Source organism: Salarias fasciatus, chromosome 10, assembly GCF_902148845.1.
Source record: "Salarias fasciatus chromosome 10, fSalaFa1.1, whole genome shotgun sequence".
NCBI classification, from domain to species: domain Eukaryota; kingdom Metazoa; phylum Chordata; class Actinopteri; order Blenniiformes; family Blenniidae; genus Salarias; species Salarias fasciatus.
The window spans coordinates 8,680,028-8,752,116 of record NC_043754.1 but is presented as its reverse complement, the minus strand read 5'-3'; the positions used below and the strand labels follow the sequence as shown (position 1 = coordinate 8,752,116).

General features: G+C 42.3%; 2 protein-coding genes across 18 annotated transcripts; one reads left to right on the top strand and one right to left on the bottom strand.

Moving 5' to 3' along the window:
* The first annotated feature begins 16,425 nt into the window (after positions 1-16,425).
* LOC115395400 (LIM/homeobox protein Lhx1-like) lies at positions 16,426-19,995 on the top strand. Its single transcript, XM_030100924.1, has 5 exons — positions 16,426-16,876; positions 17,454-17,674; positions 17,769-18,043; positions 18,561-18,717; positions 19,357-19,995. The coding sequence occupies exons 1-5, from the start codon at positions 16,707-16,709 to the stop codon at positions 19,734-19,736; spliced, it is 1,203 nt and encodes a 400-aa protein (XP_029956784.1). The 5' UTR covers positions 16,426-16,706; the 3' UTR covers positions 19,737-19,995.
* Positions 19,996-33,597: 13,602 nt separating this feature from the next.
* Positions 33,598-68,353, bottom strand: acaca (acetyl-CoA carboxylase alpha). Of its 17 annotated transcripts, none has more exons than XM_030100285.1 (55): positions 68,167-68,353; positions 66,709-66,967; positions 65,123-65,258; positions 64,627-64,765; positions 63,711-63,820; positions 63,540-63,621; positions 63,324-63,440; positions 63,033-63,139; positions 62,838-62,948; positions 62,536-62,745; positions 61,874-62,044; positions 61,125-61,286; positions 59,468-59,631; positions 59,219-59,369; positions 58,960-59,063; positions 58,615-58,842; positions 58,377-58,527; positions 58,141-58,275; positions 54,872-55,018; positions 54,596-54,784; positions 54,041-54,141; positions 53,869-53,957; positions 53,645-53,769; positions 53,066-53,179; positions 52,615-52,728; positions 52,433-52,522; positions 52,203-52,321; positions 50,853-50,876; positions 50,310-50,459; positions 49,708-49,851; positions 49,516-49,618; positions 49,315-49,422; positions 49,147-49,203; positions 48,866-48,910; positions 47,429-47,470; positions 46,596-46,811; positions 46,338-46,493; positions 46,053-46,256; positions 45,258-45,413; positions 45,028-45,174; positions 44,113-44,382; positions 43,710-43,807; positions 43,424-43,544; positions 43,147-43,257; positions 40,775-40,918; positions 40,570-40,690; positions 39,473-39,569; positions 39,092-39,188; positions 38,858-38,993; positions 38,571-38,748; positions 38,374-38,486; positions 37,653-37,807; positions 36,808-36,978; positions 35,201-35,337; positions 33,598-34,786 (listed from the first exon to the last, which is right to left on the bottom strand). In XM_030100285.1, exons 2-55 carry the CDS (start codon positions 66,936-66,938, stop codon positions 34,660-34,662), a joined length of 7,224 nt encoding a protein of 2,407 aa, XP_029956145.1. In that variant the 5' UTR covers positions 66,939-66,967; positions 68,167-68,353; the 3' UTR covers positions 33,598-34,659. The 17 variants fall into 17 exon arrangements, with proteins under 17 accessions (XP_029956145.1, XP_029956143.1, XP_029956144.1 ...); XM_030100283.1 differs by having other exon boundaries at positions 46,032-46,256; positions 68,167-68,352; XM_030100284.1 differs by having other exon boundaries at positions 46,032-46,256; positions 63,342-63,440; positions 65,123-65,255; positions 68,167-68,352.
* Positions 68,354-72,089: the final 3,736 nt, after the last annotated feature.

Here is a 72,089-nt window from a genome sequence, read left to right as displayed (position 1 = left end):
ATCCATGAAAAATCTGTCTGGTCTGTCAAATCAGAGTTTCAAAGTTTGGGAGTGTGTGTGTGGGTTGTTTTTGTTTTTTTTAATTAGTAAAATATTTTTTTTATCAACTACTCTGCTATAAGTATTACTGCTTCCCTCATCACCTGTAGTTAATTTTCAGTTTCTGTGTGAACCCCGATGTGACATACTACATGCACACACGCTGGGTGAAAGTGACTGAGCTCTGCATGTCATGCTTAATGCCGTCGAGGATCAGGGCTCAGCCAGACTGAGTAACACCCATAACATGGCGGGGTCCTTTATATACTTTTTTGATCCCTTATTCTCCTTCCATTTGCTTTTCCCCTCCTCCTGCCATGACAGCACAATTAACCATCAGACACACAATAGGGGCACATGTCCCCAAAGCCACGGCCAGCTCCCCCAGACCTGTACATCCTAATAAGGATTAGGCAAGAAGTTAACAATGAATGAAGGAGTCCTTCAGGAGCCTCTAATTCTATTCTGCTGTGTGTCACTTTTCATCTAAGACCATTCACAACTCTGTGTTTGAACATAAGGTATAATCGGCTTAAATATCAAAGGTGGACAAATCATATTAATTTAGGCATTGCTTCCACAGGCCCGGGGGCACATTATGCACTCGACACAGAGCCCCAACGTCACCATCTGCTCTACTTTCCTCACCTGCCGCAGACTGAAAACCCCATGCTCCTCTACTTAAACCTTTTCTGCTTATTTCCTCCGTAGGGTTCTGGTCCTCTAAGTGTAGCATCGTCAAAAAACAAACAAAAAAAGAGACTTTTTAGATATGACGATGAATATATGTCCATTTCAGAGCTGGTGGGAATAAATATTTTTGTGGTTGCTGAAAAAAACTGCATACACAATTTCAGATGTTTTATCTTTCAAAGACTTAATCATTTATTTTAGTGATGAATAATCCCAGAATGACCAGATTAAATCAAATACATGGATATTTCACTAAAGGGATGGGAATTTTGTATGAGACTAATTCTTTCTTGTAAAAATACTTGTTGTCCAAAGAATGTCACAATGTTTATTTTTCATTTAAATGGTTCCAAATAATTGTAATGAGCATGGATTTGTGAGATGAGCAACACTGCTGAGCATTTGTTGTCATTACTTTAAATATGCACAAGATGCATAAAAAAAAAAGACCAAGAAATCCCTCTGTTCCACAGCAATATGTAGAAAAAAACAAAAAACCCACACGCACAAACACATGCATCCAAGACATATTAAAAGGATGTCCAAAACCTGTTCCAACACCAGTGAAAGTCGGTGTAATACATGTTATCTTCATCGGTGTAAATCTGTCCACTCATGCAACCAACTTCACCTCCACTTGAATTTTATCAACCTTCTGCTTGCCCTCTCAAGGAGATAGCATACACACTCTGACACGAATTAGCCGCAGATTGACTGATGCAGCTCCACCCAGGGGAATTGTCCAGAGGAGTCCCTGGCTTTTCTCATCCTTCACTCTCCTCTGCTGCCTCCGGTTGGTTTTTACCGTCCCTGTCACTCAGCTGTCAGTGAGACATCACGCTCTCCCCAAGTCACACGGACAGGTGCTGGCAGCGTCTGATGGAGTAATTTGCAACGAATGTAGAAAACATGACTGATGAGAAAAATGTCATCCGAGGTGGTGGAAAATGGTACAGAACTGGGGATGGAGAAGAGGAGTCCATTTCCATTCATCACATGGACTGACAGATGGCCCAGGCTCTCATTTTCCATCTATCCATCCATACTGCGTCTCTCTGCTCATTAAAGCTCTACAGCCTCGGCACAGGTTGATTTATTCTGCACTTGAAGTTGATGCTTGCTTCCACTTGAAACAACTGGCTGTGCGTTTGAAAGTGTTGAACAAATCTTGAAAAGCAAATACAGATGTGAACACGGAGTCCTGGTAGAAAGCACGTATGCTAAGAGGTTTGAAGAAAGAAAAACTGGAAAAGCTTTAATCAGCAGTGTATATGCAACTGTTTCATGGTATCATTATTGCTGGAAATCTGGTGATCATGACATGTATTTCATCATAATGCCAGTGGAAAAATGTTGAAAACTCTTCAGCTCACGGAAATAGAATCACACACAGGCTGAGAGAAACAAGACAGCGCGGGAACAATCAGGGCGGGGTAATCAATAACAGGAGAGGGGTACGGGTCCACGTACACACAATAGATGAAGAGACGCTAACAAGACATCGGTATGATGAGATTCAAAGTGGATCTATACTCCACAAGAACAAAGAAAAGTGTTGATTTTTTCTTTAGGTCTGGCTGGGATGTTTCGTACTTCTTAAATTGTTGTTGAACAACCAGCTGCCAGAACTCCCAAACCTGGACTGTGAGAAAAGAATGGCAGAATTTACTTTTCTCCAGGAACGGAAACACAGGTTTCTCTGAGTGAAGTGTACTTAGACAAATGGAAGTCAAATTGACAGAATTGTGACAGGATAATTGTAAGTAAAATAGTGAACATGGATAAACTGACAAAATATGGCACATAGAAAACACAGAAAAGCAAGGCCAGAATAGAGAACGAAAAACTACAGATGTAGCATAACATGTCTGTTAGAGTTGGGTAGAATTGGACTCTGGAGGCCGCCATTGTTATTGTTGATCTATTATTCATTCATTGTCATGTAAACAAACATCGCAATAAGTAATGAAAGTTTTCTGTTTTCACTTGAAAATGTTTTCAAGTAAATGGGACCTTAAAGCTCGTGTCTGGAGTTTTGAAAGAATGAGTCTTTTTTTTAATCCAACATCTCGAGGTTCCGCCCTCCCTCTGCTTTCGTGAGCGACCAAGTCACACCCCTTTAATTGTGCACGCGCATTACCCGTGGGCTGAAAATGAGAGCCTCCGAGTCCTACAGCATCCTACATGTTTAGCTGTTTACGGTGGATGTTCAGCAGACCATGGATGTATCCGAGGTAAGCGCGGCGGCTGCTGCATAGCTAACTCACCTCTGCCTGGGCGAGTGCGCGTGCTCTCAGGCTGCATACACACGTTGATTGACAGCATGACAAAGCGGAAGCTCGAAATCTATTGGCCGAAGCTGACCGGCGCTTTTTCGGATAACATGGGGGTCTATGAGACGAAGGCGGAGCTCATAAATGAATTTTTATATTGATTTATGCTAATATTATAGTAAAGTATCGAACCAGACTAACACATTTAAGCTCTGTTAAAAAATGACATATACATTGGAAACGAACGGAAACTCCGGACACGAGCTTTGATGGTAACTGTTAATTGACTCTAGGTTTGAATGTGGCAGGTTTTGGGTTTGTGGTTTGTAATCTCGCCTAACAGAGCTAGGACCTCAGTAACAGGTTTAAAGCCTTTCTGTGTGGAGTTTGCATCTTCATCTTGTGTTCAGGTTTACACTCTTTTGATTACCTTTAGTTGGGGAAAAAAATAAAACACCTGCTAACAGAGGGAAAGTTGGAACATAATTCTGAAGGCTGATTTTCTTTCCTGACAATTAAATTAGAGTGCAGGTTTGGAGAATCCAGTATGTGCTATTTCTGAGAGAAGGCCAAAATTCAAGCCTCAACAGAGATTATTTCCAGTTTTTACAAAGGGTCTAAGAAAGAAAAATCAATACACCGCACAACACCAAGGAATCGAATGAAAACACCTCAAAGGTTCCCTTTTCAAATCGGCTGTAACCCTCCACTGACCATATTATGTTATTCTTTCTTCATCTTCATTGAGTGGACAGAAGATACACAGGATTGATTGTGCCTCCACATACCCAAGATAGTCATTGATCTTTCCTCTTCAAAAAAACCGGTAGAGCTTTGTACAGCCGAAAGATACAACTTCCAAATTCCTCATGGTGAGGACGCCTCAAGGCATTTTGGGTAGACAGGAAAGCAGTGATGCTTCATCACTCACACAATGACATAAATCCAAAAACTCCTGATCTCTGACAAAATGCAAAACCTTCTTTGGTTTCTCCCTTTATTACTGGCAGGGTGGTTTCAGTGCTGATCTGACAAGTGCTGATAGGGGGTAGGGTACAGTGTCATGCTTCTTTTATCTCTCGCTCTCTCCTGAGAGCAGAGCCAATAGGCATGCTGCAGCGAGGCACTTGGAGGAGCTGATCACAGGTCTCCCGTTATTATCTGAGGTCAGATGTGAAGAATCAGCGAGTGTCACTCTCCTTCCTGTCTTTTGGACCTAATTCTCACCGAGCCCTCATGGGAACCGGGAGGCTGCAGCTGATCAATCGCCTGCAAATAGCTTTATTGACATGACAAACGTTACATCTGCATTCAGGAAGGCTGTTTGGACAAATAGTTTATTTCGAAATATTTTTTTTTAAGTGTAGTATGATAAAATTAAAGAATTAAAAGCCAGAGTGAACAAATATGCTTTACCACAAGACAGAGCTTGTAAGTTTTGCCCATTTATATCTTATCATGTTACTTCAACTGTGGAGTATACTTGTTTTCTCAATTAGTTGTGATTACAATTCTAACTTTTATAGATTCTGAAAATTGGAATAATCCTTAATGAACGCTCTTGTTGAAATATGTGGAAACTGGAGGATTCAGGTTTTGTAGGATATTTAAATTTTTTTAAAGTCAGGAAACCGAAAAACATCACAATATGTATCATTGGTGTTTCAAAATCTACCTTAATCCACATGTCTTTGAAATGTCTGTAAATGGGAAAAAAGTAACTAAAATGTGCAAAACATTAATACATTCTGAACTATATGGTGTCAAAGAGACACCATGTTTGTTTATGTCATTATAAGAAGTGTGAATCAGAAATCGTTTCTATAATTCAGACTATTTCTAAAAACCCTGCACAAGGTCTAGCTACCTTGTCAAATTGTCAGGTTTCAAGCAACAGAAATAAATGTGGTTGCCTGATAAATTGTACTTGTGTGTAACACAGTACAGTTTAAATGAGAGCAATATGTCCGTTGAAAGTGCGTTTCTCGCATGTCTGAAGTACAAAATTGTTATTTGTTTGGTGAGCAGGCACAGCAATGATTTTGACGGCCAAAGTACAGATCAAAATGTTTGGGTGTTTATTCATCTTATGAATTACTCAATTTTAAAGATGGTCTCACTTAATTAAATTGAAAAAAAAACAACAACAGTGTTTTGTTTATTTTTGTCAGGGATCGAATACTGGGAACACAGGGATCGAGTGCTGTCAGGACGAGGTGTGCAATAGGTGTGTGGGATTGAGTCTGGAGGCTGTGGGTGATTTGAATAAAGAGCCGAGAGGGCGCCATGAGCCTGAGGGCGCAGTCTATCAGATGTGTTTTGCGATGAGCATATGTCAAAGTCAGGAGGCATGAAGCAGTGGACTGGGCGAAGGCACAGAGCTGTGATCAGATGTTCTGCCGTGTCAGTCCATTAGCACTTTGCTCTGTGCGCTCCCCTGACTCGCACCACCCACCGTCCCTCAAGCTCTGGCAGGTCAGACAGTGACGATGTGCAATAGGAATTATAAAACATATATAGTTTAGATGTTTCAGTTTCTCTGATTAGCATTCCAGCTCATCATGTGACCACTAATTTAAAGAAAAAAAAAAATCTAGCTTCCTCCCGAGGGCATGCTGGGAGAAAACAGATAATCACATCACCATCGGAAAGTCTGAATCAAGAATTTGGGTTTTGCCTCTAGGTGATTAAAGCAGACATATCTCCAGTTCTTCTAACCTTTGGCTCATTTGCATGTTAATCTTAATGCAAATGATCCCCCAAAACTCTTGAAGGGTTTCTGGGTTGCATTTGGTAAAAAAGTACCAACAACATCCAAGAAGAAAGCCTTCCACCTTGCTTGAACAGATAGATGAACACATAATCTCACTGCTGTCTCATTCCAGTGTAGCAGGGATAACCAGAGAGAGCTATGCAATGTGCTCTCTGGGCCTTTTTCTGGCCACAAATGAGAATTCACAAATGCACTATATCTTTAAAGTGGTTTCTCTCTCCCCCCCTCTCTCTCTCTCTCTTTCTCTCTCTCTCTCTCTCTCTCTCTCTCTCTCTCTCTCTCTCTCGCTCTCTCTCTCGGGATATTGACCTTGCCAGTTACGTTCTGGTTGGCTGCGCCCTGCAGAGATGTTGGGACTGTCAGAGGAAATATACAGTCCTTGTCTGGAACCCAGGTGTGCCGAAGCAAACTGTTAAATTTGGTCATTACTCTTGTAATAGTGCTTTTATGGTTTGTTCACAAGGGTCATGTATGCAGGCACCACAGCAGAGCTTTGTTGAAAGGTCTGCAGACAGAGACGTAGGCATCAGTTGTCAGGAGGATCATATTAAAACAGCTTCCTGTGTCGCTGGATAAAGCTAATGGTGACTGTCAGGCAGACGTCTCCCGAGCCTGTTGCAGAAAGCAAAAGACAGCTGATTCATAGGCAGAAGAGGTGAAAAAAAAAAACCCTGCCAGAGTATAAAATAAACTTTGCAGAGGAGATATTTGTCAGTGCATTGTCACTTTGTGGTAGCGCCGCAAACATTGCATGTATTTGCATGCGTGTGCGTCCGCATTCAGCGACATATGCAGGCCTGTGTTGATTTGTATGTGTCGACCGAGCTGGAGGCAGAGCCAGAGGGAGGAGAAGGCAATCCTAACGGCTTTTTGATGTAGATAAATGGCTTACAGATGGCCCACTCAATATATTCAAATGGGATATAAAAATAGGGGAGGAGCCATCAGTATAGGGACAGAAATGCATTGATCAGTTTGCAAAGCAGACACCAACCAGGTTCTTATTTCATGAATAGATGTTGCATTTCATTAAAAAAACAAACAACAAACAACAAACAATCCCATGTTATAATGTTATGTAAGGACCAGACATGCATAGTCAAAGTCCGAATATCAAAGGTGTGTATTTACTGAGTAGCAACTTACGATAAATGTGGCAAAAATTGCATACCTGTTTAAAAAAAAAAAAAAAAAAAAGTAATTAAACACAATGAGACAAACATAATACTTGAATACAGCAATGTATTTGTGTTTGTTTCATCCCAATGTGAGAATGAGGAAGAGCTCAAAACTTTAACTCGAAGATATCTCTTGGTCTGTTCATATTTTTGGGCACATATTATTAAACTTTTCTTTTTTTAATAAAAATAAGTTCATGATCAGCTGACTCTTATCGCTTGTAAAAATAGAGTTCAAGTAAATAAAATTGCTTTCTTTTGTGTGCACTGCTGAATCAGACATGAACAAATACAGCTGAATTCATGCAATGCATAGTTTTTTGTTTGTTTTTTTCAGTACAGCTGCATAGCAAAAGATCAATATAAAAGTATGGCTATAGACATTCACACAAAACCATCAGAACAACAACATGGATAATGCAAGGATATTCACCACTGCAAACAGCCCGCGGTGGTGGTATTACAACTCTCTAAGATCCAGCAGCCTGGACAGTTTATGACTATGGAGATAATCTCCTTCATTCAGCCATCTCAGTCTGCAGACAATATCCTGGAGGTATGAGAATCGCTAACACATTCCAAACAATAACGTTCGACCGGTGTAAATTGTATTTACCCACGTTTCACCTTTAACACTGGGCTGGAAAAGAAGCCCAAATGCGATTATGCACATGAAGAATTAATCCGGAGATGAGCACAGGGTAATGTATGGTAATTATCCAACAGGATATTCTTACATAGCGATTAGCATATCTGGGAGGCCAGACAGGGATGGGAGGGCAGTCTGAGAGGAAGGAAAGGACACGGCTGCTGATAAGGAGCCCCAGATTTTTTTAAAGGTCGATGAGAAATGAGGATAGTCTGGCTACAGGCATGTACTCACTCCCCCTTTCCTCTGTTTTGCTCTATCTTATGTGCACATACACAGCATCAGATGAATATGGACATGTGGATGTACAAAGAGACACGCACACACACACACTGACAGCACATACACCGCATGGAGATGCCTGTCACATCAGGATGAAAAACGCTAAAGACACTAAAGCCAGAAGAACAGCTCACTGATTGTTTGAAATCTGGGTTTAATGTAACTATACAGTGTGATGTAATCCATGATGGATACTGTTGCTTTACTTTAGATTTACAGGTAGGTTATAAAGGAGTGAGGAAGCTATAAGTTAATTCATGAAGCATGGATTCTTAGTCAATAGTGTGGTAGATAAAACATGACGAATGGCAGCTCTGCGACTGAGAGGTTACCGACAAAATGCATAGCCGCTGCTGTATTTTCACAAAAACACAACGTTGCTTACTTTCCACTTGGAATATATCTTATCTGTGAATGCAGTTTTCATTTGCACAGTCTCAAAGCGTTTTGCATTGCTAGTTATATTAACAAACACTTTTAGAATTGATAGTAATGGCTGCCATGCTCCCATATCATTGAAAGAAAGTTGAGGTTTAGCGTCTTGCAGACAGGAGGAGCCTGGAAGTGAACCGTGGATGTCGAAATTTGAGCAAAGTCCATTCTATTCATCCATGCTCTTTTTTTAATTTAACTTTCTAAACTCAAGCTAATGCTGTGGTGCACATGGTGTCAGGTGTACAACACAAGGTGGAATATGTGAATCTTCAACAATCTCAGCATATAAATCATAAAATTGGTGTCATTTCATAAAGTTGACATCAGTTTTTCTTTAATGATATTTATTTAAACTGTCAGTCTTTGTTTGCTGCATTCTTTTTCCATATTTAATGTATACCTCATGGCTCCTCGCTGCTTCCTGTTTATCTGAGCCAGCAGGAACAGAATTGGTCCCTTTAGAACAATATAGGCAGGTTTCAACCCACCTTATCTTTCTATTTTTTCCGTCTGCTCCGCAAACCCATTGCATAATGTGACCACGGGCCACTGTATCAATTCCGGGTTTTGTATTTAGGTGTAATCAGCCATGTAGGACACCAGCTTGCCAAGAAGCGCGGCCCTTTGTGAGCCGCCCATCTGTTTAGTGCATTGGGACGAGCCCGGTCCCTCAGAGCTGCTGGAATGAAAGGGGAGCGTATGAGAAGGCCCAGCTGAAAAGACAAGGGTGGGCGGCCGCATCAGGACACAGTCTGTCTCAGGCACTCCAGCAGTCCACTCTCATTCTAATTCAGCATCTATGACTCCCCTGCTTGCATACAACTGGGAGATCAGAGACTGACAGATGCACCGAGGACAGCAGACTGGGACGTCTGACACACGCATGGATCCGTGCTTTCATGCAAGCAGTTGTCTGCGTTCTCCCCCACTCTGTTAAGCCTTTTAGCTAATATTTTCTTATTGACTTGACAGTGTACATATTACGCAGCCTCGGTGACCTCTTGGCGGGACATATCTGCGTGAGTGCAAATCGATTCATACAGTGGGCTCCCCTCATCCCCGGTGTCTGTGTTTGGCAGTTGGGCGGCGGCGGCGGCGGCGTGGGAGCAGGTGATAAGCCATTCCTGCAAGAGTCGTGACCCCGCTGCAGTACAGCTGATTATATCTTTTCATGGGAGCTGCCATCGGTGTGGGAATCAAGCCACTGCACTTCAGCCTGAAAGTTATCACCCCCAATGGAGATCCCAGCGCAACACATTAGAGCTAATCCTAACCAGAGCGCAAACCTTAGGGATAAAATCACTGTTGTCAAGTTTGAATCACAGCTATAAAGATGTTTAATTCAATGACATTTTTAGCCATTATTGGATTTTTTTTTTTTGCCCCAAATTCTTCTCCTTGGTTAGTATGAATGTGATTATTCAGCTAACGTGGTGTCAAACATGCAGCCTGCAGACCAAAATTATATGAAATGTAAAACTCACCAAGACATTAACATCAGTTTTACCTTAAAAATAGCGTGAGTTAGTAATCTTTCCACAGCGGCTGATACTGCTTTAGAAAGATTAGCAACACTGTGGCCCAGCTTTTGCTGGTGGCATTATGTTATCGTAAAATCTGTACTGTGGAGGTATATTTGTGAAAACATGCTCCCTGAAGGCTGCGGAAATTGTGTGAACTGGAAGGTAAAATACTTTCCCAAACACTTTGTAACTCTGAAAAAGAAAAACATTTTGCCAAATAGGTTTATAGATTGCATGGCTTCCTTACAAAGTGGGCAATGAGAGCGTTTTACATTTGTTGCCAGCTACTGTATATATAAAAGCATTATACTGTCCAATAATGTTCAATTTTACCATAATTTTATAACATTTTAATGTTGAGAGCAGTGGTAGCTTAGATGCTGCTGGAGCGAGCTTGCAACCAAAACTTCATTGGTTCTGATTCAGGAAGACTCTGAACTCTAAACAGCTCAAATTGTGTCAGGAAGGGCATTCAGTGTAAAACCAAACAGTGCCAGTGGACCAGATGATGAGCTGTATAGCGACTCAAAAAAGTAGCAGCTGAAATGCAATTAAAAAAAAGAAAAAAAGAAATATACTACATCATTAATTTTTTTCTGAAAACTTCAACATTTTTCCCCATATATCAGAGAAAATCAAATATTGTTCTGAAAATCCTCAATGTCAAGCAGGTGATCTGCTTATGGGAAATTCGGCATGTGCTGCACTGAAAATAGTCATTTTTACCCTGAAGGTCCAGATGCCCCCGAGCTACACCATTCCCCCCGTCCTCCTCTCCTAAACTTATGCACACACACACATATGTACACCAGTACTCTCCTTCCTAACCCCCCCCCCCCCCCGCCCTTCCCCTGCCACACACTCCTGGTAACTGACAGCAGCTGCATTGATGAGCACAATGCGTGGGCCCGTGCAGCTCAGCTGGCCTCGCTCCCCACTTGACACCGGTTTGACCTCTGGCATGTGACTCTGCCGATGGCCCGACGCAGTCCGCCCCTCTATCGCCTCTCCACACGCGCGCTGCTCTCAAGCAGGACGCTCGCTCGGCAACGGGTGCATCCTGAGGTCGGTCGGGTCAATCAAATTCAAACCGCGGAAGTCATTGGCGCGTCATGTACAAATAAGCTGCAAACGCAAAAAAAAGCAGCACTTTCTTGTTTTTTGTATCATCAGAAAATGTTCATAGAATTCCACAGACATTGAGTCTTATCGTCATTGCTTGTTGACTTTTATTTACCCAATACTGTGCTGCTTTTCAACTCTGACATTTGACCTTTGCAGTACACAAAACAGCATTTCAGTTCAAATGAATTTTTCCAGAGTGATCAAATATTGAAAGAAATTTAAATCAACATACTTACAAATAATACAATCCTTAAATTAGAAATAAATACAATTGGAATTTTAAGGTTTGGCCATTTAGCCTCCTGCCATATCAGCGATGTATCCCATATGATTGACCATGAAAGGCCTGTAATAGCTCCGTTCCCTGAGGGACGATGACACCAAGGAAACCAAACAGAAGCTGATGATATGACAGAGAAGCTAGCGAGAGAGGGAGGGAGTGAGGGGGAGTAGGGGGCTCCCTCCTCGCAGCCCTCTGCCATTCTGCTCCTTTACAACTTTACAAAATAGCCTTTTAATTTGCTTCGGTGTCTGGGGTGTCTGAATTGTGCCTGCATCAATCACCATCATCACCACGGCTGTGGGCACCCCGTCCCCTGGGCCCTCTCACTGGACCGGCCCTCAGGCAGATTGCTCTCTCTCCCTCTCTGTCTCACTCACACACACACACACACACACACACACACACACACACACACACACACACACACACACACACACACGCACACTCATCGATGCAAACAATGTGAAATCACTTGAACTCAGCCACTTACCAATTTAATACAATCATTTTGATGATCAAGCCTTTCTTTGTCTTTTGGCATTTTCTTGTTAGTCGATGCCACAGTAGATCGTCTTCTTCCAATACCATCTGCACGCTCTTCCTCACCGATCCTCCTCTGCTCCTCTTCCTTGGCAGCTCCATCCTCAGCAGTTTATACCATACAAGACCAAACGTCACAGCTTCATCTCTCTCACTTTTAAGTATAGTTCATAAAATTACCATCATCCTTTATCAAGGATGAATGCATGCATCCATCTCTGAGGATCTTTTTTTTTTTTTCTTCAAATATTTGCTTGCAGGATGCTGGAGCCAATCCGAGATGACTTTGGGTTCAGGCTCAGCCTGGAGGGATCAGAGAGACACACAACACACACAAACCCACCACTGCAGTCCACATAATGACACCACGTTGGGAGAACAGCGAATCCAGAGATCTTTCAGTGCCTAAGTTATTTAGAAAGAAAGAAGGAAAGAAACACACCCACCCACAGGAGTTTTCACATTAAATTAATAACTAATTTTGACTTTTTTTCCATCCTTTCGTGTGTGGATTCTGTTCACTTGGGGCTTTGTAAGACTATTTCATATTGTGATGAGATTGATGACACTGTATGTTTAAATGAGGCGTAAATCCTGTGGCGCTTTCGTAAGTCTACATATCATTGGTGTGGATTAATCTTCATGTCTGACCCTTAGGTCTGGCACTGACTTATTGCCATATGTCAGTGACACGCTTTTACCTTTCCTGTACATCGGACTGTGCATTTACCTACTTCTGTTGACCATTTCAATCACCTTTTGTTGTTACAAGCAAATAACCACTACAGCAGCTGATTTTATTGATAAACAGGCTGTCCTTTCCTCTGTGCTTCTAAAGTTGGCTTATTCAAGCACAGGATGCTCAAAGACTGTGGTTGTGTGTTTGTGGGAGCTGCAAATGCCATTGCAAGCTGTTCCACTCCTCAGCTTTAAAAAGAAAAAAAATATATATCAAAAGCTTTGGGGTCACTTGGCTCAGAGCAGAGAAAGTACAGATGGCGTGTTCCTTTGCCAGAAATTGATAAAAAAAAAAAAAAAAAAAAAAACTAGTTTAAAACTAGTTTTAAGAAGTCTACCATATCTAAAGAGTTTATTAGAGAGGTTTAACTAAACAGCAGCCTCCTAACAGCTAAATACTATTAAATGTTGAAGCCAATCAAAATGCAATGCATTGGAATAATTTTGCAAAGATGCAAATTGTATTTTCCTCATGCATTTAAGAAAAAAAAGTAAACTTAGAACATGGCAAACAAGGTTTGAAATAACCGAACAGTTTTAGAGTCTTTTGTGATATTTTGCAAACTGTGCTTCCGACTTCTTAAATTACCAAATAACAGAATGCAATGAAGAGTCTCAGTGTGATTGTCTTGAGCACGTTTTTTGAAATTAGACCAAACCTAAAAATGCTGTTTCCCAAGTAAATGAAAGAACACACATGCCACACACTCAAATTACAATAATTTGCTGGGGAGGGGGAGGCACTTTTTTTTTTTTTTCTCAGGAAAGCTTCTTCCAGCAAATTGTCATTGCATAAAGACAACCAATTATGCTGTTGAGCTAAATAGAATTGAGTTAATAATCATATAAAAACATTTCACAGAGCAAATTGCACCAAACAAAACAATCAGGGGTATGTGAAAAGGAATAAAAATAGGGGCAAATAGCATTTTTATTCTGAACTGAACCGATAAAAATTGGCTTGCAAATAGTCTGAGTTCTCTTCACTGAACTTTTGCCAGAGTAAAATCTTCATCCTGGTGATTACAGCTATCGGGTTATCACTTCTCCAAGGTGTTATTGTGACAGAACAATGGCGGCTGCTAAGCTGCATTCAGCATACAGGGGCTGAGGAGTCATCCTGTTTCACAGTGGGAACCTCAATACACTGCCAGATATACTTGCCATGCCATAAATGTGTGTTGCTGCCTATTCTCCCAACTCTCTATAACTTTCCAATCCCTGCCACAGCCTAATCAGTTTAAATTGACTTTAATTAGCATCTAGTAATTAATTTTGTTTTCTGCAAATTATTTGTATGAATGGTCCCAGTGGGTGGTCTTGTTCATCTCGTTAGGGCCAATTAGCTGCAATTAACAAACACTAATGACATGCTTTTTTTCCTCCATTCCAAAACAAACAGTGTGCACCCTGCCAGATTCCAGTGCTGCACAGAGACCTCTTGTGTGTGAGTGCTGCTGGGGGCCAACTCAGTGGGCCAGGCGTCTAATCAACACCTCTCATGGAGAAACACAAACTCACCAAGGAGACGCTTATCCAGCTTACATGTAGTATAGCCTACTTTGGAGATAATTGCTTTCCCCCCTGGCCTTTTCATTGTCACCCACCCTTAATTCTTCTATACTCCGAGTCCTCTATTGGTGGGCAATAGTCAGAGGTCTGTGGCTGGATCTGATTCTTTGGAGTTTTGTGCAAACACATTCTGCTGGTAAACAATATGAAACAATAAGAATAAGACTGACCCTGTGGTCCAGAACCTGATTACTGCAACAGCTGAAGTCTTTCTCTGGGAATGAATCTAATGAGAATACAAAGAGTTAAAAAATAAGTATCTAATGTTATAAAATGAAGTAAAATGTAACTTGTTTTGAAGCAAATAAATGTTTCTCATTTTTCATAAAGTGTATTGAATTGTGATTTTCCACTGTCAGTATTGTTTTGTAGGTTACACACTTCAACAGAATAAGTGTCAATGGTCCCAAAACAAAAACACAATTTTAGCACTGTCACTTATCAACATCCATTTAATTGTTTTCTGAAATATTCAAAATCCAATACACTTTCCGTTCAAATTTTCTTGGCAAAGAATTTCTTGGCATATTTCTTCATCTCAATCCAGGCACCATGGATTCGTGTGTGACTAAAGCTTTAATGGATCTCTGTTCAATGTGGATAAATAGTAATATGTATTTCAAATAAATGCATACTCTTGATTTAAGGATGTTTATCCCCCAGTTCTATCAAAATGACTCAATACTGAATAATAATTGTTCATATATTTGCATACTGAGATGAAAAAGGCCCTGCATATGATGTCTTATCAAAGCTGTAAAAGAGCAGGTTGAACATATAAAATAATGAAAGAAAAGAGCAATCACTGAATGGCAAAACTCCAAAAGAGGGACAATTAAATTGGTTTGTTCAAATAAAAATATATGTGCTAAGTCATTAATTGTGCTTTTTTTTTTTCTTTTACACTTGCATGCATTAAGAGGGGATTTGGATTAGTTCGGCTCAGGTTTCAGTTGATTTTGCTGCTTTTTGTTTTCTTGGGCTAATTTCACCATTTACATCATTTCTATTAATTGTGCATCAGATGTGTTTAAATCTGTGACATGCATGTTTAGCTACAAACTAAACATGGCAGAAAATGTTTAGATAGGACTCAGGAGTTTCAGTGAATCAATAAGCTCTCATCCTCCTTCAACGATTCTGTTCCACAAATTGATTTGTTGTGAATAATTGAGATCCTCTAGGCTCTGTTAGAGTTAACATATAGAGAGGAATGACTTCAAGAAACTGACAAAACGAGAACAGACCACACATTGGAAGGCTTTTTTCATTATATGGATTAGTTTCTTTTTTTTTTTAATCATTATAAATGTGAAAGTGCCTCCAGGTGGTTTTCTGTTAATATTCAGTGGAAGCTCATGATGTGGCCTAAAAAATTATGTGAGAGATGAAAAAAAAAAAAAAAAAAATCAAGACGCAAGATCACGTTTAATTTCATACTGTCGGGACTTTAGATATCAGGGACTAACAGAGCTGGGAGCCTGCATGGGAAACTGCGCTATCTCCCTCCCCAGTGCGCCAACACGCTGCGATAACATCTCCGAGGGGCCGCCTATCGCCGCAGATTATAACCATTAGTGATCCTTGTCCTTTCAAAGAAATGAAGAATAATGCCGGACCGCGGCATTAATCTATGTGAAAAGCCGGTCCTCTCCGCGCAGACTGCAGGACAGACCTGCTGATCATTTGTCACCTGCCACGGATTCAGTCTTATTCTGAGGCCTTCTCCAAAACAACATCATCATCATCACCATCATCACCACTCTGTACTGTTCACTTTTTCTTCAAGAATCTCAAAGGCAAAAAAAACTAAATCAATTAAACATGGTGGCATTATTATCATAATTCCCAAATTCTGTTTTTTTTTTTCTATTTTTATTTTTAGAAAGAAACATCTCCTTGACTGACTGTATGCATTATATTTCAGTAAAACTATACTTTCTAATATTATGCACGTCATATTTTCAAATTGTTTCTCTTTATTTGATCATTTCATAACAGGCGGACGTGTTGTGACCGCGGCGGCAGGAGCGCGTGTGGCGGGAGCTCCACGCGCGCCTCTCATTGGTTCCTCGCGAGCTGACGCGCTTCTTAATAGTCAGTAGGCTGAGCCGGCCAAGGTGCGCTCATTACTGCGTTTCTCTCAGCCCGAGAGCTCCTCACAGGGAAAATGTGGCACGTATGACCACGCCGAGCGCACTGATAGCCTTTTTATTTTTTTCCTTTCGGCTACTTGAGGCAACACATGTAAGATTTATTTATGGGTTTAGCTCGTTTATTTCCTTGAAATCGCCCACTTAGGATAATATTGACGGGCCCTCTTTCGTCTCCAGTTCATAATTGTGTTCCAGAAATGCTGTTTGACAGTTTTTCTCCACAACCAGCCTGCATTTTGGAGCCCGGATCTGGATTGTTGTCCCGCGGAGGAGAAGATACACCTTCATTGTGACGGAAGGCGATGTGATCTCCCCAAATCATTTGGATACACAGATTTCGGATTTCACGGATCTTTTATTAGAGCATCCAATCGAAAGACCGAGGCGGGAGGCAGACTGAAACAAGAGTGCATTTCTCTGGCGTTGGACTGGGATTCGGTCCAGACGATGCTGCACTGTGCCAGCTGTGAAAAGCCTATTCTCGATAGGTTCCTGCTCAAAGTTTTGGACAGACCGTGGCACATCAAGTGTGTCCAGTGCTGCGAGTGCAAATGTAGTTTGACTGAGAAGTGCTTTTCACGGGATGGGAGGCTGTATTGTAAAAATGACTTTTTTAGGTAAGCATCGAGAGATATTTCTTTTTTAAAAGGGCATGTCTGTTTTGTTTTGTTTTTTGTTTTTTTGTCACAATATTTTTTTCTTTTTTTATTGGGTTACTTTGAAAATGCCTATATTCATAAAGCTTCTAATTTATTGATAGTAAAAATTGAGTCTTGGCTTCTATTAAGTCTTTGATTACATGAGCGCATGTTAAAATGTAACTTTGTTATGGAAGTTATGAAATAAACAATGCAGGTCAATTAAATTGTTAAGTAAGGGTACCCTTTGTCTTATTTTATTTTTCTTTTTTTAATGAAATCACGTCCAGCAATTCCTTTTGAACCATTCAGTTGCTGAATGTGGATAGATTTATTGGCACTGCATTACAATGCCCTTAATATTATTTTCATTTTCTATATAATTGCAATTAATTTCATTGATGGAGATTTTTGCACAGTTGTTCAACATTCAGCCACTTTTCTGTTGTATTTTTAACATGACGAGAAATGCAATTGTCCCAAGTCTAAAAGAGCTTCAGGCTGCAGCATCATTCCTGTGTTTAAACCCCTGCCTGTTGTTGTTCCCTTCGCGCAGGAGATTTGGGACCAAGTGTGGAGGTTGCGCTCAGGGGATTTTACCCAGCGACCTGGTGCGCAGAGCCAAGAGCAAAGTGTTTCACCTGAACTGTTTCACCTGCATGATGTGTAACAAGCAGCTGTCCACCGGAGAGGAACTGTACATCCTGGACGAGTTCAAGTTTGTCTGTAAAGAGGACTATCAAAACAACAACGGGAAAGACACAATCCTCCTCTCAGGTGACTGAAATGTCCTGATCGGTGTGTTTATTTATCAATCTGTGTGTGTGTGTGTGTGTGTGCCACTCAGTATTTTCTTCCCTTTACATGATAGTCACGACGTGCAGCGAGCCAAGCCTGTCTCCGGACTCCCAGGACCCGCAGGACGACGGAAAGGACTCTGAAAACGGACATTTATCAGATAAAGACGCGTGCAGCAACGAGAACGACGAGCAGAGCGCGGTGGGGAAGCGGCGCGGGCCTCGGACCACCATCAAAGCCAAGCAGCTGGAGACCCTGAAAGCGGCTTTCGCGGCCACGCCGAAGCCCACCAGACACATCCGGGAGCAGCTGTCACGGGAGACCGGCCTCAACATGAGAGTCATCCAGGTACGAAGAAGAAGGAAATAAAACACTTGAACTGTTTTACGCAGTGTTCCGATCAGAAATTGTGCGTAAATTGTCTCAAATCCCCTATAAACTTTTAGAAATGCACAATAGATCTTGGATGCTCCTGGGCTGTAGATTCTAATCCTGCTATTTTTTTTTACTCACCTTCTATTCCTTTGAGATTTGTCGAACAAATTCTGGATTTTCTTTAATCTTTATTCCCACTGCGCACCTAATAATGTTAAAAGCGGGCCCACTTAGCACCGTTTTCCCCCGTAGAAAAGCTTCCTTGATTTAAAAAAAAAAAAAAAAAAAAATCTTGGTGTTCTGTGTGACTTCTGATGTGTGTTATTATTGCACATGCATGCTCCGAATTACTATTTTTCACATTAGAGGGGGGGAAAAAAGGTATACTGCAGAGAGCATGCGCCTCTCTATCTTTTAAATGTTATTTATTTATTATGCCATCCAGGCTGCTCATGTCTCCAAATGTGCTTTGTCTATTTTTGTGATTCAGGTTTGGTTCCAAAATCGGAGATCCAAAGAAAGACGCATGAAGCAGCTGAGCGCTCTGGGCGCGCGGAGACACGTGTTCTTCCGCGGCCCGAGGAGGATGAGAGCTCTGGGAGAGAGACTGGAGCCCGGAGAGCTGGGACACTTCTCCTATTATGGAGGTGAGGGATGTTAGGAAGTGACTATATATAAATAATCTCAGTAGCGGAATAAAACACTACTTTATGCAAATGTACTTAATGGGGGAATTTGCATAAATGTAATTTATTTGGCTGCAGAAATAAGGAAAGCTAATTAATAATTCAAATTGTGGACACACTGAGTAGTAGCTAACTGAAAGTAATGAGGAACTTCATTCTTTTTTTTTACTTTACAAAAAGATGAACCATGTGTGATCATATTCCACAATAACAATGTCTAAAAACTAGACTACACTTTAAGATTAACTGAGTGAAATATCTGCAAATGATGTGGCTAAAAAGTAATTAATTGTCTAGATAGTTTCTGAGAAAAGTAGCTGTTTTATACTTTTAGTCAGGGTGCTTTAATAACGTTGTAATTTCATTTCAGGAATGTAACTGTTGTTCTTGAGTACAAATTTTCAGAAACCTTTCCACATAATGTAGATGCAGATGGATCATCTGTTATTATAAATGCATCAAACAAGAGAATGACATCCATCATTGTTTGTAATTGTTTCTTCATGAGGTGATTAAAATAAACAACTAATAGAAAGAATTAAGATGCTTAGTGTTGAGTTGTGACATGATGCTCTAATCCAAGTGTTTATGTGGTTGCAGATTATCCTGGTGAATACTACGGCTCAGGAGGGAATTATGAGTACTACCAAGGCCCTCCGCCGCCCCAGGCCCAGACCCCGGCAGACCTGGGCTTTGTTCCTTCCACCGTCCCCGCCGGCACCCCGTTAGGAGCCATGGAGCACCACCACCATCCGGGCCACCACTGTCCCGGGGAGATGCAGTGCTTCTCCGACCCGGTGTCCCACCACCCCGCGGACTCGCCCAGTCCCGAGCCGGGCGGGCCGGGCTCCATCCACAGCATCTCCAGCGAAATGTGTGGCCCCAGCACACCTTTCACCAGCGTGTCTCTCAGTGACAACGGATACACCAACCAGCTGTCACAGCCCTCCTCAGAGATGAGTGAAGGCACCGTCTGGTGATTCAGCACACTGGATTGTGAAGGCAAAGTTATGCTTTTTATTTATTTATTTATTTATTTATTTATTTATTTATTTAACTATCTATGAATCTCTATATTTGTATGTCTGACCACTCACTCATTAAGACAGTGTGAATCCGACTCATTTCCATTATATTCTCAGTACTGGGCCTCAATGATCAAGCAATAAAATAATGCATAAAACTCTAATTGGGTTTCTTTTCTTTTCTTTTTTTTTTATAAAACCACATTTGCCACATACAGTAAGCAAAAGTAAGCACTTTTTGAACTCTATATCTATCTTAATGCATGGCGTGCCATCAGAAAGCTGTCTGATTTGTTGAAGATTCATGCAGCGTGAACACTAACTAGTGTCTTCAAGGTGTTTTGCAACAAATGGCTCAAGCCCCACAGATGCCCATAATTAAATCAGTATTATATTACACTGACAGACATAAAAATGTGCCAAGTTATTCAAAGTGATGAGGAAAAAATGTGTCCTAAAGCACGAAAATAGTAATTTCTGGAGGTCTAAGGTTTTCTTTAATTTATGCACTTTGTATTATATTTAAGTGATCGAGAATATTTTGTGACATTTTGTTGCTTAAGTTCATGCGCAGCAGTGCATGAGCCATTATTGTTCTTTGAATTTTGATGCAATTAAGTATTTTTGTTCCATTTTTTTGTGCTTTTATGCCACAGAAGAGTCCATCGTTTGAAAGCAGATTATGATTGTGGTGATGTTCAACTCATGTGACCAAAAACGCCTCTCAGGACTGTGGAAACATTGTTCTTTTTGTTTTGTTTTGTTTTTTTTCATTGTGTTGCACCTTTTCTTCATTATTTGCCATCTGACACATTTGCCTTCAAAACAGTATCTTTATAAATCTGAGAATTTTATAAAAGACTGATTTGACTTCACCATGAGTTCGATATATGTAATAATGGACAATAATGTGCAGAGCAGTCGATTGTTTACCTAAAACCCCAGTGTTCAGGGGGGTTTGAATTTCCACTGTACAAAATGTCTTCATCCAGATGGACAAAACATTCAATGCAAAGAAGCCAAATTTTTGTAGCCGTTATATTTATGTGGTCACTCACTGTGATAGTTTGTATTATGTCCTCATTAAAAGTAATAAACTGTTGCCAAATGAAAGAACACATTGCATCCTGCACTTGTGGTTGTGTGAAGCTTGCAGACTCAGAAATGCTTTTAAAGCATGAATAATAAATGTAGAAATGATGGGCCAAAACTTAAATTTCCCTCCTCATGAGACATCTTTAAAAAAATATTTTCCTGTTGAATCATGATAAGACACATAGAGGACTTTTTTTGCTTACAAATAAACTATATAGTGACATTTAATTCAAATAAAGTTAATGTGCATATAATATGATCATATACATTTGTACCAAATCAATATATTAATGTTGGATTTCCTCGAGAAAATGAATGCACATTTGCATTTAAGGTTACAGCCCTCGTAAACATCCTCTTCTGTGACTGTGTGAAACCAGCAGCGCCATTTTTTTAGATTAATTTTATGTATTCATCTAAAAAAATGTGTTAAATGGAAATAAACACAAGCGTGCCACTACAACCAGTACTAGTCTGCCTATAGCGCCGTTATAGTCATTGCAAGGTGTTGTAAATTACTCTTTTTCACTCGTAGATTAATGTAACCTGCAGGTCATTCAGTATGAAGATGATAAATGTAATTCTAGGTTTGCAGGATCTCTTTGAAAAACGCTTTTCTGCCTGATGTTTCAGACAAAGCACGCTATTGGCTGATCTTTAAAAATCCGGGCTCAAATTTATCCCGTTTTCATACTAAAACCCTCATATTGGTTTCATCTTGGCTTATTCATTGGACGATTCTATAGTGATGCTCAACAAGCATTCATTTCACAGACAGCTTGTTTAATTGGAAAGTTATCAGTGCATTTGACATATTTTGTGAGCCCGTGCCTTGCGCTCACAAAGGGGATTCACAGTCTATTTGGAAAGTGTCTATTTGGGTATTTCCTGAAGAGTTTTGGATGTGCAGACAATGAGCTTTGCTATGATGTCAGCTAAGTCATGTGTTGAGGCGTCTCTGTAAGTAGAGGAGAAGAGGTTAATGACAGTGTGACCGTTTCAGAGTCAGAGAAAGGTGAGAGCAGCATTAAAGGGGACAGGACAAATGCTAAATATCGGATCACTGAGCAGTGAAGCAGGAGAACGAGGGAGCAGATCGGTGGCGCCTGGAGGAGGAGGAGGAGGAGGAGGAGGAGCAGCAGGAGGAGGGTCACAAACCATAAACTGCAGCAAAACATTTATGTGGATCTTCAAATCCTCCTCAGGGCAACTGAAGGCATGCAGGATTCAGCTATTGAAGACTTTACATCATTGGTTACGAAATCTGGTGAAGCTGGACGTAATCGATTCCAAATACATGACTGAAAATAAGAGTTTTCAGTATTTTTAGGATAGAATCTCAATCCTACATTTGATCTGTGGGATCCCAGCCTTGGGGACCCAGCAGGGTGCTCTCCATCCCTGTGGAGGACTATGCCCTCCTGACCACCGCCTGCAGGTGGCGAGCCCCCCACTTGTGTCTCCTGCAGCTGCCTTTGAGTGGTCATTCCCGTCCGCTGGGCTGGTAAAGCCTCTCTCTCTCTCTTAACCCGGCGTGCCAGGGGTTAATGCTGGGGCCAGTCAGGGAGCTGGCTCCTGTGTGGGGTGGTTTTTTTCAGTGCCTCCTCTCATCACTTCCCTTTATGCCCCACTCCACTCGCCACTGTTTGAGGGGTATGATTTTAATGGCATTACAGACACCTCGGGTCAGCCCACTGTTACCCAACAATGGGGTGCCCCATGTCTTGGCTGTTTCCCCAAATTATGTTTGCATCATTGTCAAATACAGTAGAGAAAGAAGCACAATTTAATTATTCCTACATTGGTTGTACTTGTATATAATTTTCCAATAAAAGGATCCTGGAGTTATGGTGGAAACGACGTTCAATTCCAAAAAGTCAAGGCTATTTGACTTTATTTGCCCGTTTCAATCATCCAATAACATTGACTGCTTTTTAATACTTCTCAGTAAAGATCAATTTGGGAATAACTTGGAAATGGTTTTACAGCAAGGTGCCTCTGATGGATGTGCTGGTCAACAACTGGTCCGTGTGTTGCTTCTGCAGGTTTTCTGTTAAAGGGGAGTTTTTCCTTTAAATCGTCACATAGAATAGTTGGTTTATCTCTGTGAAAGTGCCTTGAGATGACGCTGTTCCATTTGATGCTAAACAAATCACATTGAATTGTGATGGTGAGATATTGATTTTTTTGACGTGTTGACATTGTGTAAAGACTGTAATGATGTGCATAATGCCTCATTTCAGTCCTGGAGAGTCTCTCATTTTTGATTCAGATGTTTCCAGTGTCTCTCTGCACAACACAAACCACTGTGAGCAGGGAGATCTCTAACGGTGCGTTCATGAGTAAATAGGTGGCGGGAAAAGTCCCACCTCTCAGTCTGAAGCAGTCAAACCGGGAGCCTCCCTCTGGGAATGCGTTTGGTTTGGGACGGCATCACTTCACTTATCAGAGGCATTCTAACAAGAGTTATAGAGTTATTATCTCCTTGTTTATGCTGTTACTCGCTGGCATAAATCACAGCACTCCTTCTTGCCACTTCAGTGAAATCGGCGTTCCATTTTTAAACTTTCTAACAATGCTTAAAATGATTGTTAGATGGAGTAGCATCAAAATGAAATGACGGCTGCACAGCCAGTGTGGTGGGAGAATAAATCGTGCCTCCTGAGCTTTCTGTCTTCCCCTCATGTTGATGTATGTGATGATAAACCCGTTCCCCCACTCTGAAAGTTGCAATAAAGCCGAGCGGCAGGGGGTCTCGGTGTTGCTTGTTTGTAAATGTCATATGAATACTGTCAACTGGTAAATGGGGCCTAAGCATCCCAGTATGCAGCTTTATGAACGCTGGATGAAACATGGTGTCACTTTTGTCATATTTTCTTGCTTCACAATGCACCAAATGGCTGAACGACCGCGTGCAGGCCAATTCAGCACTTTCTAATGAAGACCTATCTATTTCTAATGCATGCAGCGTGAGGGCTGGCAGGTCTGTGTGAGGATAAGCAAAGTTTTCACCCAAGTACACTGTCTTGATAACACTGAGTATTGCTCTGTTCAGCAAAATTTTATCATACATGCTTCATGTCCCAAGTTACATGCATATTTAGAAACAGAGTCATGATTGTTGTTATGTTTTTAATATAATGAAGGAAATAAAAGGGTGAAATAAGGTAACATGAACAGGTAGCTGAAGCCCTGTGAGGAGTTACCAAAACATCCATGCCTCCAGTAATGTTTCTATTGCCAATCGATCCCAACGTCCGTTTCCAATCACTACTTCAGTCTGAAGCTATCTGATGGGTTTCTCTAGTTTAATGCAGCAGCCACATTCAATGAAAGATAGAAATACAATAGTTTAAGTATAGGGATGGGACGCAATATTTATCATCAGATGTGAGTTATACACACGCATGCATGCATACACTCGTGCAAATATATAATAAAATGCAAATTTTATTTTTATTACTAGTTCTTGTTTCTTTTTTTCAATTGAACAGTCATGTACCTAAAGAAAGATTATGCAGGCACAGGGAGAACATGCAAGCACCAGAAAAAAATCAGTAAGATCCTGTTCTTCTTGCTTGGAGTGCATCAACCATATTTCAAATTGCCTCAATGAACTATTCAATTTAACCACGGAACATCTTGCAAGGTTAAAAAAAGAAAAAGAAATGTGATTTATGTTTCCCTTTACACGAGTGCATTTCTCTGTCAAAAAATTCACAGAAAAATGATAATTTGAAAAGGCTTCCCCCTGACCCCCTGGCCCCCTGGCCCCCTCGTTCCCCCTCCCGCTGCTCCTCTCAACCTGAAGCCGGCCCGCCTCGCAGTTTGAAACTCACTGCTTTAATGCGAACCTTGAAATGTGGCGGTGGATAATGTTATGCCGTTCATGTAATCCCTGTTTATCTGGACAAAATGCAATAATGAAGACAGGGATTTGCAAGGCAAATACGAGGGCAGGAAATCAATTTAAATCTGACACTGGTTATGGCAACTGTTGGCCAGTTCATGAAAAGTCCATGTATTCAACTGTACATTGAAGGAAGAAATGATTTCACTGCTAAAAAGCACATATCTAGAGGAACTTTGAGATTTTATTGACATCAGTCAACAGAATGTCTGTTTCACAGTGGCTTTTCCTATTTTTCAGCGGTTTTGAATCAAAATCTGAAAAAGGCAAATAATTTGGCAGTCACTGATTGGATTGATGACCTTTTGACCTGAAGATCTGCTCTGTCTTGTTACTGTTTCAACAGGACGAGACCCTAACCTGATCAGTTTACAGTTCAAAGTCAAAAACTAAATACAAAACAATTTTCAAAAGCAATATTTCGTTTTGTTTGATTTGAATGTGCGATAACTGACTTAAAAAAGAGACCTTCAGGCCATTCTTTTATACTTCCCCTCATGATTCATATATCTTCAAAAGCGAAAAAAAACCCAACAATGGGACAAATATGACTGATTAATACTTTAATGTGATTCCAGATATCCCCTTTTCAACTTCTAATCTAAATCTTATTTGAACTCAGATTTGGCCTTTATGTAGCGACTGTTTTCTTTCAGCGCTCCACTCAATCTAGCCCAGTTCCCTAATTTGACTCTTTCTTCACTTTTATTTTTTTTCTTCTTCTTTTTTATTTGCTCCAGGCTTGGTACAGTCCACTTTCTACATGAAAATCATTCACACATACAATTTTATAATCAATGCCCACAGTAATAGGATTCCTCTGGCCATGGGCAATTAATACAGTTACACCCCCACCACCCTCCACACCCCCCCCCCCCCCCCACAACCCCCTTTCTTCCCCTCCTCCTCGTGCTGATCTCAAAGCTACGAGACATTGGCTTCTCCTCATTTACATATTTATTGCATTGGACTCAAATCTGGCGGGTGATTGATGTGGAGCCTGCCTCCTGAATTTTTAGCGGCCTATTATTATGAGAGACATGGAGGGGGCTGCGGCACGTCAGTGTACTTTTGATTAAAGTTGAAGAGGACAGAATCATGAGTGTTACCCACCTACTTTCTTTTTCCTCCAGTGCTTAATCTGTGAGGCCTCGGACTGTTCTAAACACTGAGGGGTCATTCATTCAGATAAACAAGGCAGATTCACTTGTTAAGATCATAATCACTTCATCACTTTACTGTTGATTTTTTTTTTTTTTTTTTTTTTTTGAGAACAGCAGGCAAAACATTTATCATGCTTACTAGTTTATATCTTGGACAACTTTTCTATATCCATTGAATTGTTTATGTTGTGACTGTAATACATTACAACACACAGCTGAATTACATGGATGCCCTCTAAAATCTTGATTTTGACCATTAAGCTTGATTTTTAACTGAAGAAAATTATTAGGTTTTATCTTTTCGCCTTAATTCTACTTGAAGTATTTTATCTTCAGCTGATCATTTGACAGCTTTAATGCATTTTATTTTGTCTTTTAGTTAGTTGTATTCCTCCTGATTAAGATTTATTACTATTTTATTTTGACTTCAGTTTTATCTGGTTAACATGAGTTTTATTGCATTTGTCATTTTAACATTACTATATAATTTTGTGAACTCTCTTTCAAATGCATGTTGTTTCTCTCAGTCTCTTACTGATAATAAACCTTTTTTCCATTCTTGCTCTCTGTGTTTACTGCTTCCTTTCCTTCCTTGTTTTGCCCAATCACTGTTAGGTATATATTATCTTCTGATAATACTTATTAAATTTCAATTATGTATAATCTGTTATTTTGACATTTATTATTTTATATTCTGTGTGGAGAAACTATTCTATTCTCTTCTACTGCATTCATGTGAAACACTATGAACTGTACCCACCATAAAAGATGCTACGAGAATGACGTACAATCAGTTGATAGATTGAATCAGTAACATAAAAAAAATGATCTTCTACCTTCCAGAGATTAAGATTTGTTTACCCTTGTTTTCATCAAGAATTGGATGAATTTCCACGTCGGATTCCTTGTTATATATGATGGCCGTAGTAGAAACATTGAGACAAAGACGTGATGACACACAGAAGGTTGGTGCTTCTCCCACCCGCAGTCAAGCATGTCATGTTCAAGTGTGAAAAAAGCACACCGCTGCAGAATGTATGTGTGCATACATGTGTGTAATGGGGTGCACGAGCAGGGTGGAGGTTCATCAGCTGTGGTCCACTCCTCCTCTGCTTTGTACTCCACTGATCTGCTTCTTTGTGGCACTGCAATTAATACACCTGATTCCGATCCTGTGTTTAATCGAGTGTTGTGTTTGCCACAGAGTCAAAGTGCCTTCAGCTTGTTTTGGTTGTGAGCTTTAATAAAACTAAATGAGGGAAAAACACTGACCACGGTTTCTTTACTGATGCGAAACGTGTGTGCGTGTGTGTGTGTGTGTGAGAGAGAGCTTCTTGGGATGCAACACTTTATTCCTCCATCAAGACTCTTGTTTTCACTTCTGTGACCAACCTTGTAGAAAAGATCCACAGAAGCCTAAAACCTCTAATCAGTCTGATTTAGTTGTTGTAAATCCGGTGCTGTTACATGGCTATGAGGCACGTTGTCAAGCGCTGCGATTTCCCCGGTCGGCTGCCTTTGTCCTTCAGAGCCAGAGGACGCCGGTCGCAAATCCAGCCGTTTCACAGGCACTTCGAGAAGCAGTAAACCAACAGTTCCGTGTGGACTCGGCTCTTCACGCTTCATTGATATGCCAGTGATACACAGCTGGACTGATGTTTGCCTTCTTGCAGTAAACATCTCGGCATGCCAGAGCCGAACCCTCTTCAGCGTAGAAACCAGCTCTATTGATATCATCCATTAATGAAAATTGATTACATTACTTTACACAGATCCTTAAAGATCCTGTTATAAGATCTTATTTTTTCTTATTTGAAATTTGTTGATGCTCCATTTTAACTTGATTGAGCAGAAATGCTCATCATGGAGCTCTGATAACAATCCATTCACTTGAATCAGTAATGTTGCCGCAGAGACACATTAAAAACCAGCAGGACAATCAGGGAAAATCACACAGGTTCAGTTGATTCGATATTTTTGAAGATCAGAAGGAGATCAAAACTCCCGTTTCATAAGCTGAGATGATTTGAACATGAAAACTTAATGTGATCCATTGAAGTATGAGGTCTTTCAGTTTGTTATTCATCTGTCTGAACTGCAGGAAAAAGAAATCAAACAACATAAAGTGTGAGCCAGTTTAATATGTGAGAACTAAACATTGTAAGAACAGTTCTGTACAAATACCAGGAATAATTCTGAGCATCTGCTGTGTATCTCGGTGATAAATGCAGCTCAACTGTGTGATATAATCTGGATTTGAATCAGGTAATGTCAGTCAGTCTGTTTAGGGAATATATATTTTCCCATAGTCCCAAAACATGCATTTAAGAATAACTGATATCTTAAAGGTTTTGTTTTGATTTAAAACGATTTCCTTAAACATGTTGTCCAGATTATAGGTGGAAATGTTCACTTGTTCTCTGTAAAAGAGCCTGAAAATAACTGTGTTGTACTTGGCGCGATATAAATAAAGCTGAATTGAATTGAATTGTTAAGATATTTAGCATTTTTTTTTTCCCTTTTATGCTCTCAAAAAAGCAAAAATACATCCCATTTGTTGGGAAAAGTATCACAGGTTCACACCGAATGTCTGAACAAACTATCTTCTGTTTGAATCCAGTTGTTTGTTTTTTCTGTGTTGACCATTCTGACAATTACACTTTTCCTGACATTCACAGAGAGCTGCTCTCCCGGCAGACGGCGGCTTGTTGCTAACGTGGCCATGCCTCCTCGCTCAGCGTGCCGTCAGGACCTTTCCCTGCTCCTGTAATTTCTATACCAGTCACTGACCTACAGTGATAATTGTGATGTATGACCGAAAAGTGTGGCACCTTGGTCGCTGACCTTTCCACCGTCCCGCGCTGGGCAACCTTTACCATCACATCCGACCCCTCCACCCCCATACCACCCCCACCACCACCCCCCCTCCCCCAGCAGCCTTATTCGACAGGGCCCTCCATCCTCCCTCCGCCCTCCACCCTCCCCCTCATCCTTCGTCTTGTAGTTGGCCCGATGTACGCAGCTCGCCACACTCCAGTGGCTCCATGAATGTTAATGCCGGGGATAAGGGAGGAGGAGGAGGAGGAGGAGGGGGAGGAGGGGGAGGAGGAGGAGGAGGGGGAGGAGGGGGAGGAGGAGGAAGGAGCGGGGGGGGGCGAAGGAAGCGAGCAGCTTCACCTGTTCTGCAATGCACAGCTACAAGAACCCATTTGCATATTCTGGTTCCATTTTGGAGAAGCTGTGTTCGTCATGTTTTAATGCCAAATGTTAAGTGCATGATTGAAAGAAGCTATTCGGTAAAATACAGGCTGTGTTCCCAGTTAAGATATATATCTTGAAACATTTCTCTAAAGTCTCATTTTCAGTGATGCTGAGGTCCCGACAAGTTTTCCGGCGCTGTGTTCCGATGCCTCCCTCCTCGCCGGCAGATGATTTGTCTGCTTGCATCTTCTGTGCCGTCAAAGTCCTCCGCCAATATTTACCAGGCTCTGTCAGGATTAAAATGTGTGCATTATGTGGTGATGATTGTGGGCGCTGTAATTCCTGCTCCCCTCGGCTGGCTGACAGGCTCCTTCCAGCCTCCAGGGAGACCCTCCTCCTGACTCTGTACCTTTACATTAAATCTACAATACATCATTCATTAAGACCCCTTTTATTGTATAAGTCTATCAAATGTTATAAATCATCAGTATGGATTGCACGGGGGATGTCTCTGTAAAGATCTTAAGTAAATTTAAACCAAATGGTGTGACAACAGTGTTTTATTTCTTGTTAGAGATCCAGATGTGTGAGCACTGGAAATGTAAGTTTATAAATCAAATATTTTCTGAAGCCGACAACAAGGAATTAGCATAAATATTTGTTTTTACCACACGCTATAATTACATCAGTGCCGTACCGTTGTTTTCAGCTATATAAAGGCAGTTTATCACATATTTTTGATTGGTTTCATTCCTAGAAAAATAGATTTCAGAATTTTGATGCCCTGAGTTGAATGTTAATGAGTTTATCTCACACTTGAAGAACACTCTCGGGTCTTTCCCAACACGACTCACATGACACGCAAATTCAAATGCAGAGATCCTCATGACTAACTGAGAAAATGAAGAAAAACCTCAAACTGATCCTGAAACATCTTGAAATGGATTTTGCTCAGTGAAAGTGATGAAAACTAATGCAGAAATGAGCCTCTAATTAAACAGGACACTAGAATAAAACACAAACATAAAATTATTTTTACAACAATAATGAAATAAATCACACATTTACCTAAAAGCTCAATAAAGACCTGATCATCACATCATGTGACTTTATCCTGTTTCAGGGTCTGATTTGAATGTTCAATAAGAAAAGTCATCCTGGTCTCAAACACAGAGATGCTCACACCGCCAGGTAATTTACAGTCACCAGTAAACATGTTTTTGGACTGTGGGAACAAACCGGAGTCACTTGAGGAGAAACCCAGACAGAAAGATTCGATGCAGACTTTGAACCTGCAACATCCTCTGAGAGTGCAAACCACTGCTCCACCGTGCCGATGGGAATAATGTGATGCTTCCACAGACATCTAGTCTACAACAGCCTCCATATCTTAGTAAGGGGATCGCTTGTTTTACACAATGCAAACATTTCCTTTTTTTTCCCTTTTGCAGCTTTCATGGTCACACAGTGATGCAGTGGATTTCACTGCTGCTTCCATTGCCCAGTGAGATGGAGTTGAACAGCATTTGCATGTTCAATAAATTATTTACATTTGCCAGAAAATTAATGTAACTTTGCCCTGCTGGAAAAAAAAAAAAAAAATCTGTGTTAACCTAAAAATGAGCGCAGTTTTTTGTTTTGCTTAAAAGATTTTAATATTTTTAGATTTTAAGTATTATTTGAGGCAATAGAAGTGTACAAAAAAAAAAGAAGCAGCAGCATCCACAGTGTGACCTGAGGTTAAAAAAAAATCTGTGGTTTGACCCAGAGGTCATTTCACAGAAAAAGAAGAAAAAAAAAAAAAAGACCTAAGACCTGAACTCATGAGACACATCTGAAAAGCACCTTGGTGTGACCGGGCTGCGACGCACTCGCGGCCGGGTTGAAATGTAAAAAGGCAGACGGGCACAGATGAGATGAGCTCTTCAGAATCCTCAGCCTGAAGAGAGCACAGGAGAACAGCTGGGGCCTGGCGCTCCCTCTGTGCCGCTCCACTCTTTGTCATGGGGAAAAGACTCTTGTTTTCAGGCAGTAATCAGACAGCCCTGGGGCTCTGTAAAGACCCTGTTCTCTTTTCATCTCAACTGTTGCATACACCCTGCTAATTGGAATCCTGCAACTGGGTCACAGGCATTGTCTCTCAAGTGCTGTCAAGTCATTGAGACGCGTGAATGTGGAATTATGGCTGCCTCAGATGCATGATTGAGTCTCCCCTCTGCGCTATCTTAATGCCTCCATTTCAGTCTCATCACAGACTCTGATTTTCTCCCTTTTTTTTTCATTAATATTTCTTGCTGTTCCTTCTGTTTCGATCACAGCTCTGCCTCAAACCAGCAATCACAGGAGCCTTGCAGCTGGAAAATAAATGGAAATTGCCTGTTTGGTTGCGTGTTTTACATCTTGGCTTATTTTCACCAGTAAACAGTCAAGAAAACATATGAAGAGTCTTGGCGTGGTTACATATATTTTAATATAAATCAGTGTATTATAACCACAGCTTTCTTTAAATCTCTTGGCTGTTCTTTTATTTCCTTTTATCTGGAAAATAATGTACATTACTGTGATTGAACGTCCTCTTTTGCTGAGTTTTCATTGTTTTTTTTTTTAAATTATCTGGTGCGTTGCACAAAGTGTCTGGTGGTTGTATATGGCCGCAGCCAGAGAGAGCAGGTGTGGGAGCAGCGCTGCTTCTCATCTGCAAAAATTAAGAGAAACTGAAACATTTGCAGCCGCAGGTGGAACCAGGAGAGAACTAAAGACGTAGCTACTTATTTAGTTAAATAACTATGTGAGGATACTGTTGCATTGCTTACGTTGATTACATTTAGGAAACAATGACCTGCAGATTGGTAAAGCCAGATTTGAAGTTATTTTAATTGACTTATATGTCCAGTAAAACTTGGACACAGAGCTTATTTTGTTGCATTTCCTCTCTTTCTGTCCAGCAGTACATTATTAGCCCAGTTAACATGAGTGTATCTTTATAAAAGTAGGTTGGTTAAGTGCAGAAAAATGGATCATCAAGTGTGTGTAGTGTTACAAAAAAGGCTGGCAGATTATCAGTGTCTGCAAAGCGATTAATCAATAAATTCCAACTATCCTCATCTGAACTTAAAGTGTGACAACCCTTCATTAGAATGAACCACACCAATGGAGGGTTGAAATAAAGAGAAGTAACTTCACCACTTTTCTGGAGAGGTAACTGTAATCGAGTACAAATTTCCAGTAATCCTGAACAACTCTGTTGAGGAGCAACCTGATTCTGCACTTCGTCAGTGATTAAAGGCAGAATTAGCCAGCCTAGTATGTCACCACAAATGAGCAAAACCCTGTGGGAGACCGGAGAGACCAAGCAAGGCACATTTCCAATTATGCTGCCAAATGACTCATTTTCTTATTGGGCCTCCTATAATTGTGGTGGGTATTGGGTGCATGCAACTCAATTTGTCTTACATATTTGTTGGTAGGATGGTAATAGAGTTGACAGAGCCGAGGGGATGATATGAAAGAATGAGACAAAATAATAATAAAAGGGAAAGGATGAGGAAGATCCCTCAATATTTGCTTGATCTCCTTCATCCCACTTAATACTGTTGAAGTTTGAAAGCCAGCAAGAAAATAAATGCCCCGTTAATCATTTGTGGATTGAGGAACGGGAAGACTATCATTTTCAAGTAATCAGAAAACGTCTCTCCAGAGTAATAGACTTTGTTCTGACTGCTGAAATTAATGAGGCTTCCAGTGATGTGATTATCTGTCCCCAGGATCATCAATACGTAAAAATAATTGACAAATTAAATTAGAGCGTGCAAATTCCTGGAAACTGGAGTTTTTGTTAAAAACACATTTTCCTCTCATTTAAGCAGAACAACGGAGATTTAGAAGTTTCACCACAGACGCACTTTGAACTAAGTCATCTTTATTAAATCTGCAGAAACATTTAGAGCTCGTCAATGGAAATCCTCCTCCGTCCTTGCACGGTGCAGAAAACAGCCGGCTGCTAATGAAGCAACCGGACGGCGCGTCGACAAAAAGGCACGGCGCTGATCATCGAAGCCACTTCACATTGCTAACGCCGGGTTTCCAGCAGAGCATGACACACGGACATGAAGGCCTGCAGTCAGACTTTACACAGCCTATAGTCGTTTTTATGGTACAGTATTCATGTTTGGGCTCGTGTGCAGGTGACATACTCAAGAAGAGAAGAAACACATGATTCAAAAAAAAAAAAAAAAAATCAATATTCAAAATCAGTAACAATTCACTAACATGACATAGAAAATTTAAATAGAAGAAATTACGTGGTCACAGAATAAAGTTAGGCATTTTACCTGACGAGTAACATGAAGAAAAATCCAGTTAGCAGCGGCCTTTGTTCTTTCAGAGACATACATTTGATTATTTGGCAAACTAATTAAAATTCAAACTGCATTCTTTGGTTAGAAAATTAACTAAAACGGATGTGTGTTAATGCTTTTTTTTTTTTTTTTTTTTTTTCTCAGAACAGCTGTCCAAAAACCTAAAAGGGGGAAGTCTACTTTCCTAAAAGCAGCATACTGTTCTTCTCAGCGTGTCGTCCCGTCGGAACCATTCTGATCTGTGCGCGTTTATTGCAGTGCATGTTCGTACGTTCGACGCGTTAACGAGTGAGAACTGTGCAGGTTTGGGTCTGGACTCGATCTAACGCGGAGCGCTGAAAGAGCCCCGAGAGCAGCGTGTCGCGTGTGGCTGAGAACAGAAGGGACAGCTGTGGTTTTGTTGTGAGGCGAGCTGCCCATTGCTCTCCGCAGGGGAGACCGCCGAACGCTCGGGGTCTAAAAGGGACCTCGTCCCGGCCTCCCGCTGGGCTCCCTCGTCCAAATCTGTTACAGCGCTCCCCGCCTTTGTTCAGTAACTAAGTGCTCCTTACTTAAAGAGTGTTAAAAAAAAAAAAAAAAAAAAAAACCCTTCCCGACTAATTCCTGCTGCCAAGTGTTGTCATTGTCGAGCCGGTCATCAAAACACTTGCGATATCTTAACAAGCATATGTCACAAACCAAGGTGCGCTCTCACAGGACAGACGGCTGCCGTGCACGCTGCGGGTCGACGGGAAGGAGGCCACTGATTAGCAAGGGAGCAGGAACTAACCTTTTGAGCCAACTGTGCAAAAAAACTCCACATCTGTTAAATATTAGTCACTACATCTTCCTACGTTGTAGTTTTTCTTTAATTGCACTTTCATACAAAACACATGGAATCATTTAGACGCTGAGCACACTTGGAAGAATTTACAAAAACGTCAGAAGGGATGTCAGTCAGCTAAAGTCTCGCTATGTGAATCATCGCCAACGATTCATCAGTAACCTGGCGGCGGCCAAGGCCCATCATGTTGGCTCCTCCAGCCTCGGTCGGCAGCCCGGCGACGGGCCGGGAGCCCATCTGGCTGAACCGAGGCTCCCCTGGCGGCGGCGGCGGCGGCCCCGGGCCTGCGCTCCGGCCAGGCGGGCGAGGGAGAGGCCGGGCTCCCCGGCTAGGAGGAGGCTGACGTCTCCATCGTGGACAGGATGCGCACCACCTCGGCTCTCTGCGTGGGCGAGATGTGCTGCGTCATGTGCACAATGGAATCCATGGCAACCTCGGGGTTCGCCTGCACGAGGCTGGAAAAGGGTTGAAACGCGGCCCGTCAGTCACCCGGGTGGCGGTGAAGGCCGCCAGCAAATAACTGGTTCAAAGTGTACATTGTGTGTGCTTCCCCAGAGGGAGGCGCTAGAGAGTCTTGGGTAAAACCATAAATTCCACAGTGATTTCATGGTAAGTGTATTGAAAAATAAGTAAAAGCATAAATATTACATTTAAAAAAAATGAGAATCATTGCTCATCAATTGCCACATTAATTTAAACTAAAAATATCAACCAGGCAAAAGAAGAGTTCTGCTTTTCTCTGACTATTGATTAGGTGTTAATATGAAAAATTGTGCAAAAGATTTCGAGCTTTGTGTGTGGTCACCCTGAAAACCCCCTGAGCAAGTTAAAAACAACTGGTTTCATTCTGCATCCCCAAAAACATTCACCTGCGAATCTGCTTGAGGATGTGGTCTCTGCGGATGTACTTGATGTTCTCGTCGATGACCGACCTCGCGCCTTCTTCTTCGGCCAGCTGCCTCTCCAGCCACGCCACCACCTCCTCATTGTTATCCCACAGATAGGCCTGTGTGGCACAATAAAGGCAGGAAATGTCTCAAAAACAAATCGTAAAATGTCCATTGTGGCTGAATCGACGTCCCCCGCCGCTAGGAAAAACAACACACATTCCTCGCGAGCAGATGAAACAGAAAATATAATGTATTGACAAACACAAACGAGATGGACAGGCATAAAGTGAGGGCCTGACACTTTGTTGACTGCACCTGATAGGAAAATTAGTATTCATGAGTGCTGGCATTTCTGATCCCAAACAAAGCCAAGCTCCAGGGCTTAGCGCAGATTTGGGGGTAGAGAGGTTTAATGGGCTCCTGCCTTTCTATGAACAGTCCTGCTTGAGGTCCGCAAGAACATTTAATGCCCTTATTAATCATTTTTAATCTGTTTGCTTTTAATTAAGAAACAGCATGTTGCTCTCCTATCAGCACGTGCCAGGGCTGTGATTAATTGTGGCTTAAGACGGCCAGTCCTGATTGGGGAAATGTATTAGCTAACAAGAGGGCCGCTTCTTAAGAGATCTCCGGCACTGAGCCGTGCTCCCGTCACCCCTCCGGCTGGTCCTCGGAGCTCCGGGACCCGGTTCACCGGGAAACGGCGCCGATGCATCTCCGAGGATGTTTATTTTGGTTACCTACCTGTAATCGGTCCATCTGCTTTTAATCACAAAGATTTAACAGAACAGCTTACTACTTCTTTATCTGGTACACCTCGTGGACGAGGGATAGGAGTTTCAGGATTAAAAAAAAAAAAAAAAAAAAGGAAAAAAAGAAAAAAGAAAACCCTCTGTAATCATTCCCAAGGCTAGAGGCTAATAGTGTGTTTACTTTAGTGCATCTCCACACCTCTCTGGAACAAGTACAAGTCAGATATCAGTTTGGAATTAGTCAAGTGATCCTGGCATGTAAGAAAACACGCCTATTAAGCCTCACTCACTTTCTGAGCACCAAAAAAAAAACTTGATGTCAACTTTGGATAAAGATGGCAGCACTATCAAAGCCTAAATTAAAGGATAAAATTTGATAAATGGAAAACGGTATTTATGCCTTCAAGTGAACATTGTAATCCCCGATAATAAGATACACAGATTTAGAAAAGCTAAATATTTGAAATAATTTAGACATGATCACTTTCACTGACGCTACTTTGTTTATTTCATGTGTTGTCAAGCATTACAATGTTGCATATTAACTGAGAATACATATCCTGTGTCCAAACCCTTGCAGGCACAGGGAGAACATGCTAACTTCACCCAGAAAGGTCCTGTGTGACCAACACTTGAACTGGTGATAAGGGAGACGACATGGTAGCTACAGGTGCTCCATGTTGGAGATCAGTGTGAGGAAAGACTGAAAACTGAATATAAAATGTTTCGTTTTTGTTTTTTAATCAGGAAATCAGCTGAGAAGTTCAGTGAAGTTGCGCAGTAAAGCCTGAAACTGCATGAGGTGAGCAGCTCTCATGTGTCCTTGTTCCTTACCTTCACGGCCCCCTCGGCCTCCACAAACCAGCGGCGCAGCATCGCCTGGATCTGGCCGTCTGTCAGCTCGCCGTTGGCCGCCTGGATCTTCCTCTTCACCGTCTCCTCCAGCAGCAGGCGCCGCAGACGCCAGTAGAAGAACTGCCGCGATGTCTGCCACTCCAGGATATCCTGAGAAAAAGCAAAGGACGAGCAGCTACTGTGAAAACAGCCAAATGCCTTAGAAGTGCTTTTTTTTTTTTTTTTTTAATATCTTGATCACATTCGGATCGATTCAGTTGTAAGACATTTTCAGAATACCTTTTTCTTCGTGTTGCGAAAACCACTGGTCTAAATAAACTGAACACGGTGAATGGAAGCTTTAAGTGTCCTTTTGAAGCTCACTGATAAAGACTTACTAATAAACTTGAGGCGAGTATGGACACTAGTCCAGTCAGCAATCCTCTGCAGTGCATACTGTGTGTACACACACACACACATACACACACACAAAACCCCCAACAGCTATCCATCTGTGAAACGCCCTTCTGGTCATGTGAGCAAAGTGTGTGTGTGTGCATGTATGTGTGTATGTGTGTGTGCGTGTGTGTGTGTGTGAAAGATGGGCCCGTGAGGGTGCAGAATGAGATGGGTCTTGCCCGAGGCGGCCCTGTAGTTGCTAAGGTGATGGAGCAGGGTCATCAGAAGATAATTATGAGGACGAGTCTTGCAGCCTGGTGAGACCAAACATTATTCACCAGGCAGGTGCACGGCAGTCAGACTGATTCCCCCCTGGGGGCTTTTCGGGTTATTCCGATACTGCGCATTCATAGCGCGACGTACGTGCGCGCGGCGCGGGTTCTCACCGTGATGACGCCTTTCTCCTGCATGCGGCCCGGCGTGTCGTGGAGGTCGGCGAACTGCACGGCCACCTGATGGTAGATGGGCAGCAGGAACTCCTCTCGCTCCTTCAGCTTGGTTTCCAGCTCTTTGCGGTCGGGAGGGCTCAGCTCTGGAGTTCCTGTTGGAATGTTGAAAGATTGACAGCCACATTTGTGTTTATTTGCAGAGTGCAAAAGAGTTACCGTTATCAGGGGGTAATTATCTTCTCAGGTGGTGTGCAGCCCCGTCCCTACGTTCATTCAATCAGAGAATGCGGCGGAGAATTGGCTCCTGGTGGCGGCCTTTTGCTCCGGAGCTCCCCCAAACCCCTTTGCTGCTGTCAGCGAAGACTGATTTCTTTCAATTCCAATCTGTAAGCTCTAAAACGCTCCACAGTAAACCTTCCATTCCACCAGTTCGCCCAAAGCACCAGGCCAGTGTAGCACTGGGCCAGAGGAAAATCGATAGCGTGCACGGGAGGGACAGGAGAGCTGGTGATTGATCTGAGCAGGCGCTGATTGACACGTCTCCCCGGGGAGTGCGGCAAAGACGACACAATCAACACCAAATGAAGAAAGACAGTGAACGCACACACACACACACACACACACCTGATATAATGCTCTGCACTAAAATGAGGGCGAGGCCAAGGGGGACGTACGCACCCGTAAGGAGCTATAATTAGAATTGAAGCACGGGGCTCACCCAATCGTTCAGCCAAGCTCATATAAACCGGATCCACTCTTCTCATCGTCTTCACCAGGTCCTTTCGCCGAAACTTGATCTCCACCGTTCCTTCGGGCTCCAGCACGCCACCTCTGGAGACGGCAGTGATTTAAGTGAACAAAAGGGGTCGTTTAATAAAAATGACACCCGATGCTCCTTCTTCCTGTAAGTCTCACCGGCTGTCCTTGTCAGCGTACATCTCCATGTGACGGGGGTTGATGGTGGGATCTATCACCACCCAGGAGCCGCCTCTCAGCTCAGCCTGAGGCGGGATATAAACCAGAACTGGCTGTCTGTACTCCCTCAGGCCGTCCACGATGTAGGCTCCAAACTTCAACACCTGGTCGTACATGTCTAAAAAGAAAAAGGGGGAAAAAAAAAAAAAAAAAAAAAGACAACCGAACATGAGACAGGTAACATATTAAAAACCAACACTGACTGATTGCTCTGAAAGAAGAGTTACCTTTCATTCCTCCAGAAAAGCCCCTCCAGTTTGCGAACACGATGAGGGGTAAGCCCTCTCGGTTCAGGTCCTTGATGGCCTGGGCTGTTTTGAAAGCTGAATCTGGGAACCAGACCTGTCCGGCCTGCTGAATGATCTACAGAGAGAGTTAGAAAAAAGAATTAGAACCTGTGTCAGTACATTTCTCCAGACTTGTCACTGTTTCCCCTTACATATCTGATTCGAGTTACTCACCTTTGCTTCCGAGTCCAGATTGGCTGGATCAGCTGGGATCGACAGCTCCACAGACCTGGTTTCAACAGCAACCACTCCGGTCGGGATCCCACCCAGTCTGTAGAGAGAGAGAGAGACCATATATTACAATATCTCTCCGCTTTATCCCAGGACCTGCAGATGATCTATGTCAGCGTTTCCCAGCTTGAGGTACAGCTCGCTCTTTGACGCTGTCGGATATCATAGCCTGACGCTCTGCATAACCTGAAGTTGTCAGAATTACATTTTACATAATTATAAATTATAGTTTAGAATCCGAAGACTCCTGAACTGTATGTTTGTGAGCTGTGAACATCTGCAGATTTGAAGAGGAGGAACCGCTGACATGTGGTTTGCTCTTACCTGGCTCTTCCTACCACCACACTCTGAGCCCACGGCTGCATAATCTCCATGAAGGAGCCATGGTCAAAGAAACCACTCTGCCAGGAACCCTTTGGAGCTTTATGAAGAAAGACAAGGTACAGTGGTCAGAGAGTGAGTGAACAGAAAAAAAAAATAAAGTGATAGAGGAGTAATTGTTGCAAATTAAAAATTTAAATCGCTCTCTTTTCAGAGAACAGGCTCCTCCAATGACATTTTATAAATCCCTGGCATTCCTCTTTCCGCAGTCTCTGTATTCTTGGCAGCGGCCGTGATGGATGGCTGTATAAGCGGGCTTGCTCAGCTCTTTTTCTGCTTGCACACTCCGAGAAACATGCCCAGTCTATGAGGTTACCGTTCAATTAAGCCTCGCCACTCATCACTACCAGAGATGTTGACTGGCTTCCCGCGCGGTCCCCCCCGAACTCTTTGCCATCCCGAGCTGTAATTACACTGATGTGGAACCTGCTCAGTCCTGACCCGCAGTGTAAAACACGCTGCATCAATTCTGGTGCTGATCTTGCCTTCAGCGGCATGATGTTAGGCTTCACTGTTTCTTAGTTTCTTAATGGTCTCTCCCTTGTAATGAATTACTGCAACCTTTAACTCCTGGGATATCGGGCTGCAATAATAAATCTTTATATTTACTTTAAATAACACGATGAAGATGTGGGTATGGCTTTTTGCAACTGCTGATAAAGCGATATTGATGATTAGTCAAGTAAACGCACACATGAACTTTCCATAGTCAAAGGTTAGCTCGTATATGGGAAGGCAGAACGAAACCTTTAAACACTGGAAGAGAGAAATAATTTTGAACAGTTCTTAAAAGATTAAATAATTAATGGAATGACTATACAGACTTCAACACTAAACATTTAATCTGGAATTTGTAATGATTGTGGAAAAAGTCACTCACAGTTTCCCAGATGCTGACATTTCAAATGCATTTAAGTAAACATAAGAAAGATCAACGGTGAAGCTAGAACTGGCTGAACACTGAAGCCGAAGCAACTCGAGTCAGGAAAACATTTTCTTTATTTATTGGCCAGTCGATTAAGCAGTGTGTGAACACTCACTCTGACTGGGGCGCCCTGCTAACATCCAGCGAGGGTCATAGGGAGCTTTGGTGGGCACAAACTCAACGGGACGATCGATGGGATCCTTGGCATTGAGGATGGGCACAGGACTGGCTTTACACTGTGGAAAAAACAAAACAAAACAAAAATATTAATTTTGATTTAAAAAAAAAAAAAAAGATTAACATGAGGTAATTCATCCTACCTTCGGCATGTAGGACAGCCACTGCAGAAGAGCAAACACTCCCTCAAAGTCATCACAAACAGTGGAGTGGGTCACGCCATTGTTGTGCATAATCTGAATGCCTCCCAGCTGGTTGTTTGATGTGTACACCTCTCTGCCCAGCACCTAGCAAAAGAAGGAAACAAGACAATGATTGATATAAATAACATTGCATCTTACTTTGTTGACTCTCAGATAGTCCATTTTTTAATTTGCACGGTTATGCAGCAGCATCAGGAGAGCCAGCAAGGCTCTGATTGGAGTAATGCACACCAGAGAACTGTCAATGTCCTTATGTAACCGGCTTAAAAAGTGGGCCAGCAGTTGAAACAATTGAACTCAACGCGGAGATACCGCTGAGAAATCCTCCATTTTGTACTCTCTAAAGCAAAACTGTGTAGCGGAAGACTTAAAAAGACGTGTTGGTTTCCCTAATGAGAACAACGAGACCACAAACAGATGTGGACGGACCAGGCAGAAGCTAATTTGTTGATACATGAGGAATATCTTCCACAGCAGCCATGGGGGGGGGGGGGGTAAATGTAAATGTCTCTGAGCATGGATGGTGGCGATCTAGCACACAGGTGTGAATTTAAAAAAAGTGATATTTTATTTCTCATGCATTTTGTTGCTGTGTCAATCATTTCTGCATTCATCGAAAGCGGGGATTACTGTAGGAGGATGAACAGGAAGCCACTGAATTCTTTTTCTATCTTCGTGGTGCTCCTATGCCAGCCTGCAGCCATAAAATCTCTCTCCCAGCCCACCCTATTTTCATAAGCAGCCAAGAACAGGTGGCGGGGCCCTGACATGGTTCCATAAAAATCAGAGAGGAGCTCAATCCCTACCCTCAGCTCTCACCTTTTCAGCCATCATTTACTTTCTTTATTACCATTAATGGTTATGTATCTGGCTACAAATCTAGGGCACTCTCCTAAAGCTGTCAGGCAAGCCGGCAGCCCCAAGAAACATTGCAGTCACCTTGACATACACAAAACCCCGGAGCCTCCGGCCATCGCCACCTTCATTAAGATTCCACAGCAGAGGAAAAAAGAGGAGGAGAAATGGGAGGAGGAACAGAGGGAGGCGACTCCGAGGAGGAAAACGAGAGGCCAACTGGTAGTAACAGCTCACTGGGGCATTTTGTGCCAGTAGTTACTATCCAGTCCCCATGAAAATATGAGCGATTTCCAGCAGCTAATGAAATGATGATCTCTGGGTGGCAGCCTCCTGCTCTCCATTAAGCTTCAGTTAATAGCCGGGAAACCACATGATAAACGAGTGTGGGGAAGAAATCTGCATTCGCCGTGCTGGGTTGTTGGTTAATTTCAGACTTTCGCCATTTCTAAATACACACGATTATTTACAGCCACATCATACACAGCAGTGCATCCTCATCGCTGCACACCTTCATATTATGGATTTTGTCAATAACTATTACTCCTGTTGTGCTTCCACAAATGGGCTAAACAGTGAGGCCATCTAAAAACAATTGAGATTCAAGCAAATAGCGACGCCATCACTGGGCCATTTGCATGATTCGTCATGTTGCAATCTGTCATCTAATTTGAAATGAAGTCATCTTAATATACTGACAAGGACAGAGAATGGGAAGCGAGACAAGAGGAGGCAGCGAAGCATGCACACATACATCCACATAGCAATCAACTGCGCGCAGAAAAACAATCTTGCATCAGCAAAACTTTTCATTTTGATTAAAAACAAATGATATGGGTGTCCTGCACTGCAGCCCCTGGCATGTCACTCTATTTCTATGCAAATACAACTTCATGGTTCACTTTCAATTATTCCACTTTGAGTGGCAGGCGGGCCCGTGGCTGGGATCGCAGAGGGAATCCTGCTCGAACAGAGCAAGGCAGAAGGAACGAGCCTCAAAATTGCCTGATCAGCGAGTTGGAACAAGCCCCGAAATCAGAGCATTTTTTTTTTTTTCCTAATTTTATTTCTTTGATATGCGCGCACACCATTTAGCTCACATTCGCTCCCTCAGAATCTATGCTTTGTATTTACTTACAGTAAAAACATATAATGACAGACACACTACTGTAGTTTTAGTCAGTCTTCCCACGCTGCCTTAAATATTCAATAGTTAGCTGATAGGTATATTTTTTTAAACACTGATGGCTTCATTGTAATCAATTAAAAGTAAATCAACACATCCTGATGAGTCATTACAAAATACAGACGCATTGTATTTTTGATTTATTGCAGCTGGAAATTTCAACCCTTAAGAATTCTTTGAGAGAGCCAACAGCAAAATGACGTTTTCTTTTGAAGAAATGAGCTGTGTGTTGATGGAGAGCACAGATAATTCACGGTGTGGTTCTTGCTACCTTGTTGAGGGCTCCGGCTCCGGTCAGGATGATGTGAGAGTTGTCCACTTGAATGGTTCTTTGACCGAGCCTCACGAGATACGCGCCAATGCCGATGGCTCGGCAGGTCACCTATAGGACAACACGGCCGCCGTAAGACTTCAAATAGGAAGGAGGGGCTGCGCACACATCTCATCAGCTGTGTGATCTTGGAACGGCGCACAAGCTCAAGGCTAAGGAGCGGACCACATGCGTGGATGGGATTTTTTGCACACAAGTGTACACACTTCAGCCTCACCAGATTCATGGTGATGATCTCCTCGTAAGCCAGAGAGGATTCTCCGGCAATCATCCCAGACCCTTTCAGATTCTCCACACCCAGACCTTCATCTTTGCCTATGATATCAGTGATCTTGTACCTGCATTAAAAAAAAAAAAAAAACACACACACACACACACACACATTACTCTTTGGAGATCACACAATGACAACAGATGGGTGCACACTTGACCGAAACACCTGATCACAGACTATTTTTCCCCTCACACACAAACCTAAGTGTCAATATGCATCAGAAATGTACCTGGATTCGCCCTCGTCTTCTATGTGTTCGCAGTGCACAGAGTTCAGAGCTGAAACCTTTTTGTAATCCTGCGGCGTGAGGTAGAGGTACTTGAAACCCTGCAGGGGAGATGACAATGAGAGCATAATGACGAAGCATTGATTTAGACGCAAAGAGAGATGGAGTTATCATCTACTGTGAAAGGCAAAAAACTGGAATGTATGTAAAATTTTAATAATAGTTGTAAATGGATGGAAAATTAGCGTCAGATTAAAACAAAAATTATGGTAATGATTACATTTTGAAAAGAAAAAAAAAAATTCTGAATCATCTCAATACACACTGTTGTGTTTAGGCTACAATAACTTAGAGCAGACATTTCTAATGTAAAATGAAAGACTCAGAGTGCTTGAGAGTCACTGACCTTATAAGGGTCAGCAGGATCCTGCCAGGCCACGTGGAACATGTGTCTGATTTCCTCCGCCAGGCCTATGCGGGCGCCGCTGTTGGCCGCGATGTAGATTCTGGGGATGCCGCTGTCCCGTGCCATCTCGGAGGCTCGTAGGAACAGCACGTCTTCCTGCGGCCCGAAAGAGCCGATCTTGTGTGTAATGTCATTACTTATGACGATGATTTCTCGCCCCGTCGGATACTCCGGCGTTCGCAGGGTCATCCGCCATGCCACCATGCCAATCTGGATAAAAGCGAGGGGGGGGGGCATAAAGACAAAAAAAAAAAAAAAAGTTTGTTCACAGAATCTACAAATACAGGGAGATATCTTGGCTGCATATTTAAATGCAACCTGGTTAATAAAGAATGAGCCATTTTTATCTTCCTATGAATAAAAAGCATTACAAATAGTGATTTTTGTTTTAATTATACACTCTCTATGGTGAATTATGATTTTCCATAAACCAAAATGCTCAACAAGCAGTCCAGTGAAAAGCCAAAGAAACACAGAGACACCTACAGAGGGAACAGGAAACTGCATATCTTCACTACAGAAGTGAACAAAAAAAAGGGGAGAAAAAGCTCCACAAAATGACTGTAATTTCTTTTTCTGGTTTTGAAAAAAGGCTTTCTATTATCTGGGGGATAATTTGCAAAGAAATTTCAAGCAAAAGAAAACGCCCAGTTGTTAGGTTTGGAGTTTCAAAATGAATCTGCTGAAGGAAGCTTTGCTTGTTGTTACAGTTTCTTGCTTTGTGTCTCTTAATTGTAATTTTGTATTGTCTGTGACATGCTGGGTCATCTCTCCTTTGATAAAGAGATCTTTCTCTGGTGGAAACTTCAGAGTAAAATAACACACAGAAGCAATGATGCTGTTTTACACACTGACCTCGTTGCCCCCCGGCAGACGGTTCATCTGCACCAGCTGACCCTGGGCGTCGAGGACGAGCTCTGTGAAGGTCAGCAGCTCAGACGGAAGGGGGCATTTGGGCAGGAGGGCATAATTCTGTGTAGAGTGCCACAGTTTTTTCAGCGCCTGAAAAATAAAACAAAACGGTCAAATCACTCGTGATTCAGGGTTGGTATTCTGTGTTTGAGGAGCATGTCTGTGTTCTCTACCTGTCGAAACATTTCGGGGAAGTCGTAGACGTAGGTTGTTCCCAGAGACTGTGCCTGGAAGCGTTTCGACTGCAGCAGGTCCTTGGTGACGTACGGCGTATTGATCAGCATGCCATGCAAGGGGCCTTGCTTGTCTCCGTATGCTTGGAACATGATCTAGACGAAAGGCATGGAGGGGGGTTACTTTACACTCCAACTGACTTCCCCCAAAAACCTTGGCATCACGATGAATGAAGGCATGATTCAGTGCGAGATGTTTATGGCGATCGTGAATGTTTTTCACAGCCAATGACACACCGGTGAGTGCTGGAAGGCAGCAAAAGCAACAAATGCTGAAAATGGTACTAGAAGAATGCATTTAGGCCTCTCACAACAAAAATGTTTCCAAAACAACTCAAAGAGGCTAAAAGAGCAATAGACACAGAGAGATAGATGACAAAAATTGGTGAACTGAATGAAGAAGAGTGTTGATGGTCAGCTGAATAGATGACTTCATGAATGTTATCTTACCTGATCCGCTGTGAGAATAAAGATATTACTGAAGAATTGCCCACGAGGCAAAGAGCAACGCTCCATCCAGGAACTCTAAGCCCAATCAATAACTTTTCAATTCGTTATTTATAACAAAGGTAATCTGATTTCCATATTTGACTTTACCAGAGATAATTTGGTCAACAGTATTTGTGAGGGCTGAGATTTACTGGATGGAGTTTGAGCCTTTTGCCACCGACTGGACAATAAGTAGATGAGATGGAAGATGGATGAGCGTCCCACCTGTCGGTCTTTAGGCCCCACCTGTCCCGTTCGGGAATCAGTGACCTCCTTGTACAAGCTGATGTCCAAGTAGTAGCCCGATTCATTGGTGAGGAAGAGGCGGATGGGAATTTGCTTTCCCGTTGGGGTCAGCCGAATGTTAATCTTCAGCTCGGCCTGCAGGACGCGCAGCTTCCACAGGCGGCTGCCGTAGCGCATCACCATGGAGCGCACAGACTCCTCAATCTGACGGCAGAGGGGGGGGGGGAGAATTAGTCGTGGGAACACCAACAGTATGTCTGATCTGTGGAAAACTGCATCACAAACCTTTGACGGGTCCATGATGACAGTGGGGACAAAGTTGAGGAAGATATGGTTGCAGTCGGTTCGAACTGTTGTGTTGTTAAAAGCCACCTCCAGCTCATCCATGGCTTCTAGCAGCAGGCGCTCTGCTTCATTGTGAAGGTATTCAAAGGAGGCCTCCTATTCAAGAAACACAACAGTAGTGGATGTTTATTGTGTAAATGTACTGTAACACGAAAACAAAGTTCAACATCCACAGAGAAACTCTTTTTGTACTCTTACCTTCGTGACCAGGTCGGAGTGCCGTATGATGGCTCGGACGAAGAACCGGTAGTCCGTCACCTCCGTGCCAACCTCCACACGGGCCGCGCCCAGGTACAGGTGCATCTTGTGGTTGGCGCACGGGATTGCGGTCAAGGCGAAGTTGCGCATGCGATTGAGCTCCAGCTGGAACGCCAGAGCCGGCTCCAGATGCCGATAGATCCTGTCCTCTTCAAACTGACAAAACAAACAGAGGAGCTAGGGTCACAAAACACCGACGCAACACTCCGAGCTTTGAAATTAGATTGTTTCCAGAATTTTTTGATGAGACGCTTTTCAAGTTCGGCTTTCCTGCCCGCACCTCTTACACTCACTGGAGTGGATGAAATTGGCTATTTTTGAAGTACTCGACTGGTTTAAGAGCACAATGAAGCCTATGAGACTCACACTGTATTAAGTAAATGAAATCATGGGCGATCTCAGAAAGCGACTAATGGGTGTCATTTCTCTTAAATGGGAAGCATAATTAAGGAGTTCATTACTTTAATGAGTTTTAATGTTGTCATTGTAGTGAAACCATCAAGGGAACGGGAAATGAAGAGCTACTACTGATTGTCACGGAGTGGAAATCAGTTTCTCTGGAGTAGGGTGATGGTCAAGTTTTTTTTTCCCCTTTTTTTCAGTTTTCATTTCAAAAGTGAGTTTTCATATGAAATGAACTGTCAAATAATCAAATGCATACATCAACTCTACAGTACATCCCAATATATTTCTCTGAGGAATCACTTTCTACATTGACGTTCAGTGAAAAACGTCTAAAGAAGCCACGTCGGATCATTTAAAAGAAGACAAACCTTATCCCTGGCACGGAATGTAAAGAACTTGGGGAATTCCCTCTGTGCAAACAAAGAAAAGAAAATGACATGAAAACATTTACAGCAAAAGCTTTGAGGTAAAGATGATAATTTTATGAAAAAAAACAAAACAAAACACAAAAACAGACATGCGCAGATTTCCACATCAATTTCAGAAGATAAACTGCTTGCTAATTAGATATTGAGTGATGATCAGGGGTTTTAGTCTGCATGCACCTTCAATGCTGCAATTTATCTATCAAGAAATCACCGTGTATTCATTTGGACCGGCAAGCTAACATAATAATAGCAATAGGCTACATATACAAGCGGCCCTCGCTACGCTAATGAATAAAACATCTCCTTTTTTTCCAGGAGACATGTGATCATCTGAATAATGCCCGGGAGCCATGTTTGACGTTATCAGATGAAGTGTCCCACTTGCCAAAACAATGCCAGACCGATTGCAGATACTTTCATCAACCGGCGGCCTACGTGGTAATAAGAGCAGCGAGCGATTTATAGGCGCGCTGGAAGCCTCCACGAGTGTGATTTGACGCTGTGATTGCATATCACATTCACCCTCCACATGATAATGAACTCAGGAAAAAGTCTTTTTAGGGCGAACATAATGGTGCCAAACTGCTAAAACAACCCTTCACCAAACGGGGCGGCGTGATGGCGGCGACATCGGCTCGCTTGATTAGCTCTCGTCAGCGGCTGCGGCGCCATCAGGGGGGAAAATCAAAGCCTATTGTCAAAATGACAGCAGCAGAAAGGAAGGGGGCTTTTCCCTCAAACTGTAATCCTGCCCTAAATCTTCATCATGACTGCTCTCATCTGAATGTTTGCGGCTGCTCCACAGATGATGCGTCACGTTTAGGAACCTAAAGGCTGTACTTCAGCGCTGCTCTCAGTGTGCACGCTATAAATCACAGCACTGGGACGAAATGATACAACATACTGACGGTAACACAGATCTGAAAGGTTTTGTTATGAAATTGCAAAGGCTGTCATTGTAATACTATGTTTTCCAATATGGATACACAGACACATTTACTAGTAATGACCGGGAAAAAAAAGATAACGATGATAATGATAATTAATTCCATTTCATCTTGATTATTATCTTGATTTAAATTCTGCAAGATAAAATAAAGAACAAGTTAGTTTTGAGAATGAAAGGATAAAATAAATGTGATATGTATGTTCAAATAGTAAAAGTAAAAGGTTGAAACCTTAAAGCTCTATTCAGGAAAAATAACCAAAACCAAAATAACATATAGTTTCTTAATACTATCTATCATAAGGATCAAAAAACCCATTTTAAATTAAAACTGCTCATCAATCTGCCTCCTACAGGTTGTCTGTTGAACAATTTCAACCTAAAGTCACATGAAACTCGGCTAATTTCTTTTTCTTTTGTCTACTACTCACATGAAACCTTTGATCCAACTCGCAGTTGATTTGCTTCCTGAAATCCTGTCATCAAGAATGCGGCAAAAGCAAGGCATGCAGAGAAAGACACAGACAAACAGGAAATCATTCCAGAGGATTATACTGCAGTAAATATTAGTGAATACAGAAGAACAGTGCAACGCTGAGTTAATTCATCACATTTTGGAACATGCGAGTCAGAACTGTTGAATTGTTGACGTGCAAAGCGGCAGACTGTGAACGCATTGAGCTATTTGAGGAGTGAGCAGATCCATCCTCACCTTCTGAGCCACGAGGAAAGTTAGCCGCCGGATGCCGTGCTCAAACAAGAGGGATTTCTAAAAAAAAAAAAAAAAAAAATACACCAAAGTCAAATACATCAGTGTGGTGAACGCTTTTTAAATCATTTTCAACATTTTAGAGGAATCAAGACACAATAAATGTGCCACCTTTGACTGAGTGAACTCCCGGAACATCGCGGCCAGGCCGTCATCATCAATGTCGCTGTCAGTCTTTATCGCCACGTTCAGGATATGGATGGGCTCGTCCTGGACACTCTGAATGACAAAGCGATTCCGCATTTTATTTCTGAGTCGCAGTCACACAGATCGATGACGAGCGGGCCACTGGCGGCGGGGCGTCCTCGTCACCTTGTTGTCTTCTTCCCCGTACAGGACAGGATTGCCCCCTTCTGGGAAGGTGGGACTCGGGGGAGGCGAGTCGGAGAAGCAGCTCAACACATCTGGAATGTTCCTATAACAAAAGAGGAACGAAATGTTGCAATTATTTCAACCATCAGTGAAGAACCTCTGGATTAGGCGTTCACTTAGAAGACGGCTGACCTTGTGAACTCCTGGAAGGAGCGGAAGGACACCATGGCTCCCATGCGCTGACAGGGTGGCGTGAACGATGTGTCGAGCAGAACGTCGCTCACGCAGGCCACGTGGACCATGCCGTAGTGATTCAAGTTGGAGGAGAAGGACATCCTAGGGTGTGGAGGGAGAACGATCACACGGCGGTCTGCTAAACTACAAGACTGACTTTGTTAGGATTTCCCCGCTACAGCTCATCGAACCTCAAAACCAGCTTTTCTTTCAGCAGTATGAGATGTTGGGGTTTAATAATATGAATGGAAAAAGATGTGAAAGCCTCGTATGATTCCCTTTTAGTAAAGCACCTGAATGGGGTTTGCACCGTGAAAATTGAACACAGAGATAGGAGTTATACAGCCGGTAAGGAAAATTTTTGAAAGACTATGTGTTAGTCAATATTAAGACAGAAGAATTCTAAACATAAAACCACCAGAAACAACCTCTGAATAATCAAGTTTCATCCTGCAGGCTGTTAGTCTCCTGATTACAAGAAGCCAGAAGATGTACCAAAACATTACACCCAGAGTGACCAAGAGGTTTGTTTTTGTTTGTTTATTTTAAGTGTGTCAAACCTGTCCACAGAATCCAAGTCTGAGGCATTTTTCTTCTCAGCATTATCATCCTTAGATTCACTATCTCGTGCTTTAAGGTCCTGGGGTTTAGTTTCCTTTAATTTAGTGTCCATGGCTCTTACACTGTCCACGACTGGAGCTGACAATCTCCTGCCAGGACAGTTAAGAGTTTTCAGTTCTGGGAATTTGCATGAAGGTAAAGAGTCTAAATTTGATCATTATTACAATATTACATCCCATATTTATTCCAAACCTGCTCAATGCTGAAGCACATACACACACATGGAATTAAGGAATACAGCACTCATTTCTCAGAACACAAACACACACACACACATACACCCCCACTCATACACACCAAAGTTGAATGCCAAAGAGCCAATTAAGAAATACTGCATTATTTTTTAATTAAGAAATACTGCAGGGCTCGAGGAGAGAAATCTGCACCTTCCTGGTTAATTTACTTCAACTTGACTCTTATCGTGCAGCTAGTTAGTCTACAGTCACTAGTGGTCTATGCAAGAGAAAGAATGTTTACAATACCTGTTTAGAGTGGGGATGTTCCCTCTGCAATCAAATGACAGTGATTACTGAGTGGTTAGTTTCAGGCATCAGGAGAGGAAGACAGTCAAGGTGTAGCAATGTGTGTGCAAGTATTCAGGCTTGTTTTGGGTGTTTTTTTTAAGCCTGAATAGGTTAGATGAAAGTGCGATACACACCCACAGGCTGTAACATTAGGACCAGAGACATTTGAATAACAATGATAGTTGAGTTTATGTGTTAGAAGCGAGAAAAATGGGCAAGTACAGGAATTTGAGTGGGCTGAGGTACAAATCGTGATGGCTTGACAACTGGGTCAGAGCATCTCCGAAGCTGCGGTCAAATCTGTCAAAACTTCTTCCAAGGAAGAACAAGAAGTGAATTGACTGATGCACCTGGGAGGTGAGTCCTGGCCTGTGAGTTTGATGGGTTGCAGTTTGTTGTGTGTAAAGAGTAAAAGGTGGAGACAATATGAGTGAAACGGTCATAATGTTACGGCTGATTGGTGCATCTACTGTACCAATAAACACACACTCCTCTTTGTGACTGCTCCCCTTACAGCATGCAGCGTGAGACATCATTGTTCGCTCTCATGCTATCTTCACAGTGAGACAAACATGAAGGTTAATCCACGCAAAGTGCATCACAAACATGCAAGCAGTATATGACGGCAGGACAGCAAGCTAACCCACAGAAATACACACACACACACACACACACACACACACACACACAGGGACAAATCAAACACAATCACACGATGAGTGCCACAGTACAATGCTGTGTGTGCACAAGACAAATCCTGGCTTTGTCTTTGCTTTTCTTGTAGCTTTTAACTTTTGCTGGGTGCAAACACAACTTTCCTGTTGTCTCTGAAATGGAAGAGCGTTTGACACGAGGCTCCTGATGATGGCGGCTCACACTTTTGACAAACCAAGGAAAGTCTCGCAAAATTATAGATTTTGCACATGAAGGGGATTTACACAGACGACAATGAACAATCACACATAACTGGCATGGAAGGGAGGGACTGTCACCATGAATGAGCTGAGAGTGAAATCTGTTAACTATGTGCTTGGGATCATGAGTTAATACAGTTGTCCTTGAGAAAAGAGCAAATAAAAGGAAAAGAAACACTTAAATGCTATTGAACTTTGTGAGCGAGGCAGCAGTGGCCATGATAGCTGCTATATTAACGTAAAGCTGTGACTGTCAACATGCCAGAAATTAACATATGATGACAAAAACAGAAATTACTGGAAACCGAGACATCGAATCCACAGCGTCACTGAAAACTGAGCCGGAAGACGATGCGCAGTATGGGAGTGGTGGAGACATTTAGATTAGTGGCACCTGTTGGGATGCGAGGAGGGAAGCATGAACTGGAACTCCACGATACACGTGTTGTCCTTCAGCTGTCGATGCTGAACGCTGTTGAGCTCGTAGGCAATGTATGCTCTGCGCACGTACACCTGGGAATGTTTCACACAGTGTGTAAATCGCATGTGGAAAATACACGTAAGTTCTTTAAAATTATGTTAAGCAAGATTTGTTCCACAGACTGATCTCACTGCGGCTCTCACCTCCAGTGCAGCCATCCGAACTACTTGATTGCTGTGGTAGAAGAAGTTGGGCAGAACATCAAAGATGGATGTCTCCGAAAGGATCAGTTTCTGAGGAAAGAGAGACAAGCAGCTATCTTAGAAATCGTCATTTTCCAAAAGCTCGGATGAAACCAGAGTTGCTCTTGTTTGCTGTTGCCTACCTGCAGGTTCTCAATGCAGAACTGATGGCCATACATGTCGATGGCAGAAAGGAAGATGGACTCCACCTGGTTGTGTCGTAGCTCGTAAGAGGGAAGGTGGGAAGCGATTAACACCTGTGTTAAAAAGAGGTTCAGGTTTTTGATTGCATATCTTTTGAAGCACATAAAACCGGGGTGTGCCTGGAGGGGACACAGTGACATCTGGTGGTAGGGATATGCATGCGCACTGAGGAATGGAAATGGATAAAGTGCACTCCAACATCAAGCATTTCAAGCTTTCTTTTTTGTTTTACTCTTGATGATTTTACCTGATAAGTCATGAAGATAAGAAACACCCGAGTGCCACTACAGATCAAGACTAAGAGTGAGTTCTTTCCAGGCTTTAACCACTTCAGAGGACTTTATTTCAGCTCTTGCACAGACTTGATAAGAAAAAAAGTCTGTATCTGACCTGTCGAGCACGCAGAGCCACCTTGGCGTTGGTTGTCTTGCTGAGCTGGGTGAGTTCGGTTAAAATGGCCATGAGCTCGTCTGTCAGTGTGGGATCTGGGACACACAGCTGGTCCTGGACACGAGAACAGACATGACATTACAAAACACCTGCAGTTTGCTGTTAAAGTATTGTACTGATCATTTAACGTTTGTTTGTTTGATGACAAAGTTATGGATGAGTACTTTAGGAAATCATTTCTCTGGGAAGCTACACAACGTCAAAACCATTGGTAAAGGATTACTGTGATTAAAATCAATTATGCACTGCTGGTACGCACACCAACTTGTCTATTTACATGACGTACAAATCACATACCTTGTTCAGTGACACAAATGTATGCCTTAAATATGAATCTCTCTCTTTTAAGTAATTTGAAGAATCCAGCTGTCCTGATCACTTCTAATAATTCTAATTCTCTGTAAAAGTGTCTAGAAATGACTATGTTGTAATTGGCACTTTAGAAATAAAGCTGAATTGATTTGAATTGAATTACTACAGCTGTCAGGCTTCGTTGACTCAGTAGGAAAGGAAACTTACAATCAGCATCGTCACCAGCAGATTCTTCTTGGTGACTTGAGCATGGGAGAAGATATAGTTGAGCACATTGGCCATGTCGCCTTTGTTTTCCTCACGCAGGGTAAACACACACTTGTCGTAGTGTCCTGTTGGCAAGCCAGTATAGAAGTGCTAAGTTAACCAATCTTTCTAAATGTGGTGGCAAGTCAACACAGCAATGAATGTGTGTGGCTGTTGCTCTGTACCATTCTGAAACTGGATCTCTACTTTCAGATATTGTCTGAGCAAATCCATCACCACCGCCTTCATGTGTCCTCGGATGCCACTTCGATATCTGTTGAAGACAAACAGTTTGAACTTGTAGATAATCAATGGAAAAAAAAAACATTTAATTGACTGGATGTTTGTGAATCTCACTTTTGCACCAGTTGAACGATGCTTTGCGTATTCATGAAGAAGACTTCTCTCTCCGACTTCTTGTTTAGAGTTGCAGCATGGCTGTCCAGGATGTTTGCAATCTAGCAGTAACAAAGGAGATAATCAATATAAGCATTTAATCCCAGCAGCAGTGGAGACTCAGGCATTTAATCCGGGTCACACTGTGAGTTATGTCCCTTTACTTAATAAGACCATGTCATGTTTCTTAATAAACACTGAAACAGATGCAGATACATTTCTTTGGTTTTGTATCAGACTTTTTTTTTTCTTTTTACTATTAACACATTATTTCCAGACAGTAGCACTCAGTAATTTTCAGAACGTAAAAACAAGATGTTATAACTTGTTGGAAGAGTATTAAGCTATATTGGAATAATGTATGACTTTTGAATCAGTGGAGCACTTTCCAACAACTTTAATTTAAGAAAAACAACAAGTGCAATATATGTCTTTTTATATCATCAGTTGCTGTTGGATTTTTGTTTCCAAGGTGCTACAGAGGACAGTCTATAAAGATAAGACTTGTGTGGGCACCTGCTGGCTGGGGAACTGGCAGAGCACCGAGGTGATGTTGCTGGCATACTGAGCCATCTCCTTCTTGATGGCCTTCTCCACGGCGGGGGGGATACGACCCGACACACTCGTCATGATGTCTTGAAGCTCCAGCAGCGGCAGGGAGGGATCTCGCATTGTCTTCATTAGCCTTTCCACCCACTCCTTCAACTACACCAACAGGAGAATAATTGTTTGGTTGCATTGTGGCAACGAAATGAATAAATGGATGAAAAAAGATGACGAGTTGAATCTTACTTTAGCACTGAAAAAAGGCTCAGGAAGACAGAAGCCATTCATGATGTGAACAAGATGATCCAGTGTGTTGTGGAAGACCCTGTGCAGCTTCTCCCCCCTCAGAGCGACTGCCTGGATAGACGGCAGGGCGCCAGTGTGCAGCTCTGCCTACGAGACAAACACAAACACTTGTTCAGATGTAGTAAGTGGTCAAAGTTACAACTAAACATCTACCCACAGTCACCAGTCCATCACAGGGCAAACAGAAAGACTGATATCTACACACATTCAGAACTATGTGTCTTATTTTTATTGACAATTCACTCAAAACATGTTTTTGGATGGCGATAGGAACCCATGAGCCTGTAAGAATGCACAGAGTGAGTTTGCATAAAGTCTTGCTATCAGATGACAATGCCAACAATGAAACCAGTATGTGCCCAATCCGTGTATCATTCGTTCAATTGATATTCAATTAAGAATCGAAAAACAAAATATTGAAAAATGAGTCGTTTTTCCTTTTTTCATTTTTAAAATGAAAACAAATAAATGAAAATTGGTTTGTTTTTCAATATCCCGTTTGTTAAGACAGATCAAATACAGGACATTTGAAATACGGCCACAGAGCAGACTTTAATGTGATTTTTCAATTTCTTCGATCTCCGTGACCCGGAAGTTCTATCGTCTGTGTTTTGGTTTTTTTCCCGGCGGGAAAGTGGGCGGGTCACGTCAACCTGTGGGTCAGTTTAAGGCCAGCACACTGCAGAATCCCGATCTTCTCCTCCCGGCCGAAGCCGACAAGGTCCGACTGTCGGGAGTATACAAATGAGTTCGGCTCCGATCTTCGTATGGTGTGCGGTGCGTTCCGAGAGATTTTTTCCAGTCGGAGCCTCTCGGGAGGCGTCGGAAGGGGAGATCATCGATAATGAACATGTTTAATATTTCTGATCGCAAATCCTGTGGTGTGTGGAGCTCTGAGAGGCGCTGATCAGCTCCGAGTAGAGCTGTCCACACCCTCGAAATAAAGCTCCCTGATTGGCTGGTGCTGCTGCTTAAAAAAATCCCCTCTCAGCTGTCAGAGATGGAGACATATGTGAAATATATTCTCTACATGACAATGAAAGAGAAAAGTCAGAACTCCTAAACTTAGCAGTGCAGAAAGTGAGGGGTTAATCCTCAATAACTGGATCGCTCCTGGATCAACTGTATTTCCTCCATTCAGACCCAAACTCCGATCTGATTCATCCATCTGCATCTCCAGAGTCCTGCAATAATCCCAATGTGTGAATTCATCTCCACCATTAACCATCACGGAAGAACAGGGAGAAAAAAAGCTTTCCCTGCCTTCAGAGAGACAGAGCGACGTATCATTAAACTGACCTAATCAAAGCTCAACGGGTTTTTATTCTGGTGTAAACTATCCAATCTGGGGACAAAACGAATGATTTAAGATATTTGGTGATTTAAAAAAGTAGCTTCATTTTCAATCTTCCCTGATTCAGAGACCACACATGAGAAGACAACAGAGGACAGATCACTTGTCAGAAAATGTAAATAAATGTTCTAGTAGGCTACTGAAGAGGGAATTATAGTTTGAGATGATTTTCATATAAATTAACCTCTGCATTTTACAATAATTCAGCTTATTAATGTGTGCGCTTTTTTTTTTTGTTTTTTTTTTGTTTTTTGTTTACTTGTGGAGCAGTAGAATAAAGTTATTAGTAGCAGTCTGTGGTACTTTTTTGAATCAGCAAATATCTTAAATCATTCTTATTGTCCCCAGATTGGATAGTTTACACCAGAATAAAATCTCATTGAGCTTTAAGTTTCATTATGCGTCGCTCTGTCGCTCTGAAGTCACGGAGTCATTGACTTTTTTTCATGTATTTTTTTCCTCATTCTTCCGTGATGGTTAATAATGAAGATGAATTATTACTTTGGAATTATTGCAGGACTGGTGATGCAGATGAATGAATCAGATCGGAGTTTGGGTCTGAATGGAGGAAATACAGTTTATCCAGGAGCGATCCAGTTATTGAGGATTAACCCCTCACTTTCTGCACTGCTAAGTTTTGGAGTTCTGACTTTTCTCTTTCACTGTCATGTCAAGAATATATTTCACAAACATGTCCCCATCTCTGGCAGCTGAGAGGGGATTTTTTTTAAGCAGCGGCACCAGCCAATCAGGAAGCTTTATTTCGAGGGTGTGGACAGGTCAGCTCGGAGCTGATCGGCCCCTCTCAGAGCACCACACACAATAGGATTTGCGATCAGAAATATTAAACATGTTCATTATCTACGATCTCCCCTTCCGACGCCTCCCGAGAGGCTCCGACCGGAAAAAGTCTCTCTGAACCCCCCGCACACTACACGAAGATCGGACCCGAACTCTTTATCATACTCCCACAGTCGGACCCTGTCGGCTTCGGTCGGGAGGAGAAGATCGGGGCAAAATTCGGCCTGATCATTCTGTAGTGTGTGCTGGGCTTAAACTGGCCCACAGGTTGACGTGACCCGCCCACTTTCCCGCCGGGAAAAAACCAAAACACAGACGATAGAACTTCCAGGTCACGGAGATCGAAGAAATTGAAAAATCACATTAAAGTCTGCTCTGTGGCCGCATTTCAACTTTCCTTTATTTGATCTGTCTTAACAAACGGGATATTGAAAAACAAACCAATTTTCATTTATTTGTTTTCGTTTTAAAAACGAAAAAAGGAAAAACGACTCATTTTTCAGTATTTTGTTTTTTGATTCTTAATTGAATATCAATTGAACGAATGATACACGGATTGTGCCCCTCTAAACTGCTCTATATTCATGTTTAAACTTACAATTACAGTGAAAAACTTAATATAAAGTTGTCTCAAATCTGAAAGCTGAGCTGTGATCGGCTTTGTTTGACAGCAACTAGTGATACTATTACCAGCAACGGATGCATTCCTCCCTATTCAGTCTGTTTTTCATTTATCAGGCTCATCTAAATGACAGCTCAGACACACACAAACACACACACACACACACACAGCTCTTCCACAGATAATTGAGCCCTCGTATTTGTTGTCAGCATCAATTTCCTGCCTCGTTGATGTTATGACTGCTTAAAACGACTTGTTAGAACTGCAAATCCGAACCGAATATTATTCACGCAACACTCCCAGGCTGCAAATGTGCACATGTTGAATATGACAAGTGAGCTTTCAGTCATTCTGTGAATGTTGTTAAATGGGGTTTATGCTAAAACCACGTTGGAAATGAAGACATTTGCACATTTTAAAAAGAGCAATCACCTGCTGCACTCTGCTTGGATCATCCAGCTGCAGCTTGGCGATGACACAGCCCGGCTCCAACGCCGCTCCAGGCCTCTTCACGTAGTGAATACAGCCAGACTCCGCAGCGGTGAGCGTCATCACCATCTTCATCACCTGAAATCCAAATCTGGAATGTTTACATCTATGCAGCATGGCATGATAAATATAAATGCATTGATTCCTTCACCACCGAGCGAAGCCTGAACATGCTGTACCTCTATTTCAGCGTAACACTGGCCGGAAAACACATGACCGCCATCTTCAACAGTGTACTGAATGAGCTTCCCGGCAGAGGGAGATCTCAGCAGCGAGGGATCGTTCTCCTTTTCAAAAACACAAGTCTTGTTCCCAATCGTGATGCGGTACCTGGAGATTAACAGAATTGTAACAGCTTTGCCATTTCACAACCTTCTTTGATCTAATAATAAAATACTACTGATCATCCCTTCCTACCTGTCCACCTCCTCTTTCATGTAGGTCGTGTAGCTGCTGCCATCGTAAGACAGCAGCAGACCTCCGTCACTGAGCCGGTGGACGTCCACCTCGGCGGAGGAGTTGTTCATGATGACCACGTACGAGTTTGGGGACTGACGCGTCACGGTCAGGACATACTTCATCCCTTCGTAAATCAGCTCCACATCCACAGTGTTGAGCAGTGTGTGTGCCGGCAGCACCTGACCTCTGGTTAGAGAGGAAACGGGGTCTCGTGTTTTATATAGAGATTCTGTTGATGTTTTTTTTTTTTTTTGAAGTTAGCAACATCTTGAAATGAGTTAGTGTGACATGCAATTATTTTACCTTTCTAGAGAATGCAGAAAGTTGGACACACTGTTTCTCAGATTGACGTCTGCCACATGCAGAGCACCGCTCACAATCCCCAGCATGGTATCGGGACGCTCTGCCTGCATGCAACACACACTTTACATCAGACATCCAAATCTGGAAACAAACTGAACATACAGCTCGACTGAATGACTTTTACAATATGGGTCAGTGTGTCAGTGTGTTACAGCTTTCCTTAAGGGCATCCAGAGTCCAGAAATACATCAGCGCATACCTGCATCTTCTCTGAGATAAGCCTGTCCAGCCAGCCTGTGTCGATGCTGTTGTGCTGGAAACATTCAGTCTCCAGCAGTTTGATGAGGTATTCCACTGTGGTCCTGAAGTCACCTCGAATCGAAAGCTCCTTGAGAGCCACCACCATGTTCCTATAAAAAAAAAATTACATTCTGTCATAGGACTTATCAAAGAATACACATACCTTAGGTTTGTGTTCAAACGTGGCAGTTTTGATGGTTGTACTCACGAGATGGCTTCTTCACGATTCTCTCCCCAGGAGAAGCAGTGGCCAAACTGGGAGTCTGCAAACTCATGCAAGCCTCCAGCGGCTGCAACACTGAAGTAACCCCACACGTTCTTATTGCTGCGGAAGTTAAGCTCTTGCACAGTACCAGAGCTTGGCTTGAAACCCTGCAATCACACACACACACACACACACACACATCACATAATTTCACCTCTTTATAACAGGATTCTAACCCAGAAATATCTATTTCTATGGTCACAACAAAAGTTAATATGCAAAAGCAGGATTCATTTACAAAAAAATAAACAATAGCACCAGACATCATTTCCATCCATCCATCCATCTTCTACCGCTTATCCGGGACCGGGTCGTGGGGGCAGCAGTCTAAGCAGAGATGCCCAGACTTCACTGTCACCAGACACTTACTCCAGCTCTTCCGGGAGGATCCCGAGGCGTTCCCAGGTCAGCCAAGAGACAGTCTCTCCAGCGTGTCCTGGGTCTTCCCCGGGGTCTCCTCCCGGTGGGACATGTCTGGAACCCCTCCCCAGGGAGGCGTCCAGGAGGCATCCTAAAGAGGTGCCCGAGCCACCTCAGCTGGCCCCTCTCGATGTGGAGGAGTAGCGGCTCTACTCCGAGCTCCTCACCCTATCTCTAAGGGAGCGCCCAGCCACCCTACGGAGGAAGCTCATTTCAGCCGCTTGTATCCGGGATCTTGTCCTTTCGGTCATGACCCAAAGCTCATGACCATAGGTGAGGGTGGGAACGTAGATTGACAGATAAATTGAGAGCTTCGCCTTTCAGCTCAGCTCCTTCTTCACCACAACGGACCGATACGACTGCATCACTGCAGCCGCTGCACCGATCCGCCTGTCAATCTCACGCTCCATCCGTCCCTCACTCGTGAACAAGACCCCAAGATACTTAAACTCCTCCACTTGGGCCAGAGTCTCTTCACCGACAGGAAGAAGGCAGACCACCTTCTTCCGATCGAGGACCATGGCCTCGGATTTGGAGGAGCTGAGCCTCATCCCTGTCGCTTCACACTCGGCTGTGAACGGCCCCAGTGCATGCTGCAGGTCCGGGTTCGATGAAGCCAACAGGACAACATCATCTGCAAAAAGCAAAGATGAAATCCTGTGGTCCCCAAACCGGACCCCCTCCGGCCCCTGGCTGCACCTAGAAATTCTGTCCATAAAGATTATGAACAGAACCGGTGACAAAGAGCAGCCCTACCGGAGTCCAACATGCACCGGGAACAGGTCCGACTTCCTGCTCGTAATGCGAACCAGACTCCTACTCCAGTCGAATGCAGTCGAACGCCTTCTCCAAGTCCATAAAGCACATGTGAACTGGTTGTGCGAACTTCCACGAACCCTCGAGCACCCTATGGAGGGTCTCAAGCTGGTCCAGTGTTCCGTGATCAGGACGAAAACCGCATTGTTCCTCCTTGATCCGACTATCGGTCGAATCCTCCCCTGCAGTACCCTGGAATAGACTTTCCCGGGGAGGCTGAGGAGTGTGATCCCCCTATAGTTGGAGCACATCCGCCGGTCCCTTTTCAAAAAGGGGAACCACCACCCCGGTCTGCCAATCCAGAGGCACTGTCCCCCGACCAGATAGCAGATAATTTGTGTTATTTCTGTAGATGTGACTGTACCTCATCGGGATTTTCACTGGTGATACGAGCAGCAATGACATGGCCCCTTGGTGAAGGTGTCGTGGAAAGACTCTCAAAGTCAATGGGACAGTCTCCCCAAGGCATGACCCCATAAAGCATCCTGATGTCTTTGATCCGGTGGAGAGGAATACCCATAGCAATCTGATAAAACACAGAGGAGTCCAAAGAATTGCACACTTCGATAAAGACACACAGATAAATAGATATGTTTACATTTGTATCAGTCATGTTCATTTGAATTCCATTACAAATTTATTATCTGGAGAACTGGCTGAGAATATTCTTCAATCATATTTCATGCAGTTGTAGCTTTGAAAAAGATAATCTCATTCTTTGGGCTGGAGTGAATATCACTCCCACAGCATCATCCAATCAGCTTGAGCACAAAGCTTTCACAGGCACTGACCTATTTACACACAATCCTGAACTCTGCAGAACACATCGCTGCTGCTGCAACTCCCAGACCTACTACAATGTTTCTGCAAACTCTCCTTCATTTCGCTCGCGCGCTCTTTTTTTTTTTTTGCAGTCAGTTACCATGGAGACAGGGGGCCAGTCAGAATGGTAATGGCAGTGAGGCGTGCTAACTGTCTCCAACCGGACGGGCAGGCACGGATTCAAACAGCACTACTGGATGTTTTCTGTAAGCGTGTGTGTGTGTGTGTGTGTGTGTGTGTGTGTGTGTGTGTGTGTGTGTGTGTGTGTGTGTGTGTTTAAGTGAGCCTGACCTGCAGCTGAGCAGCAGGTAAGTTGACGTCAGCCACCATTTCAGTGCAGGGGTGTTCCACCTGCAGACGGGGGTTGAGCTCTAAGAAGTAGAAGCTGCCATCTTGACTGTAGAGGTACTCCACTGTACCGGCACTGACGTAGCCCACCATCTTAGCCAGCTTCACAGCACACTGAGGGAAAAAAAAAAAAAGAGTGAAAACAGCTCTTTTCAAATGCAAATGTATAACTCTTAAGCTCTATCTTCACATAGGAATGCCGGTATAATTGACATGGTTTGCAGTTAGCGTTAGGATTTTCCTGTCACCTTTCAGTATATGCATGAAGACATAGTCAAGTAGTGAAGCATCACTTTAGACTTTAAATACATTTTGAAAAAGTCTAGAATTTCAGAAAACCCAAACAAGTTGGACAGTTGAATAAGAAATACATACATAAATATGTTTAAAATGAAAACATTAAAAAAAAGCAGTTTAATTGTTGAACATGCAAATCTCAAGCTAGAGAGCAGGACATGTCTACACACTCTCTAAAAGAAGAGTCATTCAGTTTCAAGCTCTGCGCTCTGCAGGATCTTTTCACTGAAATTAACTGAGACTGATGTTCTATAAGACAGAGATGGAACTGTCGCACACATAATACAACAATAAGCCACAAGACCGACCTTTTCCATATCCTCAAACACATCAGAGGTAGCGATGGTGGCAGGAGCCTCCTCGATAATCTTTTGGTGACGCCGCTGCACCGAACAGTCTCTGCCGAACAGGGAAATGGCGTTGCCGTACTGATCGGCCAAAATCTGAACTTCCAAGTGGCGGGCGTGTTTGGCCAGCTGCATGACGAAAATAGGCGATCCGGGAACTTCAGCTTGGACCTGGAATCAGCAAAGATAGGGAACTCTGGCAGTCAACACAAGTGAACGAAGCTCCACATGGTGATGAATTCACTCCTTAAATTCACACTCACTTGTCTGAAGAGGTTTGGGAAGTCATCAGCGCAGTTGACTTTTCGGATACCTTTCCCTCCACCGCCTTCTGAGGCCTTCACCATCACGGGATAACCAATCTTCTCTGCAGCCTGTTGGGAAAACACGCACATTCTCAGTGTGTATTCAAACACACTGTAGATGAAAGTGTATGTAAGCAGTGTTGACTTGCTTACTTTCATGCCATCCTCTACATCCTGGATGCAGCCCAGGTCATACAACTCATGGGGAACGTTGATGAGTTTCTTCTTCTGGTTGTTCTCTGTCCATTCTACAGTCAGGCCTGGCAAAGAAATTCCACATCCAGAGTTTAAGCTTTTTGTGTAATCGTGTGTCGTACTTGTCTCTTTGTTACAAAAAAAAAAAAGTCACTTGCAACAAACAAATCTGACTATACATACAGCAAATGTTCTTCAAACATCTTTAATATCAAGCCGATGAAATCTACTGATTTGCGGCTTTCTTATTAAGATGATTCTTTATACCTGTTCCACTCCAGGGCAGGGTAGGAATGCCAGCAGTCTGAGCCACGATTGAAGAAGCAATTTTGTCTCCTAGAGCCCACATAGCCTGACTCGGAGGACCTACGGAATATTGAAACAAAAAAAGAAACGAACTGACGATAAAAAAAAAATGAACAGGGAAGATGTCAGTAATGGTCAGAAATGCCAGATTCCTCTTACCCATAAAAGCAATGCCATTCTTGTGGAGAAGCTCTGGGAGTTTAGGGTTTTCTGAAGCGTGACCCCATCCAGCCCACACAGCCTATGAAAACATACATACCAGCAGGTAATAAATCAATGTCTGAACAATAGACTCTGTTGTAAACCTTATAGAAAATACTTTGCTTCTACCTGAACAGGTATACGTTTAGCAATGTCCAGAATGAGTTCGACATTGGCATAGTTGTTGTTATTAGTTCCTCCTGGCACCGGCACGTAATGATCTGCCATTTTGATGTATTCTGTGGAAAAAAAAGAAGAAAAAACAGGTTTAGTTCATTTTCTGTGCTATGCCACAAACCCAGGAGTAAGACACCTGCATGCCTGAGCGGCGCAGAGCGGTGCTCACACGGACCGTCGGGGCGCCCCTTGTACGGGCACGGCGCACCCTCCAGTACATGGCGCCCCAGGCAGGGTATTGTTTCGCCTGTAGGACGGACCGGCCCTGCTTCCACCCTGCCTGAACACCGAGACTCACCCTCATTTATTTCATTTTAATGGAAACGTATTTAAGGTTCCAGAAAATCCACAGCTAAGAAGATGAACATGAAAAAAAAAAAAAAACAGCACAAGGTTTTCTCAAGTCAAAGCTGAATCAGAATTTGTTTCAAATGGTGCCAGTTTACGGGAAAATAGAAAGTCCAGTGAAACGAGACACTGTAATACAACTGTGACATGAAAATGTTTCCAAAGACATTGCTTCGGAAGCTTCAGAAGTCGTACAGCATTTTACACTGAACACGGGATCAAAGCTTGACAAAATATACAAAGTATTTTATAAATACTAACAGAAGAAAGCAACAGCCACGAGGTGATTCCATTGATAATGGCCTCTTGGGTTGCATATATGGGGAAAGAAGGTGGCAACCTGTCCGGATCTTTCGCTTAAGCTATTGGTAAGATTAACTTGTGAAAAACAAACTGCAAAAGCTCAAGACAGAGCCTTGAGAGAATGTTTTTTTTTTTGTTTGTTTGTTTTTTTTAAGCTAGACCTGATTCTACAGCTGGTGTACTTACACTGGAGTGTTATTTGTCCATAAAAGCTCACCTGCATTGGCTTTCAGGTCTTCTGGGGTCACCATGACTACAAAGCGAATCGCCCTTTCATTCCGAAACATCTCGTATGCCCAGCGGCGGATGGATCGCATGCACTTAACCGCTGCAATGCCATTGTTTGCAATCAGTACCTAGACAGACAAAAGGTTGCAGTTACTGTAGTTGAAATCGTATCATCACAGAAGGAAAGTGACAGAATGATATAACTTTGTATCCAATTACTTATCTCTAAAGAGAAATGCAACATCATTGACTGGAATTGTCAGTTTATTTAGTGGGTCTGTTCAATACAACATAGAAGTTCTGCAGTACAACTTTATACCTGTTCAATCAATGCATTTTATTACTGTATTATTGATCATTTAGAAATCTTAATTCTTAATTATCAAGAAGGATGTGGAGAGAAAAAAAACTCATCTTCAACAGCAATAATTGTCTCTCTTTAAGCATTTTATGAAGAGGACAGAAAAGGAAATTGACGCAGTTACCTTTTCAATAACCTTGTTTCCACCAAACCGGGTGACAAACTCAGCAGGAGAGGCGACAGTGAAGTCCCTCTGGAGATCAATCCGTCTGCGATCCCGGCCCTGTTTCACCAGGTGCAGTCCTGACATGCTTGATCTGCTTCAAGAAAAAAAATGACAAACAAAAAATGTAATGTATATGATATACCGAAGCCTCAGTAGGTAGTCCAGCTTTGAAAAGTCCCCGAGACAATAAGGTGCAATCAAACTTCCAGAGAAAAGCTAATTGAGAAGAGTGTTTGCTGGCTGATAAACATGAAGCCCTGAAATCTGTGTTCGCCTCACAGATAAAACAGGCACAACACTTCCTACTGATAAGACATTTATAGTCACAGTAGCACAAGATTAGGCTCCTATCTGTGATATTTAACAGGTGTGTGAATAACACAAGTGATTACAAATTGTTTTTAAAAATGGGAATTTTGACAAATAAAATCAGCAAAATTTAAAGTTATCAAAATTGAAAAAAGCTACTAAAAACAGGTTTTAGCAAAAGCAACAAAAAAAGCTAAAAATTTCTTCCAAATCAATCCAATATGATTAATTACATGTTGGAACAAGTACTTTCAGCAGAGTCGAATGATTCGAGCTCCACCCCAAACAGGAACCATGTGGAAAGTACAGGGGGAGGGATGATTTCCAACAGGAGGGTGTGACGGAGCGTGTCTGGCTGGAGTGTGTGGCCTGGTGTGGCCTGATGCTGCATCGTTGCATCACTGTCTAGAATCACCAGCAGCAGGAGGAAAGGAGCTTCTTATTACATCTAATTCATATCCAGCTGAGAGAGTGTGCTCTATCCTGTGAGGCTGGACATCTCAAAGTCGGAAATGAAAACAATTCTACCGAGGATTAACTGTTTTCAAAATGTGAACTAAATTACACAAAATTAACAAGAGAACTGCAGGTTTCACAGAAAAGCACAATTCCTGCTAGAAAGAAAAGTAGCAACACATATAAGATAACTGAAATGCTGTTAAGATGTCATGTTTTAAGGAAATCCATCAAAAAAGAAGAGAAATGTTGGGGACATCCTGTTCGCCAATCCTTCATGCCAGTATTCTTAAGAAAACACAATGAAAACGTGAGGGCTGGAGACAAACTAAGAAGTCTTAGTGCTTTGCACAAAATACTCTAAGTATTGAATTGCTCCTTCAGGTTGAGTATTTTGCAGTCTGTATCCGCTCTCCTGGACAACCTCACGCACTCAGTACACAGAGAAACCCTTCAGCAGCGTGCAACTAGAGAAACCACATTTTTCACATGTGCTGTAGAAGAAGGCAGCCCAAGCAAATGGAGGCGCAGAGTGCAGAAAGCACTCCATGTCAACGAGTGCAAAGTCAGACACATTCCAAAAAAGACAGCCTTTTAAGTTTTAAGCATAAAAGGTTTGCATAAATTATGTCAATTGTATAACAATGCAATGCAACAAAAGCTAGAAGAGGAGGCAAACGAAATGTAGAAAATTGTAATATTATGCAAAACTCATGTCTGCCATAGAGAATAAATGTGTAGAATGTGTCTTCACTGTGTAGAAAGATTCAAATTCTAACCTCAGATTGTGCATCGGGCCATCTATGTGGTCGAATCCCATTTCATAGGTGCTGTCAGAGCTGCCCGAGGACGGCGACACGGAGCGGCTTTCCTTTTCCTCCGGCTGCATGTCCGTCCTCCCTTGGATTTCATCCTCCGAGTTCTCCTCCGACACTGACCCCACAATGAAGTGGGAGTGCAGCGCCGCAGCCGCGGGGCTCTTCTTGGCAGCACCGTCCTGCTGTGCCATGGCCGGACGGCACGAGCAGGCTGCAAAAACTGAAGAGAAAACACAGCAATTTTAAGTGACATACAAAGTCCAGATAGAGTACAGCATGAGACAAAACTGCTCTGACGAGAACATCATACTATTTGTGGAATTGCAAAATTTGATTGCACAAATGTAACTGTATTGATAAAACTGACAGAGGATTGCTCAACTGGAGGCTGCACAGGGAGCATCGGGGCTTTGGGTGCATGATTTCTTGAAGTAATATTACATACTGTGCTTTTTGTAAGTTGAGTAATTTGCAAAACTATTTGTATGTGCTTATAACGCATGCTGTTATCTTCACAAAACAAGTGAATAAGTTCATATGGACTTTATCAGAAGTCTGGAAGACCAGTTGTGAAGTGAAGAAACCACTTGGATAAGAAACAAAACATCTTCATAGACTTAAGATTAAAATCTATATGATTTGAGATGCCTCCAACTTGGACAAAGGACAATATGCACAGACATGTTATTATTGATTATTATACTTACAGGATAAGCATTAGCTGATATTCTGTGCAATTATACCAACTTATGAAAGCATGCACATAGGCAACAAAAGTGTTGCCTAACACAAAAGACAGAAGTATGACTGTAATCTTTGGAGTAAATCATTTCCAGTGCACCCGCTGCAAACACTACCACTACCTGAACTGTCACTTATTTCCAAGTTAGCAGAGAAATCTGATGCCCCGTGAATAAGCGCCACTTTGAGCAAACAACAGAGACGTCTACTACCTGTAGAGACGGTTTATCGAGTTGACTTTCGGCTACAGAGGCACACCTTTACCTGATGATAGCTGCTTGTGGGACCAGAAAAACAAGCCGAGCACGGTAGCCACACACGCCGAGAGGCTGAGCCAAGCGAACATCACAAAACCACGGCATGGGCAAAATGTACTTTCTGCACAGACCCAAACATACTCGTACGCGGATAAAATATGATTTAGCCGCAGAACAGGGCCGGTGTGAACACTACCTGTCACGCTAGCTTCCTAGACAGCAGCTAAAGACAAGCCGAGGCGCAGATGCTAATAACGCTAGCTTACCAGGGCAGCGGATAATACAATTATAATGACATTGTCGTGGCACTAATACAAACTGTACGGTCACCAGCTAACAGGGGAGCCACTTAATCCGAAACACCGGCGTGCAGCGAATAATTCAGCAGCGTTGAGATAAACATCTACAGCCAGAGACTCACCGGCGGAGATGAACCGACACGTAATCCTGAAGGACTTTTCAAGTCAAACAGATGGATGAATTAACTGTGCCTGTGAGACATCTCGGGGGTCAGGGATGGTGACAAAGATCCCATCATCAGGAGCTCCACCAGCAGACAGTGGGGTGATGCGATGATGCGCATACGGGTTACTGCCGGGCATTGACCTCTGACTGCCGCTCCCACTTTAGAACTAGGATACGTAGAAAGACAACTACCAAAAAAAGTGACAATGACAGTGTTATTTTTAGATCAAACCCATGTCTTGTAGCAATATCTTTCAACTGTAACACCTAAAACACAGAGTACTTCTCCAGTCTCCCGGGAAAGGAAACAACTATCTGGCTACATATTGATGCTGTCGCTGTTGACAGTTCCTATCTAGTACAAGTAGATCTAGGAAGGCGCAAGACAAGAATTGGCCAATGGGATCGCAGGGAATTTCAGTGGGCGGGGCTAAAATGGTGAGATGAGAGGGGAGGGGACCGGAAGTGACTGTCCCTTTTCACGCGTGCGTCGCACGTGTCAATGGGAAACCGGTCCTCTAAGGTTTGGATGATCGCCACTCAAGCAAGTTAAGTTACATTTTCAGAAACATCACGCTAATCAGCACACGAAACAAAAACACCAAAAGCGAAGAAAGATCAGATTCAGAAACAGAAACAGAGCAATTCTTACTACCTCATAAGCAATGTTTATAGTTTTTAGATGTAAGTAAGGCACATTTATTCATAGTGGTCAAACAAAAGGCAGTTCACAGTGCTCTGCATATAAACCAAGTACATTGAAACAAGGCAATTAAACAGGCATAATAAAATAACTTAATGAAATTAAAGGTATTAAGCACATTTTATTGCTTAATGGAAAGCCTGATCAAGTATTTGAAGGACTGATTTAGCAGAAATTGTTTCACAGGAACTAAAAGCGACTTCCCCTTGTTTCTTCTGACTCTGGGACCACAAGTAAACTTCATTCTTGAGGATCTCAGGGGTGAGATTTCATACTCTTGTAAATCTGAGATGTATTTAGACCCAAAACCATTCAGAGCTTTATAAACAAGATGTAAGACTGTGAAGAACATCATTTGGCACCCAGGACCATAGAGATTTAAAATCAGATGTAATATAAGGACTCTGGCTGAGCTGCAACTGTCTAACAAATTCATTTATTTTGTTTTATTTTACTGAGACCTCCAATCACACCATTATATTAATCCTGACTAGACTATAGTCTACTGAATGTATGAATAAGTTTCACTCAGTTTTGTTAGGACAGAAATCCTTTTACTCTTGCACTATTTTTCAGACTATAGTGTGATGATTTTGGTATTGCTGTTGAATTGCAGGTCTGACTCCATAAATACACCCAGATGTCGGGATTAATTTGTTCCTTTAAAAATCAAATTAAGCCAGAATGATCACAATTAAAACTATTTAAAAACTCATTTTTAAGTCATGAGCATTGGGGGGAAAAAAAAAAAGCTAACAAAAGATATTCTCATCTTAGTTGAAATCATTCCTTGCTGTGATGTAATCCTCCAACAATCCATTCACGTTCTGCATGATGCTTTCCCCATGAGTGCCGATTCTAATGGACTATGGGGAAAAGTCTGGGTACAGACTGACCAGGTCATGATGAGTCCATCGCAGGGCAAACACAGACAAGTGGGCACAAATCCACATTCACACAGCAATTCAAATTCACCATTTAGCCTCAAACACATGTTTTGCACTGGTGGGGGAAACTGGTACTTGGAAAAAACCCATGCAGACACAGAGAACATGCAAACTCCACATCCAGGAGACACAGTGCACAATCGAATACAAGAACTTGACAGACGAGAGCAGGACCAGTAGCTCATGAAAACCATGTTATTTTTTATTAAGAGCTGTACCTTACAAATAAAACAATGAAAGACAAAGGTAGTTTAAGCACCTGATACACAAATAAGGTTAGTGAATGGTTGCTCACATTGTCACTGAAAATTGAACTACCTGTAAGTGAACTAACCCTTTCTTTTAAATTTGTATGGGGAATTCAAGTCGCTTCAGTCTGAAACCTCCCCACCAGATGTCGCTAAATTCTACACAGTAGTACTTTAAACCAACCATTAGATGGCGACAGAGACCTGTGATTTCCAGTTTCATAAATTCAACCTGTTTAAAAACCAGTGTTTACTGAGTGAATCGTGCCTCTTTGTTCTGTTTGTGTATTACATTACTGATATTATTAATATGTATGTTTTCATTATATGAGGAAATAGACCTAAGGTGACAAATGCTACTTCAGTAAATTTCTGCACTTCATTTAAGTTTTTACTCCTTGTATCTTTAAAACAGGCATGATAGTTCTCATTTTTCATGTCTCACTCATGATTGAGATAGTTGAACTCCTCCTTTTAAGTTTTTTTTTTTTTCCATATTTGTACAGTTAAGCCTGTCAAAAGATAATCGAGTTTTGGTTTGAAATAAGATTCTCTGTCATTATTTAGCCTGTTATCCACCAAAAAAAGAAAACAAACAAAAAACAGTAACTGCAACTTTAAAAAAATGGGTAAAAGTTAAATGCTACTTATTTATTGCAACACAGTTGAAAGACTTCAAGAAAGGATGCTGCTGCTCTCTTCTGGCAGTTTATGGCAGGACTAGCAAAATCACTTTACTCATGTCAGGGCCGTCAAACGTCTAATACATCATCCAGTGGATTCAGTATTAAATATTTATATTTATTTCAAAATGAAGTAATGATTAGAATACAATCAGGGAACTACATATTCATAATGTCTGCACTGTATTATTAGAATGCTGAGATATTTGAAATTGTGCTTCACAAGTGGAGAAATGAACTGTATGAATTTTTTTGCTGTCACCTCAGATCATTTTTGATTCTGTCTCTGACTTTGACTTTATTTTATGCAAATGCAAAAACCTTGTTTTGTTTTGGTACCTTGGGGAGAAGCATATTTTCACCACATTTTCTATTTTCTTTCCTTTTTTTGTTTTACCTGCTATTAATTGCAAAATGCCAATTGCCAATAGATACCAAGACTAATCTTTAATTTATTTCATTTTTTTGGTGAGCATCAGTTACTCTGTGCACCTTTCTGCCTCCTTCCCTCTTACACCAGGATACACAGCAGTGTTTTATTCACAGTAACACAAGCTTTTAGATGCTACCCCTGTTATGTGAATTATTCATACTATATGCTACAGATGACTATCTCATCTCTTTAAGCCATCTGTGTTGACATTTTTATCTTAGCACTTACTTCCAGGGGAAATTTAGAGCACCAATATACAGAGTATTCTACCAGGAATACCGTAGCCCTGGTGCACTGTGTCGCTCTGACACCAAAAGTTGATGGTTAATTCAAAAATCCCATCTGTGCTTAACAGACCCGAGAAAGTGTAAGGCGTTCTCCATGCACTGTGATGTTGGAATATGAAAATTTAGGTTTCCTTCATTCAGCAGCGCTGCAGCTCTCCACTCAAAACTGTCCTCAAGTGTTAGGTGGGACTTTCTTTCTTTCTTTCACTCTTTTCTTTTTGCTGACTGCTTGTAAAGCTTTGCTCTTGACCTCCTCTTCACATTTCTTAACCGGGTGGAGATGTTCTTCTATTATAAAAGCCCTGTTCAGCCGAGGGGAAAACGCACATGTCTGAGGTTTGAGAGCAGCCCAGCTGGAGTAGGTGGTGGGATCTTTTCAGATCAATTGTCCTTGAGAAGGACTTGATTTTTGTTTCCCAAGGCCTGCACCTGCAGGAAAAATCTGTCTTGGCCTATTTAAAACAACTGGAGGGTAAAACTATACATTGCTTCATTGCATTTTGTTGTTGTTGTTTTAATATATTTATTGCAAGTGTTGTGGAGACACAGTAAATTCTAATAGGAGCTTTGGTAGGTGT

Coding starts and splice junctions, on each gene's coding strand:
- acaca (XM_030100279.1), bottom strand. CDS start 66,938: ATGGCACAGCAGGACGGTGCTGCCAAGAAGAGCCCCGCGGCTGCGGCG. Junction 43,808..44,112: donor ATCCTGCTGACCCTTATAAG/GTCAGTGACTCT, acceptor TCTCCCCTGCAG/GGTTTCAAGTACCTCTACCT. Junction 36,979..37,652: donor AGGAGAAAGGCGTCATCACG/GTGAGAACCCGC, acceptor GCTTTTTCTCAG/GATATCCTGGAGTGGCAGAC.
- LOC115395400 (XM_030100924.1), top strand. CDS start 16,707: ATGCTGCACTGTGCCAGCTGTGAAAAGCCTATTCTCGATAGGTTCCTG. Junction 18,044..18,560: donor TCAACATGAGAGTCATCCAG/GTACGAAGAAGA, acceptor TTTGTGATTCAG/GTTTGGTTCCAAAATCGGAG. Junction 18,718..19,356: donor ACACTTCTCCTATTATGGAG/GTGAGGGATGTT, acceptor ATGTGGTTGCAG/ATTATCCTGGTGAATACTAC.